Source organism: Arvicanthis niloticus, chromosome 9, assembly GCF_011762505.2.
Source record: "Arvicanthis niloticus isolate mArvNil1 chromosome 9, mArvNil1.pat.X, whole genome shotgun sequence".
NCBI classification, from domain to species: Eukaryota; Metazoa; Chordata; class Mammalia; order Rodentia; family Muridae; genus Arvicanthis; species Arvicanthis niloticus.
The window spans coordinates 69,626,127-69,698,215 of record NC_047666.1 but is presented as its reverse complement, the minus strand read 5'-3'; the positions used below and the strand labels follow the sequence as shown (position 1 = coordinate 69,698,215).

The following is a 72,089-nucleotide window of genomic DNA, read 5'->3' as shown; positions in this document are numbered from 1 at the left end:
TTCTTATAAACATTGGATTCTTTCTTATATGTTCCCACCTGCAATCAATTCTGTAAACTCATCAAGAAATTTGCCTTCCCTGTGTTATCTTAATGCTTGCCTCTCAGGTGTTCATGTGGCAAAGTCCTCATTTCAGACCCTGTGCTAAGTGAAGCTAGAGTGACCAAGGTCCTCTGTGGTTTGGTCTCTGCTTCCATGGTTTTGTGCTTGCTGTGGTGAGGACTGGTTCACAGGAGAGTTTATTATTCCATGTTGCTCCCACTATGTCTTGTGCACAGCTGGGAACACATGGGGTTTCTGAAACCCAACTTGTAAGGAGCCATCTAGGGTAGGCTAAGGCTGGCAGGTAGCCCACTGCTTTTGCATGGCTGACAATGGCTGACCTCTATGAGACAACATCCCATAGAGACTTCATCCACATATTGCTTCTTGCAGCTGATAAATATGTCACATCTCCCCCTAAGAATCTATTCTGATAGTTCATAAAATCCCACTATCAGCACCCATACTACAACCCCACTTCTAGGCCCATTTGAATTTTCAGATCTCCTATTATTTGAACTTGCCTTTGACTCCTGAAAGAAGACAGGTCCACTTTGAAAGTAAGATTATTTTAATTATCAGAGTTTTCTGTAAAATAACTTTTATTTTCTCAGATGAAGTTATTAGGTAGGAGCTGTATCAAGATATACATTGCAAAGCTTGGTCTGAGCCCAGGGCATTTCCTTCTTTGTTCTAACTATCCCTAGGCCTAGAACTAGAAGCTTCTAACCTCTATAGAATCTAGACTTTTGAAAGCTCAGTTCTTGAAGGTTTCAGCTTCTATCCTTTTTCAGTTAACCTTGGCCTAGAACATTTTCAGCCTCTGGGACTTACTTCTGAGTAAACTCACCCTTTCTAATTCTTTCTGAACTCTGGCTGGCTGGTTCAACTCAGCTGTTCTGGCTCAAATTCCTCAAATTCCAAGATTCTAATTCAATCTAGCTTATCTAAGCTTCTCAATGAATTTCTCTGCTTGTCCTCAAACCTACTTGGGCAATTTGTTCTAATCTTCTCTCTCTTTCTTATTTTCTGGCTTTAGCTGCCTATGCTGATCTTCACTGAACTGTATGAACTCACAAATCAATTCAATTCCACTTCATTGAACTCACTTGACTGATATCAAACTAATTCTCTTTCTGAACTTCTCTTAAGTAGCTTTTCTTTCCTGTGATGTTTTCATGAGAATGGGTATATCCTATCTCTGTACTATTCTCTTAAATCTTTTTCTGATTCATCACTTTGTCTGCCCCTTAAATATGAGTCACTTTTAAGCATGACCATTTCATTCTATAATCTAACCTTACCTTCATTGTTTTTTATTAAAGGTATGTCTGTATTCCAGCAAGAGGGAGTGCTGAATTAAATTCTTCTACAATTTTCATTATTTCTTTTTTACATCTTTGTATTTTTATACATTATTTGTATGTCTTTCAAATGATTATTGTATGGATGTGAGCATTTTGAAGATATTTTGAATTTTCTTTTTTTTGTCCATTAATCCTTCATGCCTCTGAAGGAAACATACTGTAACTCATTAACTCTGAAGCCCTTATGCCCCTATGTGTCATTGGTGAAGGTTATAAAACTTGATTTTCAGTATATTTGTATATGTCTTAACTAAAAAGTTTATTTGTTTAGAACTCTAGCAAATAATCTTTCATCCTTTCATATTATTCATTTCCCTTCTTTCCAAGGTTGCATTCCATCCTTCATCTTCAGTGACAGCTGTGAGTTATGATCATTAAAGATATGTGAATGGGAGGGATGGTCTTTTGTGCTAATGAAAAAAATCAGGTCAAATGAGCAACAAAAACGTGGAATAATAAGAATACTGAATAGATAAACTCATTTCTGATCTGTGTATGTTTCATAGCCAAATTGGAAAGCTGATCTCACTCTATGCTTATGTAAATTAGACCCAAATATACTCAGTATTTATATCATTTTTGCAGCAGTTATTCAAAAGTATCATTAAATACTGCATGATCAATTGGCATAGTACACCCAAGAACTAGATGGTTAACAATATTGTAAAATTTATAAATTAAAATGTAGAAAAGGGCGATTACAACTAAAAAGTGAGATTATTTCTGTGTATTTGCCTGAGGATTCATCAATGATGTTGTTTAGAAAAATCAAATAAGAAGATTCCATTTTTGATCATAAATATTTCAAGAATAGAATGCTTGGCTCACAGTATTATTAGATATCTGGATATTGTAGGAAGAACCTTAGGAATATATTGAGCTATTTTTATATATTACTGAGAATCTCTGAGCTTAGAAATTTCTATATATCACTTTGACTTCTATATCCATTTTTCTTATTTTCTAATGTCTTTTATACCAAATTCAAGTACTAAGATTAAAGTATACAGATAAGATATAAAAAAAGAAGGCAATGTTTGCATCTTAACACATGACAGCTCAACATATCACATGTCATTGGTTAGAAAATATCTAAGGCTATTATGTGTGCAGAAGACTGTTGTGCATCATAACCATGAGGGAAAGTACATACTTGCAAAGGAAGCCATGGACCTAATCCTTGGCTTAGCAAATTTTGCTGTCTGCTTATAGTTATTTAAGATGAGAGATAGAGAAGCAAAAATGTGGTAAGTGTATGATGTAACTATCTCAAATTTTCTTCAAGGATTTTAAAAACTGAGTCATTATGAGAGACAATGGATGGCATTCTCATGAGATTATTAATGACGATTTTCATTGAGCAATTCATAACAGAAAAGTTTCTAATGCATTTGTGTCTTTGTTAACTGCACAGGCTGGGACAAGACAAAAATGATTACTACAGTAGATCAGACCCTCACTGTCCTAGCCATCCTCCAAATTATTTGCTTTATTCAGTATTTGTAAGTATACTGATCTGTATGTTATACTCAGCTTTACTTATGGCTGAAAAATTATTAGGAGTATCTATGTCTTCTGAACTGTAAGCAACCATTCTAGTCTCTGGCTTGCTATATCAACATGTTTTGTATTTCAAGGCAGTCATTATTAGCACCATAATTTGTCATCTAAAGTGGAGAGTTAAAAGAATGATTTGAGTAATTCTGCTGGCAGTTCTGGCCCTATATTTTAAAAAGTACATTATAACTGCATATACATAATTTTGTTTTGGATGGTGGATATATGGAGAAAATGCATTTTACAGTTCTAGTTTGAATGAGACTACAGAAATTTCAAAACATGCTTGCTTCTGTCCTTGTGTATTCCATTTTCTTCCTGCATCTTTTTGTACAACTTTGGATCTCTGAAATGCTGAAAAAAAAGTCACTGTGATGTTCTGCCAAGCTGCTGTAGTCTCTTTTTCTTCTACCCACTCTTCTGTCCTGATTCTGAGAAACAGTAAACTGAGGCACTCTTCTCTTTTTGTATTGCTGTGGCTGAGATTTAGACACATAGAGGTGGAGTGATTGGATCCCGAAAACATCTTTGTGATCATCTCCAATATTTTCTTGCCACAGTTTTTTATCCAGTAGAAAATAACAGGTGTTTAAACAATATTTATATAATATTACACTTAAGAACTGATCTATAACCTATTGAAAGTGTATGAGAAAATATTCATGGGTGACATGTGAATATTGCCATTTCATAGCAAGCCACTTAAACATCTATGGGCTTTTCTATCTATGGAGGGTACTGAGATCAGTTCCCTCAGACACCAAGAGATGATGAATGCAGACCATGTAGAAGAAGACAATGTCAGCTTGCATCTAATGACATTTTAATTGTTCTCATTTCCTCACTATGGGAATTGACTATGCTACATAATCACTTTTACTTTATGTTTCTAAAGGGGCATGATCATTTTCAGCATTAACTATGATTATATATGCTCATCACTGAGAGTAATGTTTTTCATAAAGCAAAATATTCATGTTCTGTCCTAACAACTTTTATTTTGTAAATATAGCTGTGACTTATTCAACATGATTTAGTTTATATTTGATCAGTTAATCTACTAAACACATTTTTCAAGGAATGTGCTCACAGCTACGAATGTGAAAGATTTGGCTGTAGTTTTCAAATATTTCCTTTTAAGTGCACCATTCTTTGCCTGTTTTATTGTGAAGCCTGATGTAATGCAGGGACTTTTCATTTGTACCTATGACTGAATTACCATAAAATTTGCATTCCAAATGAAATAGTCATATAACTGGTACTATCATTTCATTAATATGTAACGAAATCACAGTAAAAATGCATATTTTTATCAGTAATTCCTCGACACATTTTGTGGTTTCTGGGTTATTTAAGAACTGTGCTTTCCAAAATTAAATATATTATTAGAATAATGATTTATTTTATTAAAACAAATTTTTGCTAATAGGCTGGATTTATATATTAGATGAGTTTGTATCCTTAATAATAATTATTCATAATTTGTTAAGTTATAATTTATGGTTAGTTTTTGTTGGTGTGTATTATCTCGATATTATTGTAGTTTGGGGAAAATATTTCACATACTTTAAACTACAATTTTGAAAGAACTCCTAGCTTATTTGTAATAATTATTTTCCATTAGAAAAATGTTTTCAATAGTTATATATTTTATATTCTAGAGTATTTTATTTGATACTAATATTGTTCTAGTAGCTTCTATTTTGTTGGCATCTTGGCTCAAAATTAAGCTACATACTAAATGAATGAAAACACAAGGGGTTAAGTAGACCAGTGGTTTGTAAAGGTTTTTAAGGTGCTTACTGCCCAGAAGTGAAGACCAGAGCTCAGTCCATAGATTTTATGTAAAAGTCAGGCATGATGGCATTTACACGTGATGTGTAATTTACATATACTGTGTAGTTAGAGTCAAAAAGATCACTTGGACTGACTGATCAGCCAGTGTAGTTTACTAATTCTTGCTGAGTCCGGCATGGCCTTGTTGTGGACACAATGACATGGTTTCTGTCCCTAGGACAGGGTCAGCAGACTTGGGCTTCCAGAAATGTCAATGGCTGCCATGAGCACAAAGATTGTTTGTATAATAATGTACATATTTTACATTCCTTCTTTAAGAACTGTTGTCCCTGTTAATATTAATGACTCTATGATAATCAGACAGCAGGAATAATAATAAGAGTCCAGGAGAAATAATCAGAGTCGTGGGGGCAAAGCTGTAACTAATGTCTAATCAAAATGATAATTGCTGGAACTTCAGGACAGCCCTTAAGGCTGTGGAAAAGAACTCTTAAAACATGAGTTCAAAAATATGGACTTTTTAAACTATGTAAAATGTAGAGATGCTATGTGAATTACATGAGAAGCTTCATGAAGCTAAAGGAACAGAGGCAGCTATACTATGAGCTAATTTGTCAGAGATATACTAAGGAAGGAGGTAGAGATTAAGGGAGTTGTGATTGCAGGAGATCCCACCCAGCTGAGCTTTTGTATTTAAGCTTACAAAGGTTGACAAATTTCTGAGGTTAGAATCAGACTGGGACAAAGCAAGGCCAGGCCCAGGTATGGTAGAAATGGTAATTTCAGGACTGGTTTTCACTGGGCTAGCTTAGTGAGGCAGGCAGATTTGTGAATTCTTTTGTACTGTTAAAGAAAATGTGTGCTTGCTGTTTTCTAAGAATTAAGAGGCTAAATTCACAGGATGTTGATTCATAGAATAAGCTAAAGAAACCTGAAATTAATATAATACACTAAACTTATGATCTGCAGGAGATAAACTATCAAGATAATTTTTTTTGAACTAGCAAGAGAGAACTGCTTACAGAAAGATCTGAAACAGAACATAGAGAGAGAGCAGATCAAATGGAAACAGATTAGAGATAAAGCAGGCAAAAAGCTGTCTTGAGCATAATATACTCTGCCATCTTAGACCCATGATTTGACACCTCAACCTTTGTTATCACTGCTCCCAGACACCTTGTCTCTCAGAATTCCTCTCAAGAATTGATCCTTGGCAAATTCCAAACCAAGGAGATAAAAAGGTATTTAACTGATGCCCAAGGTTGACAATTGATCTACTCATTCACAAAGAAATGTGCCCCAAAACCTGCACGCAAGTGGCACTCACATGAATGCACACAAAGACATTGCACACAAATTATGTAACCTGGTAAAATAATAATTTTAATACATAGAAATTAGCAATTGTTCATTGAAAAAAATTGACTACTATTTAGTAGTTTGGGCAACCATAACAAGAGTATAAGATTCACCCATGTAAAAAGCCAGGAAGAAAAAGACCATAACTGGAGTTTGTATCACTATTCTTTGATCATTTGCATTCTTATATGTATCTCCATAGGGTAATAAATTTCTTCATTGTTTTATATGTTACTCATGTGCCAACATGTAATTATGAAACTGTAAAATTCTACATTTCAGCTTATTGTATTGTTTTGCAAAAACGCTTTATAATGTCTCACAGAAGTATGATCAGTAAGTATGTGCAAAGTTAACATAGGTGTGTTTTGTGTTTTATAATGAGTAATATAATATAGTGTTACTTTTAAATTATGTTGACTTATTTCTTTGTACTCTCTTAGATTGTCATGTTTCCTCCTTTTATCTATAAATCCTATTGTCTGAGTTGCTTTCAAGTATTAGAATGCTGTTTTTGTCTTACCTCCAAATAAGGTGCATACTACTCTTACTTATTAAGTAAGAAACACACACTTATTAATATGCATAACAGTCTCTGAGTGATATCACTGTCTCATTTCATCCAGTAAAAGTCCTCACATCATCTGTAATTTATTTGAATAGCTCATTTTTTCCATTGCCTGTTTGTTGTATCTTACCTTCTACTAAACAATTATATTAAAGAAAAACACACATATACATTGTTTTCTACTTCATTAATAAATTATTTCATGTATAATCTTAGGAGAAACTACTACAGAATGTCAAGTCTTTTAAAACTTTTCAAAATTTATTTTACAATGTTTAGGCACAAATATTTGCCTGCTTGCATGTGTGTAAAACATACACATGTCTGAAGCTCTCAGAGATCAATAGAAGATGTCAGAATCTCTGCAACTAGAACTACAGATAGTTGTGATCATTCATGTGACTGCTGCAAATTGCACTCCAGTCCTAATTTCAGAAGATGTTAACAGAATAAGAAACTGGTGAAATACAGTTGGCTTTAGAATTGAAAATAAATGTCTTATCCCCATTTATATAAGCATTCCCAGTATGCCTGTTGATTTTCATAAATGCATCAAAATCTAACACAGATGTATTCATTTTTACTAATACATTGTTAAAGTATTTTTCAGGACTATCTTTAGAACTTACTCAATTTTCAGCCTTTTTTTTTTTTTTTGGAAAAATCACATCAGGTATAAAGAGACACAATTTGAATCAGTTTATTTTCCTCTAGAAGTCACAGTGTGTCCTTGTTACTGGTCTTTAAATGTGAAAGCTTATGTCCCACATTATATAGGGAGAAAAATTTAAGGTTAGAAAATTAACCTTCTTGATAGCAAACATAATATGGTAGAACAAGAGGGAAGATGTAATGGTTGATATTTATTGAATAATAAGAATAATTCTGTAATTTTTCCATTTATAAAATATATTTGATCACATTTTTTATAAAAAAAAATGTCTTAACTTCTTCAAATAAAGTTGTTCTTGAGGTAGGCAAAACAATAAATTTAGCTAGCTGAGGTACTTTATCTCCTGGTCCAGTTAGTGCTATGAAGACATTGGAAAATTTTCTATTTCTCTCTCTCTTTGTTTCTCTCTCTCTCTCTCTCTCTCTCTCTCTGAAAAATGCTTGCTATATATTCAAATCTTGTAGGAGTTTCTGTGTGTGTGTGTGTGTGTGCGTGTGTGTGTGTGTGTATGAGTGAATGTATGTAATCTCCATGGCTATGATTTCTTAATCTCTGAACTTAAATTCAATCAACATTGAGTTTTTGTATGTGCATTGAACTTTCAGGATCCTTTCACTGTTTTTGAACAGGAAAAAATAGAAAATCATATAATAAATTGCAGAGTGCTCAATGCTTTGCATGAGATACACTGTCACTCAAACATCTCAGAAGTCCTGCCCCTAGAATGCTTGCCTTAGGCTAGAATATTCCACAGCAGGTGCTAAAGAAAATATTCATTTCTCATTTGATAACTTTATTTATAAATAAATGAAGACTTATTTTTTATAGTTTTGCATGTTAACTTTGTGTAATATCTGCCTCATTTTGAGTTGATCAAGTATAGATGTCAGCTAATATTTAAAATTGAACAGAAAGTGTAGAAAAACTGTCTAAATTACTAGATGAAACCTGATCATCTGCAGGTGATTTGAATAATTTATTATTGTCTAGGATAATCTTATATAAATTATTTCATTAGAGCAAAAGATTAAAGGAAAAGATCTGTAGAGGTTTTTTTAATAATATCTTCCAACTTTTGTTCTCCAAATTACCATGAAAAGCAATCTTGTATAACACAGATAATAAGCAAACCTCCACCTCTTACAATTTTGTACAGTTTCTGTTTGACTTTCTGAAAGTTCTAAGGAAGCATCTAGAGAGATGGCTCAGTGGGTTCCTTTAAAGATGCCACAGGTTTAATTGCCATAGCCACATGGTAGCTCACAACTGTTTGTAACGTACAATTGTAGAGAGTCCAGTGCCCTCTCCTGACATATGCAGGCACTGTACATGCAAACAGTGCACAGAAGTACATGTAAACAAAATACCCCTATATGTAAAATAAAATAATTTGTTTTTTGTGCAGCCACCAAGATGGCTGAAGTGGAGCAGAAGTAGTGGACCTTCAGCAAGTTCACCTACCATGGCATGAACTTGGACCAACTGGAGAAAAAGTCCTGAACTATCACCTGTGTTGGTAGCAGGACTTACTACTCAAGTACTTGAGAAAGGCCAAGTAGGCCCATACATGGAAAAGCCAGAGGTACTAAAGACTCACCTGAGGGACATGATCATTCTGCCTGAAGATGTAGCCAGCATGATGGGTGTATATAAAGGCAAGCCCTTCAAACAGGTGGATATCAAACAGAGATGATCAGCCACTACCTTGGTGATTTCTCCATTACCCACAAGCCTGTGGATACATGGCTGGCATGGTCTTGGTATTACACATTCCTTCCCTTCATCTGCCACAAATGGTATCCATGACCAATAAAGACTTGTGTAAAATAATGAAAGAAGAGAGAGAGAGAGAGAGAGAGAGAGAGAGAGAGAGAGAGAGAGAGGAGAAAGAAGGAAGGACAGAAGGAAGGATGGAAGGAAGGAAGGAAGGAAGGAAGGAAGGAAGGAAGGAAGGAAGGAAGGAAGGAAGGAAAGAAGGAAAGAAGGAAAGAAGGAAAGAAGGAAAGAAGGAAAGAAGGAAAGAAGGAAGGAAGGAAAAAGCTTAGTTTTCTAAGTGATCCTCAGACAAAACCCTCATTATTCATATTCAGAGTTATTACTCCAAGATTCTCACCAAGCAAATTGTTCATGTTAATAGACTAGAGATGTCTTCAGTAATTAAAATTTTAGCTCTTCAGTATTAACGAAGTACTTTATAGATGCTCCTGAATTCTATTAGGTTATATCTAAAATTGTGTTGGTTATTTTGGTAGTAGATTCATTCTCTAAAAAAGAAAAGACCTTAATAAGATATGCTGTTTTAAGCTTAATTCTCTTTTTGTGTATGCATTATCCACATGAGTGTATGTATGTGTAATGCATACATATAGGAAGTTCCAGAGAGTTGTTGGATTCTAAGGAACCAAGTTTACAGAGTGTTGTGGACCATAGCCTGAATATTGAGAACTAAAATCACAAAGCCAGCCCTTTGCAAAAGCAATAACTGCTCCTTTCTAGCTCTAAACTATGTACAGAAGATATATTCTCCTGCTCATTTACATTGATATTAGTAAGAAATGTTTTTTGTCATTACAGAGTTTCAAATGGTATGTTCTAAACTATCTTTTCTGAAGAATAACCTATATTGTATTTAAAAATATTACTTGACTTTTTCTCTTTGATTAGCACTCTGACTATTTTTCTGTATCTCTCAGGTAGAACTGTACACAGGTAATGGAAGTCATTCCATGAGAAAGGTGTAGTTGCAGAAGGTGAAGGAGAACTGAAGCTCTATGTACTTGATATGCTGCTTTAGGATTTTGTATCTTTATATTTGGTTTCACACTTGCTTTCTCCCTGCTTTTCTCCACTAATCCTGAATTCCTCTCTTTTAGAAATGAATGGGTCCATTGTGTACAGTTGTATGTTGGAAGTCTCCAATTTGCTTGTTGATTTTATGGGGGCCACAATTAATTCACTACAACTACTTTGAGTCTCAGAAAGTACTTTAGACTTTTTTAAAATTATTTTTTAAATACATTTTAGATTTTATCCGCTCACTCCATTCCACCCACCACCCAGGAACCCCCTATCTCATCCCCCCTTCTGCCTCCACAAGGGTGTGCCCCCACCTACCCCCCCACTCCACCCTCCCCACCCTAGAATTCCTCCCCGCTTGGTGTTCAGCCTTCATGGGACAAAAGATCTCCTCTCCCAATCATGCCTGACAAGGCCATCCTCCCCTAAGTATACAGCTGAAGTCATAGGTGCCTCCCTCTTTGCTCCCAGACTGGTAGTTTAGACCCTGGGGAGCTCTGGTTGGCTGGCACTGTTGCTCTTCTTTTGGGGCCACCAACCCTTTCAGCTCCTTCAGTCCTCTAACTTCTCCATTGGGAACCCTTGATCAGACCAATGGATATCTCTGAGCATCAGCCTCTAGATATGTCGGACTCTGGCAGACCTCCGAGGAGACAGCTACATCAGGTTCCTGTCAGCGTGCACTTCCTGACATCCATATCGGTGTCTATCTTTGGTGACTGCACATGGGATGGATATCACAGTAGAGTGGTCTTCCGACGGCCCCTCCTTGACATTCTGTCGCACACTTTGTCACCATATTTGTTCCCTTGAGCATTCTGTCACTCCTTCCAAGTAGGACCAAGGCATCCACACTTGGTCTTCCTTCTTCAGGAGCGTCATGTGGTCAGTTAGTTGAATCTTGGCTATTGAAATCAGTCTGGTGGTTCCTCAGAAAATTGGACATAGCACTACCTGAGGACCCAACTATACCACTCCTCGGCATATACCCAGAAGATGCTCCAACATATAACAAGGACATATGCTCCACTATGTTCATAGCAGCCTTATTTATAATAGCCAGAAGCTAGAAAGAACCCAGATGTCCTTCAACAGAGGAATGGATACAAACAATGTGGTACATTTATACAATGGAGTACTACTCAGCTATTAAAAATAATGAATTTGAGAAATTCTTAGGTAAATGGATGGAACTAGAAAATATCATCCTGAGTGAGGTAACCCAATCACAAAAGAACACACATAGTATTTACTCACTGATATGTGGATACTTTAGATTTTTAAACAACAGTTAAAATATTAAAGATGAAAGCATGTGGGGTGTTGGAGTAAATGCATTTTGCATTCTGATATGGCCATAAGTTGATGGGTGTCGGAGAAGGTAATGTGGTGGTTTGAATGAGAAGTGTTCTCAATAGTCTCAGGTATTACAATTGCCCTGGTCTGTAGCACTTTTGAGGGATGAGGTGAGCCTCACTGCAGGGGTAGCTCATAGAGAATAGGTTTTGAGTTCACATATTAAATCTATTACACTGATTTGTGTTTGCAGAAGTAGATGTGACTTCTCAGTTTCCTCTTCCCTGTGCTAGCTGTTGTATCTCCTTCATCAGTATCTCTGTTTTCATAATATTGTCATGATGTCTAATTAAAGTTGCAAGAAAATGGCTAATACAAAACCTTCTCCAATAATGCCATTATTACAAGTACAAAATTGTTCTGTAAATAATTATAAACACATATACATACATACATAGCATACCTGGTATTTATATTAACAAGTTCAAAAATTCTTTATGTGTTAATAATAAAATTATCAGATTAGGGACAATGTGACAATATTTCAATGGCTACTAAGAGAACTAATGACAAATCAAGATAATTTCATTCTGAATTTATAACATTCCAACTCTCCACTATCATGGAGTCATTATTCAGACTCTTCTCTATCCACTAGTCACATGGCCTTGAAGGAAATTTAATATAGATGTGTCTATCTCTAGGAATTATAGCTCAATAATTGAAATACATAGAACTTAGTTTACAAGACTCCTATAAATCTCTCAGTGTATATTGTAAATTGTATATTATCAGGAATAGAGGGAAGGCTCTTAAATTCTTTCCTTCACTGTAGATATTAAAGAATTAAGAACCATATTCTTCATTAAATGTCATTGATAGGTATATCACATACATACATTGAGAATAACAGGGAGTCTGTAGCTTTCTTATCTTACCTTGTTGCATTTGGTAGGCAAGAATATTTGCTTTAAGCAATAAAAACACAGTCTATGCAATGTTTATCTGCCAGCAATTATAACTGGGGATGTCTTTTTGTATTTTGTCTGAATTTGTGTGGTGTGTTCACTCTATTGAAAGATGTTACTCTCACCTACTGACTCCTTATGTTCTGCTGTATCCTGGAGCAATCATGTGAAAACTAGCAGTATTCATGTGTCAGAACACAGATGGATCGAAGGCAGAGACACTTGGGGTTATTCTTAGGGATGTACCTCAACTAAAACACTTTTCTACCATGCATTTATTTCCCAGAGTTATGCGTTTAATTCCCAAGACCCAGAAATATAAGAGGTTCTTATCTTAGGAAGTGCTTGTAAGAAATGTTCAGTTTCCTTATTTCAGTGCTTCTGTTTCTCATGAAAATATATTCAAATGGTGTAATGAATGAATGTTATCTATACACATGTTTCAATGAATGTGTGAACATTTTGTGGAAATATGGGTAAGTATATTATAAGTTTGACCCAGAAATTTTAAAAAATTAGGGATAAAAATGTATCTGAATAAAGAACACTTCATCTCTAATAAAATTCAGAAACTTATTATACTGAAGATTTAGTTGCATAAAACACTGGGTATTTCCCAAATATCTATTGCATAGGTTACATTTTCTACAACTAATTCTTTGAAACCACTTCAGAAATTTATATAATTTTATAGGTTTTTAAAGGCTACTGAAAAATAAATAGTAAGAACAGGTATACATTTGAAGATTTGCTATTGACTGTGCAGGAGTCATGAATAAAATATTTCACCTGATAATAGGGATCTGTAATATTAAAATATAAAAAATAACAATTTCAAATTAATATTCTAGAACTATAATAATCTTGTACTTCTTATAATTATATGTTTAAAAAAATAAATTATATTACTTTCCCTAAAATAATATACTTTGTACCTAGAAATGTATATTACATTGTCTTAATAATTATGAAAGTATTTTAGAATGGTTGGTAATAAAAGTAGTAACAAATATGCAGTAGTTCAAACACAGTAGCTTCATTGCTCCAAAGAATTGGCAAAATTAATTACAAATTGAGCTCTGTATTTAATAAACTTTGTTTATTCCCACATGTTTAAAATTCTATATTATACTACACATTTCTTCTTCTGTTTGGTTCATATATTCTATATTATATTATATGGTTTCAGTCATATGCTTTTATCACAGTTTGTTATAGATATAAACATATATGACAGAGGTCATAACAAAAAATCTCTTGGAATAATGTTTCATACAACATTTATATAATTTTGATATTTATGTTTTAGTGAAATATAAACAGGACATCTTTGATAAAGGTATTAAGAAATAACCTTGCATACAACTTCAATTTAAATAGCTTTAATTATAAATTTATAATAGCTTTAATTAGTGGTTGTTGCAAATGAAGCATCAAAACCATGCAGTCAAGTTCAAATAATATTTAAAAATTGAAAGTGAAAAAAACTAAGAAATTTTATTCCACGTAATTTGACCTTCATTTCAGCCACCACAACACAGAAAGAAAGGCCTGTCTCAGCTTCCTGTCTCCCAGAATCAAGACATATGTATGGAATGAAGGAAAAGCTATATATACAATATGAAAAAATAAAATAAAAAGTGGTTTCTTCAGTCATTCATTTTTCCAAAGTCGTAGTAACAGAGACAGGATAAAAATGGAATATAGTAGCAGAAAGGCAATCACAGTTTGCAAGGCTTTGAAGTGGGCCATTGTGCTGGCATCCCTGCATCCTTAAACATGTTGCAGCATCTTCTTGTGATGTGTCCATAGGGAGAAGATGAGCAGGAGAAAAGTAAACAGGGACAAAGCAAAGGGGACAGACAAGAAAATAATGTGAAGGTGTAACACGTGCCTTTGACAATTTGCATGGTAATAAGAAACAAAGCTGTATGACATGTTTATTTGATGATATTCATTTATACACATGTTAATTCCAAAGTTAACTAGTAAAATATTTGAAAACAAGAGGACCAGAGACACCAGTAATGAAAGTGAAACTACTTTTTTAACTCTCCACCTTAGATAAAGAAAAGGAGAGTTAGAAAAATTGGCTATCTTGAAAAAATAAAAGACACTGAGGCATGTGGCAAGCCAGATGCTAATATGGTTAGCTATAGTCCATAGATTACTAATGAAATATGGCATCGTTCTATTAGTAGCTAAATCTGCATCCAGTAAGGTAATTAGGGAACGTATTAGAACAAACCAGAGGAGACAAATTCTGGAAGTTACCAAAGCAGTGAGGATTTGATTAACTAATGACATTTTTTTTCTCTTAAACCAATCCATGCAGTGCACCAAGGCCATGAATCCATTTCCTATAATGCCAATAATCAATTCAATTAATAAAATGACTTGAAGTGTGCTCTGGGAGATACCAAATATTCTCTTCAAAAGATACTCCATTTTACTTATTAGTTCTAAAGATTTACAAGCATATTCATTTGAAGTGCTATTTTAAAATGCAATTTAAAAATTAGAATATTTTAGATGGTTTCTGAGTTGATTCTCATAAAATATTTATGTTTAACTCACACACCCACACCCCCCCCACACACACACACTCTATTAGAAGCAAACATGGAGATACTACAGCTATGGTGTCTGAAGATCTTTCCATGAAAATGTGTCTTCTCATATAGCTTAGGAGAGTCAGACCAGAAGTGCAGGATCTTTGTTCACACACAGATCCTGTAGTATTTTCTAGACGAAGATGAAGAAATGATTGGACACTTCAATGCTTTTGTGTAAGGGAGAACACATGAGCTTCATCACTTACCTTCAATCTATGTATTTTCATATGACTTCTTTTTTGTGGAAGACACTTTTAGAAATTACCAAGTATATAAAAAAACAACAAAATTTAAACAGATATGAGTGTCTCTTCTCTAAGGTTTTATATGTACAGTAATTTTCACAGACCTTATGATATGATGTCCTTATCTCTCATATTCTTATCTCTTTACAGTGTCATGAGGATCTTTACTCTTCCAATATTAAGTAAAACACAATATTTCTTCATTATCTCATAGGCATATATATATATGTGTGTGTGTGTGTGTGTGTGTGTGTGTGTGTGTGTGTATCTTCTATACAATGCTCACCTGTAAGTATGTATTTATTGAGATCTAAATAATTTTTTAATTTTTCTATAATGTATTTACATTGGTCAATATTATATGCACATAAATCTGGCTCAGCATCATCCAAGTTGCTCAGGTCATGTTGATTATGAGCTTTCCATGTTACCTGATGTAATAGGACTACTCCATCTGTGAATGTAAGAGGGGAAACTCTACTTTTGATGTGACCAGTCAACAAAGAAGATTAGCTCATCCACAACATAAGACACCTCCTTATTCCTGGACCCTCTTTTGAACACTACAACAGATTCTACAATTAGCAGCAAACACCATCTGACTGTAGCCACCTTTCCCATAAAGTCCTTGTAATATCTGCATTGTAAACATAACTGCTTGTCACCAAAACAGAAGTCTGTGAAACATGCTGGGAAACAGAAAGAAAGTACATTTTGATATAGTCTTAAATCAGTACCTAAAGAGCAATATAGAACATTATTTGACAAATTAAGGGATGGTTGCCAAATATAGTGCAGATGGCAAAGAATAAGATGCAGTGATTTAAACTCTCTGACTAATACTACTTTCAGTCCCTGAAGCAATACTTCAGAAAGAAAGTATACAATTTGAAGACACAGAAGTCTCCTTCTTCTGGTTTTAAGTTCTATGAAGAAGGCATAACAGACAGGTGTGGCACATATCAAAAAAACATCTATGAATGGAAAATCACACATACCTTCATTGGAGAGGCAGGTTGTTCCCTGTGACTTGGAACCATCCAGGTAGCAGATGAGGTCAAGTATGAAGAGAAACAGATAGAAGCAGGACAAGGGGTGGAGCAGAGTGTAATATATACTGATAGAGAGACTTCATGGGCTTTCAGGAAAGCCTCAGGTCTTGGATTTCCCATTCATAAATTCTGAACTTCAATAATGGTATAATGCAGTAAAAAAAAAGGGGGGGGGGAATTTCTATCACTTTTAGTAGCAAGATTACAAACTCCACCCACTGAGCAAACTACAATGCCAATGCCACCTTTAATGTGTGAGTACACCTAAAATATGATAGTATTCATTTTCATGTTTCAGAAAAGATTTTCTTTGAAGAGCTTCCCAGAAGATGATAGTATAATTCAGTGTAAAAAAATCTGATTTTAATAAAAATGATTTTTGCTAAAATGTATATTATTTAAAGTGCTTTTGGAGCATCACATAGAAATTGTGAGAGTCCAAATTATTTCCCTTCTGGTCATTAATACTACTATAGGCCTTTGTAACTAAACCAAGACATTAAAGGAAGAAGTATTTTGAATCACATCCTGATAACTTTCCTTCTGACTTGGAATCATCATATTTTTCTCCTGACCAACAGATGATCCTGGGGAGAGAGTCTTTCTATACAAGTTTAGAATGGCACACAGCATTATTCTAAAATTTTACATACAAAATAAAATTAAAAATCAGCTTGAATTCCAACTCCAGAATACAATGTATTGGAAATGATAAACTTTACTGTTTGTCAATAATCTGTCAAGATTCCAGAAGTTTCTTTAAAAGTGAGTGCCTCAGAGCAAACTGCCATCACCTATTTTAAAGACAGTGTTAATGTATCTGTTTTATCTATAATTAATTGTACATTATTTTAATTTTTATTTATGACTGCTTGATAAACTGATTACACAAAATTCAAAAATTCACAGGAAGTTTAATCAACTATGATTTTATTTATTTCTCCATGCCAAAATAAGTATATAATTAATTATAATTTGATGTGTATATTTCAATCAATATTTATTTTTTTTTTTTACATTAAAAGTGTAACTGACAAGCTAAGCCAAATGCAACAAGCTTAAGACAACTGAAACACCTGGAAAGGAAACCCTCCAACTTGTTGAGCTCTGGGTCTTCCAAGTTATGTAATGTACTCCAATTCTCCACCTTTAAGGACCTATGTACAGTGGGTTTTTAGTGATGTAACTGTCTTTGAGTTACTTATGTTCCTATCAGTAACCCTTCATACATATTACCACTAGTAACACCAACAATACTCATTAGGTCCCCAAATTAAACTTTTGCACTTTTGGTTGTCACCAGTTCCAAATAGGGGAGAGCAGATGTTTGTTCATTTTCCCAAAGGAGAAATTTCACATCACAGTATTTAAATCCAATCTGAAAGTGGTTGGCTACTCCCAAGAATGTATGGGCAAAATAATATGGAATTGTTAGGTTTAAGGAAAAAGGATGACACAATGTTATATAGATCTGAAAATGGGTGGATCTGGGAAGACTTAGGCTGAAGGGTAAAATCTATCAAAATATAATGTTCAAAATTCTCAAACACTGAGAAAATAGTTTTAAAACGTGGTACCTCAGTGATAGCAGGTTACTTATGCAAATCTCAGATGATCATGATCCTCCTGAAAATTTTAATTATTCTATTGTGACCTAGGTACTGGGTTTCAACATTTTACTAGCTGTCATGAAAAACAAAAAATTATACATGGATTTGCAAAAAGAAATGCAGCAGTAAAATTCAAGATAATATGCTTCTTCTGAATGTGAGTAAATGATGTTATTAGCTTCAAGTGAAACCTTAACTGTGGAAGATGAAGAGAGCAAAATATGAAATTCATGAAGAGGGGCAAGTTTGTTCTCTTTTAGGAATTATGAGTCAGCAATGAAATTATTGTATGTCACAGTGGTGTCCTTTTTTGTTTGAGATGTGTCAAATAATTAAAGAAAAGAACTTTAACACATGACAAGCAAACAAATGGTGATAGACTTTCATGTTAGACAGTGAATCCCAATTGCTTGAGCATGACAGACAATGTCTTTTAAACAAGAATCTGCATACACTCTGTTTCTTTGTTCTTTGCTTCTGTTAAAAACATGTGAATATTTTTATATATAACACTAAAAGACCTGAAAGTCAACATCTGAATGATACTTTTTCTCACTCAGTGAGTTTAATAGAGAATCTCGAATGAGATTGCCTCTTGTTTTTCATTAATTTTTGTAAGCCATGCCATGCCCTTGAGAGTGAGCTTGACTTACTTTACTTCTAGTAAAGAAAACAGAACCCTGGCATAGGGATGTCACTCCTGGAAGTGCTTGTTTTATCGGTTTCCTGTAGGCAAAAAGGTCTCAAATCATCAAATTTATCTAAATTTTAGTTTCTCTAAATATGATCACTTTTTTACTTAGATATTTTAAAAGGAATGGACTATATTACAAAGCATAGCTTCTCTGTCAATTCCCTGTGTAAATCTGAATTCTGACAAGACCGAAGAAAACTTCAAAGTTGGTTAGCTTCCAATTTTTTCCCAAAGTTATTGCAGGGAGATTTTATGTTTATAAATATATAAAAATAGATGCAATTGTAATTAAATTAAGCTTTACCTCAATCTGTTGCTTAAAGCTATCCTGTTGGAGGAGTGGTTTGTGTTAAAGCCATGAATAATAAATCCTTCAGTAGAGGGAGCTCATGATGTATTCTTATCAGTAAACATCAAATAACAGATAGAAAAATAACAGAAACATACCCAATCATTTTTGTTATAGAAATTTTGTGTAAGTATTTTAGTTACAGCCTTGACATTCTCTGCAGGTGTCTCTACATTTTATCAACGTCAGATAAATGCATAGCAAGAAAAGAATATAGAAAACTAATCCCTTGTCATGAGTTGGACATCACAGGCTAGAGGGCATGTATTTTTTATTTTTTGCAGTTGATTTTGAAGAGTTGTTGTCCTGAAGAAGTCAAAACAAACTTTGGATGCTGACTTAAGGGAAATCACCTCAATAATATTCATAAAGTCAGGACAGGACAGTAAATTATCTCCATTTAGGTCTCTGAAATCAGAGATCAGTTCATAGTTCCTGAAATACCTGTTCTCCAACCTGGCTTCATTTCATTTCAATTCCATGATGCAGAGACAATATTGCAACATATTAAAACAATTGAATTAGTTCTTATTCACAAAATTGTTTTAAATGTGTCTTCATTATTTAAAATTAAGTGTTATGATGCTCTGGAAGTGGGTTTTAGCTTTATAGACAGAATATAGTTAAGGAGAACAAGTGTCCATATATCAAAGTGTAAACCCAAAGAGAACAAAAAGTGATCATTTCAAGTAATATTTTTTCAAGGATGAAAGTTAAGGATTTTTTTGTTGTTTTAAAATAATATTAACTAAAGTGGGCAGTTTTGAGGATTTCTGATTCATTCCTCTCTCTCTTCCTCCTAACCACCCCTCTCTCTCAGGCTCTCTTTATTTCTGTCCTCCATTCCATCTCTTCTATCTGATCTCATGCTCATTTTAATAACTCTGTTTGAATGGTATGATTTGGAATTACAGCATGAATAACTCCTTTTATTTAGTCTGTTGAGCCTAGTGTAAGAATACCTGAGTAAATCCTATGTCAAATTGGCAGACTTACTGCCTTGCTGTCTCCTTTAGATTGAAGTTGCTCCACTTAGAGGGATGAGAGAAGTTCAAAATACCAGGAGGATAAGAATGTAAAAGGCTATGAATGTTCCTATAAATCACAAGACTCTTATCCAAGGTCATTTAGGCAACAATACCCACTGAGGGGAGGAGAATATTTTTTGCTTCTGAACTACCAGTATGTCATGCATCTTTCCAAAATGCTGGCTGTTACTGGGATTGACTCCTTATAGATGCAGCCATCTTGAGACACTCATGACCCTGTAAGTAAGAAACACGATACCCATCCTCCAATAAGGAACTCAAATAAACTCAATGGTTCAATAAGCTGTACATAGGTAAAATCATTTCTTTGCTTTGTCATTAGTGTTTTATCTGGGCTGACTGTCTTCCCTGTAATCCATCACAGTATGTCCTTCTAGTTTTATCTTTAATTATTTGAATTTCTAGACTTGTAGGGAGACAAGACTTCACAGTTGTAAATCATACAGAAAATTTGTTTGAGGTACCTACTTTATCATCCTGATTTCTTAACTTACTTTTCATAAAGTAAGATCGAAGAATCATAAAGAGAACCTGTACAGTAAACAATGATATATGCACACATTACTACTGAATAGTAGTAATAAGTGTATTTAGAATAGACTAAATACACTATTGCCACAAGCAGCACTAACTCATACCAGCTTCAGTAAATGGATGAAAAGCTCAGAGACGGTTAAGCCATTTACTGACAGGGAAGAACACTAAATGTGACATTATGTTGACTTTAGTCTTTTTACAAGTTAGGGGTGGAACTTCTTATCTGTTTCTTTTTTTAGTGGATTCATATTTTTTCCATAGATGCTTTATGTTAAGGTCATCAAAAGAACTTAATCTTTCCTATCATAATCTTTCCTATCATAATCTTATCCTTTCATATCATAATGTTTCCTTAATCAATTCCTATCATAAATATTCCATTTCAAGTAATATGGAATTTATAAAAGTTAACAAAATTGATTCATCCCCAACTATTAAAATGACATACACAAAAACATTCTACAGTAGTAAAGAATGTCTTACTCTCTGATTTCTCATCGTCTTTTGAGTATTGTGGTGTAAGAAAAACTGGTGACATAATTATTAATGACACATTTTCTTGCATGAAGGAGATTAATTAACTTGAATAATAACAGAGCTATATGAATTTATTCAGCACTACTCAATTTTACTGTTTTCGCTCAACTTTTAAGAAAGATCTTCACACAGAACTTTATATTTCTGTTGTTTATAAAACCTTTCCATCACTATGGCAGGAACCATTGAAAATGAGATCCAGTTATTCCTACAGAGGATAAAGTCTAGAAACTTGATTCTGGATTATTAGGTAATCTGTGAAAATGAAAGCTTAGTTAAAAATTGGTGAAAGAAAAGAATATTAAACACCAAGAACAGCAATCTACAGAGAAGAAAAAAAAAACCACATTACCAGTGCAGATTGCAGGTGCTGGCTTCATGCTACACCTGTATGCTTCCATAAATGAAAACATTAATAAGCACAAATGGTTGAAAATTCAACAATTCTAGCCAGAATATTAGCAGCATATACACTTGGTGCAAATATATTAGTAGTATGACTGCTCTCAAGGTAAATATAAAAGGTACATGAAGTTTGTAACAATAAAGTAGGTTTGGAGTGTATGTAATCTGTTTTGGTAGATTTGTATGTGTTTTGTTTAATAGCAAGCAATTTATCTATTCAGTGATATTTTTGGCTTTCTATATATAAATGACACCTATTCTACGATTATTTGTAGTTAGTACCAGTTTCTATCCCAACAAGTCATTTGATTTAATATTTTTCAAAAATATTTTCTATTTTTTGAAAAAATATTAACACATTGAAAATGACAGAGAAGTAAATATGAAATTTATCAAGAAATTCCATGATTTATTTTTATAAGACTCCTGCAACATGAGCAAAGCCCATATTAAAGAATATGATTATTTGAGAAGTCATGCTTAGTACAAAAATGAAGAGAATGTATCTTGACAAGAAAAAAGGAACAACGTGTTATTTTGTGTTTCACTGTCACCTGTTACATTATTTAAAAATCTTACCAGTTCCCATTAATTGGTCCCTATTACCAGAGTATCATCAGTACATTGAATTAAAATTATATTTCATAAAATGTCAATAAAATTGATAGTATGGAAAATGCATGTTTTCCATACTATTCCATTCACAAAATAAGCACTTAGTTTGGAAGGTCCTGGTTTTAATCTGTATTGTTATAAATGAGAAAAATTTGAAGTCTAACAATAATAGAATTTCTACTATTTCTTCTATTTCTTCTATAATAGTATAGAAGAAAGCATGAGGAAGTGCACTGTTGTTTTTAAAATACAAAATGGAATTGAATTGAATTTTACAACAAAATTATTACCAGTCTGTAGACATTTCTGTGACAACAATCCCAGTTATAAACAATGCATCAGAGGGCATGTTGACCTTATAGTAAGACTCTACCATGGACAACAGCTGGAGACCCTGAATCTGTGATACTCTGCATTCACCTTGTGTTCTTACCGTTGTGTTAGTTTTCTTTGTTAAAGATAATGTGGAAATTGTGCCAGTTGCCAAAACCGAGTATCACTTATACATTCAGGTAAATTACTATGAACTTATTCATCCTGCAGTGCAATCCATTAAGAGAGGCATCTGTCAAGACTCTAGAGGTAATTTTACATTCAAAGAGCATCAAGACACATTAGCTGTTAGCATCTCCAGGTGGTAGAATAACATGTTAATCCTGTCTCAGAAAATCACATAGAATAGGATCATGTCCCTTCTTTACTGTGGTTAGCAATTGAACATTGAGAAACTATCTCATGGCATGTCCTGGAGATGCTGGTAGAATACTTTCTGTTTATTCATCAAGGGATCATAGGCTGATTCCAGTCCTTGGATGGTAGTTATTTTATTGCCTCAATGCTAAGAAGTGAGAGGAGCCTTTTCACTCTCATTGCAAAGACTAACCTCAGGAAGACACCTTCCAGTTCAGTCTTGAAGTATTATACACTAAACTAGATCTGATCTTGAAAATCGACATCATGTGCCTGTCACCTTCTTCACATCCATGAATCTGACCTCTCCAGTATCATCAGCCTGAACTTCAAGCATAAGTGGAGAAAGCTTGTCCAAGTTCTTGCACCTTAATAGAAGCAGGTGTTTCTTTAATCAGAACAATGAAGGCAGAAGCTCCTGTGTGGGTGCAGAGACTTTTATCATTGAGACTTGGTGAGGATGGGGTTGGGTATAGGTAGAAAGGGCAGCTACTGGGGTGGAAGACTTCATCAGCAGATCTCTTCTTCTATAACCATAAGGTATTAAATACCAATAGAATCATTTTTTTTAATCAGGTGCATTCTAGATCCTAACTTCCCTCTAGATGATGTCATCAGCATGACAACTTTATTATCTGGAGTTTCTCAGCTATTCTGGGGCTTTAAGGTCATTAATTCTTCACTGCTGTTTATTAATCTTTTTCCATCTTACAGAGAACCACTTACCAACTGCCTTCCTGCAATCCTCAAATATATGTTCCTCAAACATAGGGCTCAGTGCTTTTACTCAGTTCAAAAGTCATCATGCTAACTTTTATTTTTTTCCAGTGAGAAGCCAACTAAATATGTCTCCTGAGTTTGATAGGGATTAATGTTTAGAGGCAAAATTTCTCAGTCATCTCACAATAAAACAAAATTTCCACTATTATCAATTGTCTTTAGCATTGACTGTAAAAATTTTTCAGAAGGAGATATTTTAAAATTACTCATTTTAAATTTTGCTAAATTAGAATGATGGTATGCCAGTATTTAATTTAATGTTATATTTAGTAGAATATTTTAAATATTTATAGAAATGTGTACACTATATAAGAATTATAGCTATAATAACCCAGATAGAAAGAAGTTCAGGTAAAATCTTTGATTGCTTGAGTTCATTAGAAACATAATAAAAGCCAAGGTAACAATACATATGTTAAAGAAATCTAAAGCTTGTAAAATATGCTTACAGAAACACGGTCTCTAAAATGGGAAAAGGCTCTGCCTCTCCCATTGGTACTCACTTTATATTTTGGTTTATAGATGAAGTATGTTAAAATTGTTCTTGGTACTATCTCACTTATCTGGAAAGATGATCTTTCCACAGGGCAAATATGATATTTTTAATCGATAATAAAAAGCACAGTTCTAAGACTAAGCAAAGACTCCCAGAGTGAAAACAACTCTCCCTTGCAAGAAACAAAACTTTCTTTTCTAATTACCTGTTCTATATGGTGTAGAGAATGGTTTGTAACAAATATATTTTGAATTTTGAATGAGTGAATTTATTAAACAAACCAAAGTAAAAGAAAAAATAAGAAAACATAGAGGGATAGATGATGAATAGCACAACAGCATCTTATCCAATCCTGAAACCATCCACCAGAAACTAAGTAAAAGAGACCCTTTAAGGTAACCAAATGAGGTTTCCATTAGATAGTTTTAGGTGATACAAAATGTTCCCTCTGCTGAGGCATCTAAAGAATATCAAGGATAGCAACAGACAGATTTTGGAACAGGGTGCTCACAGCTTCCAGCTGAAAACCCACTGGAGAAGGTAAAATTGTCAGCTGAAATCCCAATTGAGATTTCTCCCTAGACATGAGAGCCTCATAGCTGAAATTCAAGCCACATTTATCCTTTTTGGCATTTTTATACCATTGAATAAAAGCCTATTTTTATACCATTGAATAAAATAAAAGTGTTTACATAGCCTAGTAAACACTACCATCTTTACCTTCTTTACACAGCCACACCCCCAGGTGTTTGCATTCCTGTTTGTCCAGTTACTTGAGCTCATCTTTGCCACCAGAAGGAACAGGCAGAGTGTTTCTGCCCCTGAAGGTTGGTGCATGTTTCAACTCTTATGAATTGACTCAAAAATTTCCCATTCTCTTCTTTTTTCCCTTCTGTTTATATCTTTTATGTAAATATCATAAAACTGTGAGAATTTTTAGAATATATTCAGTTTTTAGAATATGATTGATTTATGAGCCTGAGGATGGTATTGACCTCTTGTAGTGAAATTCCACATATGATTCTTTTTGATCTCTAAAATTAATGATATGTATTTTCCTTTTATTTTCAGCATTTATTCCTAAATTTATTACTTGGTCCCTTAATTATGTCTAGCTATTGATGAATTATTTTTCTCGAAGCTCATTTTAAAAACATAACCAACCTGTTTCATTTGTCTTTGTTTCTGTGAGTGATGATGACTGAATATATGTTGGAGGAAGGTGTAAGATGTTAGGGATCATCATTTGTTAGTCCCTTGGTATTAATGAAGAAATAAAATGAGCAAGGGGAAGGGAGAGAATGATGATAATTCTTGCTGAGTCCATGAACTCATTCCTGTTCAGTTCTCTTTAGTAAAACAACAGAAACATTAGTAATACTCTACATGGATGGATAAAAAGTTCTAAGTTTGCAGGAAATTTACATTAATTCTGAGGCATGTATATAGTAAAGCATTTTAGACACTGTCAGAACAACTGAAACAGGACTATTCGTGGATACTCTACATGGATGGATAAAAAGTTCTAAGTTTGCAGGAAATTTACATTAATTCTGAGGCATGTATATAGTAAAGCATTTTAGACACTGTCAGAACAACTGAAACAGGACTATTCATGGATACATACTCAAAGTTGAGATCATTTGTAAATGTTTGAATGTGAAACAAAAAGATTATAATTCTAGTTAATGCATATTTTGTACATTGCTTCAAAGGTAAAATAATATAGATGTACAGTTATTTCCTCAGTGGTAAAGTTTAAATGAATTTTAATGACTGTGGCATTATCTGACAAATCCAAATGTCTGCTTTAAAAGCTGTTGCAAAACATTAGCTCTGTCACTGCTAGCACTCAGAAAGCTCCTTACAAAAGTCTAGGTTCTGATTGACCTCTACTCATTAGAATATATGAAGTTACTTGTCCATAACTACAATAGCCAGATTAAAATGTTATTATGGCAGAGTCATGGAAACAATATAAATAATATGTATTTATTTTCATCGTAGAATATGAAAACGTAGTATTACCTTTAGGATTCACTCAAAAATATTCCAGACCACTTCGTCTAAAGAGTGTACTCTGGATGGATTTTTGTTAACTGAATGGGAAAAAAGTTACTCTCACAGAAAAGAGATGTACTATGAGCCAAATATTATCAAAGATTTATATTTGCGGTTTGCTACTGCACAGAGCATTTAAAAAACTGAGTATGTTATGAGACTTCAATACTCAGATAGAGCTCTGTAAATTTTCTACAGTGACCTCATGAATCATAATTTGCCTTACAGACAATGGATGGAATCATACAGAACATGTTTACATTCACTGTAATTGTAGAAATAATGATAGGATGTATTGGAAATGGATTCATAGCTCTGGTGAACTGCATGCAATGGATCAAGAGAAGAAAGATCTCTGCAGTGAATCAAATACTCACAACCTTGGCTTTCTCCAGAATCTACGTTCTTTTGACAGTGTTCACTTTTATATCAATGTCTACACTATACTCACACGTCTTGGTAACTACAAGAGTGGTAAAACTGATTAATTTCCATTTGATTTTCAGCAATCATTTTAGCATGTGGCTTGCTGCATGCCTTGGCCTTTTTTATTTTCTTAAAATAGCTAATTTTTCTAACTCGATTTTTGTTTACTTAAAGATGAGAATTAAACAGGTTGTTTCAGGGACTTTGCTCATGTCTTTGGCCCTCTTGGTTCTAAACACTCTGCTGATAAACTCATACATTGATACCCAGATGGGTGACTACAGAGGTTGTCTGCTGTATGATTTCACTTCAAATAACACTGCATCATTTTACAGGGGTATTTTACTCATAAACAACTGTATTTTCACATCCATACCCTTTACACTTTCACAGTCAACTTTTCTCCTGCTTATCTTCTCCCTGTGGAGACATTGCAAGAAGATGCAACAGCATGCACAAAGGTGCAGAGATGCCCTCATCAGTGCCCACATCAAAGTTCTGCAAACCATGATAACTTATGTCCTTCTCTGTGCCATTTTTTTTTCTGGCCCTTTCCATGCAAGTTTGGAGTAGTGAGCTGTTGAAGAACATTCTTTATGTCAGGTTCTGTGAGATTGTTTTAGCACTGTTTCCTTCGGGACACTCATGTGTCTTGATTTGGGGAGACACAAACTTAAGAGGGACCTTTCTTTCTGTGCTACGGTGGCTGAAGCACAGATTCACATCATAGGTCCCTAAAATATATTGCAGATCATCTTGCATATTCTAAAAAAAAAAGTTCATAAGAAATTCTCCAAGATTATTAATTCTTTAAAAAATTGTTTTACATTGCTTTATCAACTTAGTGTGTTATATCTAATAAAAGTTAAATAGGAATGTTTCACATGAGAAGCACAATACATATGTATAATTTCAAATTATAAAGTTATAATATATAAGATATAGTGTATTTTAGATATCAGATTAACTAAAATGATTTCTTGCTTTAGGTTTAATTGAGAAAGGGTTTGGCAAATGCTGAGAATCATGAGGTATTTAAATATAATTATGATACACAAAATAGTAGTTTCAGAATTTAACCTTAAATACAGATAATTTTAGGACTATATAATGTATATTTACAAATTTATTATATGTTTATATGCTCTTTCAGCCATGAGCTATAATTCTGTTTAATTTTTAAATATGTAAAATAAGTAGACCTCATGATAATTTAATGAAACTCAAATTACACATTGATGCTTCTTTTTGTCATTGGATACCAGGGCTGAGATTGCACTGGCTGTCAAAGAAATAGAAATTTACAGTATTTTGTGAGTGAGTAAACTCATAATCAGCATAAACTTTTAAAAAAATCATTTGTTTATTATATAGTGCTGTGTGTGTGTGTGCGTGTGTGTGTGTGTGTGTGTGTGTGCATTTAAATGGCAAAACACACTGGTGAAAGTTAGAAGACAGCTTAAAGAATTTGGTTCTTGTCACCATGTAGGTTCTAAAGATCAAGTAAGTGTCATCAGACTTGGCAACAAGAGATGTTACTCACTGATCCAAAGCATCATCCCTAACTCATCCAATTTTACAAGTTATTATAATTTTGTGAAATAAATATTCACATTAAATAAATGTGCATAATATATTTTAAAAGGTTCAAATGTTCTAAGATATAAAACAGAGAGGGAAACACAACTTGTGCCTGTATCCTGGGTGGTAAATATGGTGTTCAGTGGAATATAATTGTACTTATTTTAGAATGAGAGAATTTTTTCAAGCCCTCAGAAAAGAGGGGAAAGGAGGTTTGGAGGAAGGACTGTGGAAGGGGGTGACCTGGAAAGGTGGAGTGAGCTGGATTTAAAGTGAATATGTCAAAAACAAAATTAAATTAAAAGTAAAATTAAAAATTAAAAAAAAAGAAGAAATGAGGTACAGATCTAAACTATGAATTCACAACAGGAAAATCTAAACTGGCCAAGAAGTACTTAAAGACATGTTGAAAGTCCTTAATCTCAAGGAAAGCAAAATCAAAACGACCATGAGATTTCACTTTACTCTAATAAAAACTCAAAAGATCAAAAACTCAAGTGACTATACACACTGGTGAGGGAGCAAAGGAAACACTCCTCTTTTGGTGGCAGTGCAAACTTACACAACCACTCTGGAAATCAATCTGTCAGTTTCGTAGAAAATTAGCAATAATGCTACCTCAAGACCCACCTATACCACTCCTGGACATATACCCAAAAAATGTTCCATGATCCCACAAAGTCACCTGCTGAACTGTATTTATACCAGCTCAATTCTTAATAGACAGAAACTGAAAGCAACCCAGATGCCCCTCAACTGAAGGATGAACCCAGTAATTGCACAATGAAATAGGATTCCACTTAGCTATTGAAAAACAAAGACATCATAAATTTTGCAAATTCATGAATGGAACTACAAAAATATACTGAGTGAGATAACCCAGACCCAAAAGAACATGCATTACAAAAGTCTAGCATAACTGTTCTCTGAGAGGCTCCAGCCAGCAGATGACTGAAACAGATGCAGAGACCCACAGCCAAACATCACGGCAGCAGCTCAGGAAGTGTTATGGAAAAGTTGGGGAAAGGATTGAGAACCCTGAAGGGGATAGGAACTACACAGGAAGACCACCAGAGTCAACTAATCTGTACCCTTGGTAGCTCTATTAAAATAGTAAAGGAAGGTTGTCTGTTAAATTTGAGTGAATGAAAGTTTAGTTTGCCAGTCCACTATGCAGATTACTGAAAGAGTCTTGGCTACCTATTCATACCAAAGCTCAGCTCAGAGAAGCTGCTTGCTGCTTAAGGACAGAGTTCCCTTAAGGATTTATTTCTGTCTTTTCTAAACTGTGTTCTGATCTGTTAAAAATAAAAACAATATCATTCACAAATGGGGTAATGTTAGATTTAGATTCTATGTTATGTTCATTGGATTATAAAAGGCTTGTCTTTATTTCCTGCCTTCTTTAATAAACGACTAGCATTTTTTTCAGTTTATTTTGTTTGAATATTATTAATTCCTCAGATTATTGAGACTTGTCTTTTGGAAAGCTTGGCTGAAGTGTTTACTGCTTAGGACTTAGTATATGTAAAAACACAGCACTGCCTTTTCCTTCTGTTTTGACTCACTCAAATGTTACATACGCTACATGTAAATACTTGTTGAGAAAGGAAGAAGCCATTTAGTTCATGTGTGCCCACTGTATGAAATGAGCCCTAATTGTTTCAGAAAGCTACTTTAAAATGAATAAAATCAGAGGCTGGGAGGCAGACTGTCAGTAGGACTCCTGGTATTTTCTTTTAAAACATTTGTAAGGGAGGAAAGAAAGAAGAAAAAAAGGAAGAGGTGGGAAAAGAGGGAGGGAGGAAGAGAGAGAGGAAGAGAAAGAGAGAGGCAGAGAGAGGAAGAAAGAAATAAAGAAAGAAAAAGAAAAGAAAGAAAAGACAAGAAAAGAAAAATAATTTAGGCTGTGGGGACATTCCAGGAAGGCTGAGAATTTCACAGGGCCTTTTAGAAGAAGGTAGCAGACTATAAGCCCGCAAAGTCTGCAATATCTTCAGATTAACCTTTAAAAGGCAGGTCTTATGGGATGATGCTTTTAAAAATTGTTTTTGTAGAACTGGAAAAAAGGATGGTGGAATGGAATCATGTGAGACCCATGGGAAGCAGAACTAGAAAAGGAATAACTGCCACAGATATGGGAGTGCAGACAAAGGCACATGTTGTTGTCAAGTAGGGCTGGCTCTTATGCCACCTGGATCCTTGGGCCACCACTGGCCCTGACTTGCCCAGGTGATACCTTATAGGCGGCCCAGAGGTACGGAACCACTGATGCTGCTGCTCTTGCTGCTTACATTGCTAGGAGTAGGAAAGTGCAAGATGCATTGCTGCCCACAGGCTACACACATGATGGGCATCCCCTCACCCTAAGGGTATATGACACTAAAGACAGGGTGGTATACAGCAGCCTGGAACTCTTGAAGGTCCTGTCCCCAAATATGGTGCCAACCACACTATTAACCTAATTGAGCAACATCAGGGTATCTGAAATGAAGAACAGTTCATTTTCTAGATTAAGCCTCTTCAAAATATCCTGGTTCTTGCTGCCAGAGATAATGTTGATATCCATGGTCTGTAATGACACCTGAGACCATGATGATGTTTGTGGTCTAAGTTGTTGCTAGAAATCATTTTGATGTCACTGGTCCCTGCTGCTGTAAGCTTGTACAGGCAAAGAAATTTCTTTTGCAGTGGTATTGTAGTATTGACTTCAGACTCGTAACTGAGGATAAGAGACATCAAAAGTTTCTGTGACAACCTCTTGACTCCTTCGACCCACCCCACAAACCCCAGAAACAGTCCATAGAGGAAGCTATTGAAAAATGCTAAAGTATAGCTCTTCACAGTTGATGCTCTATGGTGGTGATGGTGAGATGGTGGCTCAGGTTTCTTTAAAAGGCTGCTAGCTGGGAGTTTGGCCATGCTCTAATGAGTATGTGGATAACACAAATTGGAGTTGGTATTTTCTCCCTCTTTTTGCTGGGAGGATTGTGTTGTGGTGGGAGGATAGACCTTTGAGTTGTGGAAAGCTGGGATGATCAGGGTGCATTGTAGGACATTTCCAAATAATTAATAAAAATATTACATTAGTGGTGTGGGTGAAGAATCTCATGAAAGGACAAAATCTCTAACAAAACCTGGGTCTGTATACAAATATTAGAATATGATTACAACCAGCCCATCTTCCTTATGATACAAACCTCAGACTCTAACGTCATCATTATGAAATTACCAACACAGCAAAGTTTCTGAGCTGTGGAGGCTGAAAAGATGGCTCAGCAGGGAAGAGCACTTGTCCAGACAGAGGACTCATGTTAGTTCCTAGTACCCATAGTGTCATTCACAACAATTTGTAACTCTAATTGAAAAAAAAATGATTCCTTCTAGTGATCTCTCTGGATACTTGACACATATATCATCCAAAGACATATGTGCAGACAAAACATTTATACACATAAAGTAAATAAATATAAAATAAGAGAGAGCTTTAAAATAATTTAAAATGTGAGCTGATGTTTTTCTCTCTTCACCTTTAGATTGCTTAATCTCCTATCAACATTTTGCCCATGTTCTTCTTATTGAGGCTTACAAGTAACTTCGATATCTAAGGAATCATAAAACTTCCCTGTGAATTGTAATTCCATATATTTTTTCTGTAAATTAACTATTCTCTTTAAAATGTTTGAGACTATATGTTTTTATTAGCTATCTTGTAAACAAATTATAAAAAGGTTGCTTTGTGTGTTATAACCTGACTGTGTAATTGTGTTTTTCTTATGAAAAGCAGTATAGTCTAGTTCATATATGTTCAGCAGTAATTAAAAGAACTCAGCAAAAGAACTGTTCACCAGTGATGTTCCATCTCCCGGTTAGACTGTTCCCCTAGTGTAGATTGGAAAATCTATGGAGGAAGAGGATCAGCTCTTGAAGCTGACTTTTAAGATGTTGCAGGACACTCATTGCTTTCTGTTGAAGCTTGCTATTTCCCAGGATGAGAATAAATGAGTGTGTTAGGGGAAAGATGTTTAATATTAACCAGACAAAACTAGCTGACCTGTTCAATGGAAACAAAAATGATAACCAGCATGCCACCTGCATACAAAAAACGTGAATTATAAAGACAATGAGGAAAGACACCAGCATTTTCATGGCCTTCTTGTGGATCTTGGTTCTGGAATCTTCAAAGGTGATCAAAATCAGAACAAGGCTTCTGGAGTGCTTCACCAACAAAAAACATAATAGGAGCAATTATGCTAGAGACACAAGAAATGGGACTAAACACATCATGTCAAAAACTTATCTTTTTAAAAGCAATGGTCTTAGCTATATCTGAAAATATAGTCAGATTGCTTTTGGGTATCACATAAATATCTCTCCAAATATGAACTAGTTCAAGCAGTAGAAAACAAAAAATCACGGGGCGGTGGTGGTGCACGCCTTTAATCCCAGCACTTGGGAGGCAGAGGCAGGTGGATTTCTGAGTTAGAGGCCAGCCTGGTCTATAGAGTGAGTTCCAGGACAGCCAGGGCTACACAGAGAAACCCTATCTCGAAAAACAAACAAACAAACAAAAAAAGAAAATAAAAAATCAAGAACAGAGATAATACAGAAAAATAATGAGCACTCCTCACAATCTCCACTGCAACCGGAAGAAAAAGAGATAGGAGAAGTGGGTTATTTTGAATAAGTAGAAAATACTGAGGCAGGTGGCAGGCCACATTGACAGCTGATTGACTATAATTTGATTGATTATATAATTGATTATTATCAGAGCCTTTTATTAGACTGTAAAAATAATAGAAATGAAGAGCTAGTTCTAGTATGGTTGTATTAATAAATACCACCAACACAGAGTTGATTCTGGAAACTGCCAGAGGAGGATGAAGGTGATTTTCTGGTTCTTGACCAGTCAGAGCAGTTTATAAGTCCAATGAACTCATTCCCGAGCATTTCAGTTATAAAAACTGCCAGTATCATATAAATATTACCAGTATCATATACATTTGATCCAATCCTGTACGCAGTTAAATAGAAAAATGGAAGCCACACTTCCAGTAACTTGCCTCACTGATAAGTCCTCAAATAAATTTCTACAGAAAATCACTCTTTTCCATATTTATCTTGCTTCTTTCTACTGTAATTTCAGCTTTGATTGGAAATTCCTTCCATTGGGTCAAGATTCACACATATGTAAAAAAAGTTCTTAGTCCTAAGTTTTTGTCCTTTTTCAACTTTAGTCCCACACCTAATCTATAAAGATCTGTTTATGAATACAGACTCATATTTTATTTAAACTTCTTTTTAAAGAAATATTACATTCTATTCAAGACAGTCTCTGTGTGCCCATCATCCTCTGTATGTCCTTAAATCTCACAATTATATAATGTCTGAAATGATAATGTTAAATATATTAAAATGCAAATTTGAATCAGATTTTTTTCACTGTAATATGTTCCGCTTCACCTGAAACACTACCCTCTGTGGAACCAAATGTCTTTGTTACTGTTAAAAAGAAGTGCTAAGAGAATTCTAAATTTCTAGTTATGGATTCCATAAACATTCACTGTATTTGCTATGTGTATGTCATTTTATAAAAGCAAGTTTTTTAAAGAGATAACATTAAGGAACACATAGAATAACAACAACAGAAAGAATAAGTGAACTATTTTTTTAAATACAGTGCAATTCAGAAAATGAATAAGTATGTACTTAAAGAATCTTTCTAGAGGAGAAGAGTGAGAAGTGATACTTGCATCTTGGAGAGACTTAGAATTTATGGAGAACTAACAGGTTAGATTTTGGATGAACTAAACAAACTCCAAAAAGTCACCCAAATAAAGCTATTCTTCTGAGAGTAAAGCCTTATCTTTGGTAATTTCTTATAGTTTTTTTCTAGAAGTTTTTGGGAATGTTTGAGTGGTCTTCACAATTAAATCAATTTCCAAGTTTTGAGTTCTAACATTTCATGTGTTAATTTGTTTTAGCTAGAGGCATGACAGTGGCAGTTTAGATTTAAAAGACAGCTAGAAAATTGCTTTAAGTAAAATGTTTTTATAGGTAAGAGGAGACACAGCTTTTTACATGTGTGTGTGTGTGTGTGTGTGTGTGTGTGTGTGTGTCTGTGTGTGTGTCTGTGTGTGTGTCTGTGTAGGTGATGGTATTAGAACAAAACTAAAAGAAAATAAATAAATTTTGTAGTTTTAGTTTTTAAAGGGCAAATGATAGTTTGGGCCAGATTCAATGATGACAACCTTTGAGATGAAGAATCAATGAAGCTTTGTGACAAATGAGTTTTTAGTGCAGGCCACAAACAAACCAGATCAAGAAACAACAGATATCTAATTTAGCTGAAGCAGTTTAGTTTATTAGAAGTCAGATGTTATGATTAAAGAGTCAGTGATGTCCCAATGAAGAAACTGAACATTATGAAACATAGTAATATATTAAAGGTGAAACTCCAAGAAAACAATGATTCATGAAAGAATCTAGAATGGAAAATAAATCTTGATCAAATTTACAATGTACATTATAACAGTCTTAGTAATTAAAGGGTAGAAACAAATTCTTTATTAAAAAGTTGTCAACAAATGCTGAGAGTAAATATGATGCTTACCTCTCACTGAATTCATTGTTCTTATTTTTGAAGCAAAGTTTTTGATAAACTGTCATGCCATATATATATATATATATATTGTATATATATAAATATATATATATTGTTTTCAATTTTCAGTGTTTTACTCATTCTATTAAAGAAAGAAAAATACATAGAAGACTAAGAGTACTAAAACAAGGTGAATGAAGGTTTTGATGTGTTCTTGGATTTGGTTTCTGAGAATTTTATTGAGTATTTTTGCTTTGATATTCATGAGTGAGATTGGTCTGAAGTTCTCTTTCTTCATTGCATCTTTATGTGGTTTAGGTGTCAGAGTAACTGGTTTTATAGAACAAATTATGTAGGTTCCTTCGGTTCTATTTTGGAGAATGGTTTGAGAAATTTTGGTATTATCTTTTCTTTGAAGGTCCAGTAGAATTCAGCATTAAAACCATCCTGCTCAGGGCTTTCTTTTTTTTGGTTGGAGGTTTTTTATTACAATTTCTATTTGCTTAGGGCTTGTGAGATTGTATAGATAATTTTCCGGATCTTGATTTAACTTTGGTACATGATTACGGTCTAAAAAAAATCATTCATTTCATCTAGATTTTTCAGTCTTGTAGAACATAGACTTTTGTAGTAGGTTCTAATGAATTTTTAAATTTCCTCAGTTTCTGTTGCTATGTCTCTCTTTTCATTTCTGATTTTGTTAAATTGGATACTGTCTCTCTACCCTTTAGTTTGAGTAAGTGTTTATCATATTTATTTTCTCAAAAAAACTTGCTCTTGATTTTGTTGATTCTTTGTATCATTCTCTTTATTTCTAACTGATTGATTTCAGCCTTGATTTTGACTGTTTCCTGCTGTCTACTTCTCTTAGGTTTGTTTGCTTTTTTCTGGTTTACAACTTTCAGATGTGTTGTTAAGTTGCCTGGAAGGTGTCTCCAATTTTTTTTTATTAAAGTACTTAGTACTATGACATTTCCTCTTAACACTGTTTTCATTGTTTCTTATAAGTTAAGGTATGATGTGTCTTCATTTTCACTGCATTCTATGAAGTCTTTGATTTTGTTCTTCATTTCTTCCCTGACCAAGTTATCATTGAGAAGAGAGTTGTTCAGTTTACATGAGTGTGTGGGCTTTCTGTTGTTTTTGTTGTAGGCTTCATCCAGGGATGTAGGGATGGTTCAATATATGAAAAACCCTTAATGTAATACACTATACAAACAAACTCTGGGGAATAAAGAACATAATAATCTCATTATGTTTTGAAAAATCGCTTGACAAAATATAATGCCCCTTCATATTAAAAGTCCTGGAGAGATCAGGGATTCAAAGCACATACTGAAACATAACAAAAGTAATATATTGCAAACCAACAGCCAACATCAAATTAAATGGAGAGAAACTTGAAGCAATTCCACTAAAATCTAGGATCAGACAAGCTTGCCCACACTCTCCCTATTTGCTCTATATAGTATTCAAAGTTTTGGCTAGAGCAATTAGTCAACAAAAGGATATAAAGGTGATACAAATTGGAAAGAAAGAGGTCAAAATATCAGTATTTGCAGATGATATGATAGAACACATAAGTGACCCCCAAAATTCCACATACAACTCTTAAACCTCATAAACAACTCCAGCAATGTGGCAGAATATAAAATTAACTAAAACAAATAAGTAGCCTTCCTTTATATAAATGATAAACAGGTTGAGAAAGAAATTAGGACGATAATATCCTTCACAATAGCCACAAGTAGTGTAAAATGTCTTGGTATTACTCTTACCAAGCAAATGTAAGAGCTGTTGAACAAGAACTTCAAATCCATGAAAAAAGAAATTGAAGAAGACTTCAGAAGATGGAAAGATCTCCCATGCTCATGGATAGGTAGGAGTATCATAGTGAAAATGGCCATCTTACCATCAGCAACCTACAGATTCAATACAATCCCCTTCAAATTTCTACCACAACTCTTCACAAACATGGAAAAAACAATTATCAACTTCATATTAAAAAACAAAACAAACAAACAAAAAAACCAGGATAGCCAAAAACAAATTCCCAATAATAAAATAACTTACATGGGAATTACAATTCCTGACCTCAAACTGTACTACAAAGCAATAATGAGAAAAAATGTATAGTACTAGTACATTAGACAAAACATTTGACTCAGTGGAATAGAATTGAAGACACAGAAGTAAACTGCTAAACCTATGGACCCTTGATATTTGACAAAGAAGCCAAAAACCTACAGTAGAAAAGAGAAAGCATCTTCAATAAATGATGCTTGTCTAACTGGCAGTGGACATGTAGAAAATGAAAATAAATCTATATTTGTCATCTTGCACAAAACTCAAGTCCAAGTGGATCAAGGACCTAGACATAAAATCAGACACACTTAATCTAATAAAAGAGAAAGTGGAAAAGAGCCTCGAACTCATTGGAATAAGGGAAATTTTTGTGAACAGAACATCAATGGCTCAGGTTCTAAACCAACAATTGATAAATGAGACCTCATGAAACTGAAATGCTTCTGTATAGCAAAGAACACCATCAATATGACAAATTGACAACTTACAGATTAGGAGAAAAATCTTCATTAGAAGATCTAACAGAGAACTAATAGCATATAAAGAACTCAAGAATTCAAAAAGAAAATCCCAAATAACCCATTTAAAAAATTGGGTACAGCTTTTTGCTGCAGCATACTTCTAGTTGGTCTGCTCCCATGAAGACACCATATTCTGATCCATCCTAGAGGAACCACTGCACTCTGAGCAATGAGTAAGAACCCTCCTCCACAACTGTATGCCCCAGAGCTGCAGCTGGGAGCCTAGGGCACTCAGGACACATCACCCACCAAAACCCTGCCCTCAGGAATACCAATCCCCTTCTGCCTCTCCCTTGGTCCTTTTGGCTGGGGCAGATTTGAGGCTGGTCTAGCCCTGTGGAGATTCAATAATCTGACCCATCCTAGAGGAACCACTGCAGTCAGAGCAGAGGGTAAGAACCCTCCCCCAAACCAGAAGCCCCAGAGCTTCACCTAGAGGACTCCCTACCCAGGACCCATCAACCACCAAGACACTGTCCTCCTGAAAAATAATCCCCTTCTGCCCCCTCTGCTTGATCCTTGTTGCTGATTCCTAGTTGCTCTTGACCATTGAAGATGCCATATCTTGATCCATCCTAGAGGAAACACTATACTCAGAGCACTAGAGAATCCACCACACTCAGAGCAGTTGAGGATATGGACTCTCAGGAACACTTACATGCCCAAGATTATAGATCTGCACCCAATCCCAAAACACTCAGAGGAAGCTGGGCTCCCAGGAGCTGTAGCACTCCCATGATCATAGGATTTCACAATCCCAGAGGCTTGACTCCCAAGAGCTCTTCCACCCAACAGCTCAGAATCACAGGATCACAGAGAAAGCTGGACTCTGAGGAGTTCTGACACAACCAAGATAACAAGACAGACAGGTTCCAGTCAGAGACAGTGAGTGAAGGTAGCGCTAGAAATAACCAGATGGCAAAAGGCAAGTGCAAGAACATAAGCAACAGAAACCAAGGTTACTTGGCATCATCAGAACCTAGTTCTCCCACCATAATTAGTCAGGAATACCCCCATGACACCAGAAAACCAAGATTCAGATTTAAAATCACTTCTCATGATGATAATAGAAGACTTTAAGAAGGACATGAATAAATTCCTCAAGGAAATACATGAGAACACTATTAAATAGGTAGAAGCCCTTAATGGGAAAACACAAAAATTCCTTAAATAATTACAAAAAAACATAACCACACAGGTAAAGGAATTGAAAAAAAAACATTCAGGACATAAAAATAGAAGTAGAAACAATAAGGAAATCACAAAGGGAGACTACCCAGGAGACATAAAACCTAAGAAAGAGATTAGGAGCCATAGACACAAGCATCACCAACAGAATACAAGAGATAGAAGACAGAGTCTAAGGTGCAGAAGATACCATAGGAAACATTGACACAACTGTCAAAGAAAACACAAAATATGAAAGCTCCTAACCCAAAATATCCAGGAAATCCAGAACACAACTAGAAGACCAAACCTAAGGATAATAGGTATAGAAGAAAGCAAAGATTCCCAACTTAACGGGCCAGTAAATATCTTCAACAAAATTATAGAAGACTTCCGTAATCTAAAGAAGGAAATGCCTGTGAACATATGAGAAGCCTACAGAACTCAAAATAGACTAGATCAGAAGAGAAATTCCCCCCACCACACAATAATCAAAACACCAAATGCACAAAATAAACAAAGAATATTTAAAGTAGTAAGGGAAACTGGTCAAGTAACTAATAGAGGCAAACCTATCAGAATTACAGCAGACTTCTCACCAGGGACTATAAAATCCAGAAGAACCTGGACAGATGTCATACAGACCCAAAAAGAACACAAATGCCAGTCCAGGATACTATACCCAGCAAAATTCTCAATTACTATAAATGGAGAAGCCAAGATTTTGCATGACAAAACCAAATTTACACGATATCTTTCCACAAATTCAGCCCTAAAAATGATAATAAAGGGAAACCATCAACACAAAGAGGGAAATTATACCCTAGAAAAAGCAAGAAAGTAATCTTATTCCAACAAACCCAAAAGAAGATAGTCACACAAACATAAATCTACCTCTAATAACAAAAATAACAGGAATAGTCACTTTTCCTTAATATATCATAACATCAATGGACTCCATTCCCCAATTAAAAAACATGGACTAAGACTGTATGCATAAAAAGGACCCAAAATTTTGCTACATACAGGAAATGCACCTCAGTGACAAAGACAGACACTACCTCAGAATAAATGGTTGGAAAAAAATTTTCAAAGCAAATGGTCCCAAGAAACTAGCTGAAGTAGCCATTCTAATATCAAATAAAATTGACTTTGAACCAGACGTTATCAACAAAGAGAAAGATGGACACCTCATACTCATCAAAAAAAAAAAAAAATCAACCAAGATGAAATCTCAATCCTGAACATATCTGCTCCAAATGGTAGGGCACCCACATTTATACAAGTATCTTTCTAAAGTGCAAAGCACACATTGGACCTCACACAATAATAGTAGGGGATTTCAGCACCCCACTCTCAGCAAGGACAAATAATAGAAAAAGAAAATAAACAGAGACACAGGGAAACAAAGAGAAGTTATAAACCAAATGGATTTAGCAAATATTTATACAACATTTCATCCCAAAACAAAAGAATATAGATTTTTCTCACCACCTCATGATACCTTCTCCAAAATTGACCCTATCATTGGTCACAAAACAGGCCACAACAAATACAAGAAAACTGAAATAATCCCATACATACTATCAGATCACCACATACTAAGGATGGTCTTTAATAAAGATAAAAAAAAATTGGAAAGCCTACATACATGCTCTACTCAACAATAACTTGATCTGCGAAGAAATAAAAAAAGAAATTAAAGACTATTTAGAATTTAATAAAAAGGAGGACACATCATATCATAACTTGTGGGACTCCATGAAAGCAGTAATAAGAAAAAAACTCATAGCTCTAAGTGCTTACAAAAAAAAAAAAAAAAAAAAAAAAAAACCTGGAGAAGCATTCACTAACAATTTGACAGCACACCTGAAAGCTTTAGAACAAAAAGAAGCTAATATTCCCAAGAGGAATAGACAGCAGGAAATAATCAAACTCAGATCTGAAATCAACCAAGTAGAAACAAAAACAACAATACAAAATATCAACAAAACCAAGAGCTGGTCCTTTGAGAAAATCAACAAGATAGATAAACCCTTAGCCAGACTAAACAAAGGTCACAGAGACCGTATCCAAATTAACACAATCAGAACTGAAAAGGGAGACATAACAACAGAAACTGAGGAAATTAAAAAATTCATCAGATCCTACTACACAAGCCTATACTCAACCAAACTGGAAAATCTGGATGAAATGGACAATTTTCTAGACAGATACCAGGTACCAAAGTTAAATGAGGAGCAGATAAACCATCTAAACATCCCATAGCACCTAAAGAAATAGAAGCAGTCATTAAAAGCCTCCCCACCAAAAAAAGTCCAGGACTGAACAGTTTTAGTGCAGAATTCTATCAGACATTCCAGGAAGACCTAATACCAATTCTCTTCAAACTATTCCACAGAATAGAAACAGAAGGAACAATGCCCAATTCGTTCTATGAAGCTACAATTACGCTCATACCTAAAACTCACAAAGACCCAACAAAGAAAGAGAACTACAGACCAATCTCTCTTATGAATATTGATGCAAAAATACTCAATAAAATTATCACAAACCAAATCCAACAACACATCAAAACAATTATCCATCATGATCAAGTAGGCTTTATCCCAGGAATGTAGGGATGGTTCAATATTTGAAAATCCATCCATGTAATCCACTACATAAATAAACTCGAAGAAAAAAAAAACACATGATCATCTCACTAGATGCTGAGAAAGCATTTGACAAAATTCAACATCCCTTCATGTTAAAAGTCTTGGAAAGATCAGGAATTCAAGGCCCATACCTAAACATAGTAAAAGCAATATACAGCAAGCCAGTAGCCAACGTCAAACTAAATGGAGAGAAACTGGAAACAATCTCACTAAGATCAGGGACTAGACAAGGCTATCCACTCTCACACTACCTATTCAATATAGTACTGGAAGTCATAGCTAGAGCAATTAGACAACAAAAGGAAGTCAAAGGGATACAAATACGAAAGGAAGAAGTTAAAATTTCACTATTTGCAGATGATATGCTAGTATACTTGAGTGACCCTAAAATTTCAACCAGAGAACTCCTAAACCTAATAAACAACTCCAGCAAAGTGGCTGGATACAAAATCAACTCAAATAAATCAATAGCCTTCCTCTATTCTAAGGATAAACAGGCTGAGAAAGAAATTAGGGAAATGACAGCATTCACAATAGTCACAAATAATATAAAATATCTTGGAGTGAATCTAACCAAGCAAGTGAAAGATCTATATGACAAGAACTTCAAGTCTCTGAAGAAAGAAATTGAAGAAGATCTCAGAAGATGGAAAGATTTCCTATGCTCCTGGACTGGCAGGATCAACTTAGTAAAAATGGCCATCTTGCCTAAAGCAATCTACAGGTTCAATGCAATCCCCATTAAAATTCCAAATCAATCCTTCATAGAGATAGAAAGAGCAATTTGCAAACTCATTTGGAATAACAAAAAACCCAGGATATCGAGAACCATTCTCAACAATAAAATAACTTCTGGGGGAATCACCATCCCTGACCTCAAACTGTACTACAGAGCAGTAGTGATAAAAAAAAAAAAAAAAAAAAACCTACATGGTATTGGTACAGAAACAGGCAAGAAGATCAATGGAAAAGAATTGAAGATCCAGAAATGAACCCACACATCTATGTTCACTTGATCTTTGACAAAGAAGCTAAAACCATCCAGTGGAAAAAAGACAGCATCTTCAACAAATGGTGCTGGATCAACTGGAGGTCAGCATGTAGAACAATTCAAATCAATCCATTCTTATTCCCTTGTAAAAAGCTCAAGTCCAAGTGGATAAAGGACCTTCACATAAAACTAGATACACTGAAATTAATAGAAGAGAAGGTGGGGAAGACCCTCGAATACCTAGGCACAGGGGGAAAGTTCCTGGACAGAACACCAATGGCTTATGCTCTAAGATCAAGAATTGACAAATGGGACCTCATCAAATTGCAACGCTTCTGTAAGGCAAAAGATACTAGCAATAAGACAAAACAGCAACCAACAGATTTGGAAAAGATCATTACCAATCCTAGATCCGATAGAGGGCTAATATCCATTATATACAAAGAACTCAAGAAATTAGATTCCAGACAACCAATTAACCCTATTAAAAAATGGGGTACAGAGCTAAACAAAGTATTCTCAACTGAGGAAATTCAAATGTCTGAGAAGCACCTTAAGAAATGCTCAACATCCTTAGTCATTAGTCTGGTGTGTCCGCAGAAAATTGGACATAGCACTACCTGAGGACCCAGCTATACCACTCCTGGGCATATACCCAGAAGATGCTCCAACATATAACAAGAACATATGCTCCACTATGTTCATAGCAGCCTTATTTATAATAGCCAGAAGCTGGAAAGAACCCGATGTCCTTCAACAGAGGAATAGATTTAAAAAAAAAATGTGGTACATTTACACAATGGATTACTACTCAGCTATTAAAAATAATGAATTTAAGAAATTCTTAGGTAAATGGATGGAACTAGAAAATATCATCCTGAGTGAGGTAACACAATCACAAAAGAACACACATGGTATTTACTCACTGATAAGCAGATGTTAGCCCAAAAGCTTGAAATAGCCAAGATTCAACTAACTGACCACATGAAGCTCATGAAGAAGGAATACCAAATGTGGATGCCTCGGTCCTTCTTGGAGGGAGTGACAGAATGCTCAAGAGAGCAAATAAGGTGACAAAGTGTGGGACAGAAAGTCAAGGAGGGGCCATCGGGAGACCACTCTACCTTGATCCCATCCCATGTGCAGTCACCAAAGATAGACGCCTATATGGATGTCAGAAAGTGCATGCTAACAGGACCCTGATGCAGCTGTCTCCTGGAAGATCTGCCAGAGTCTGACATATCCAGAGGAGGATGCTCGCAGCTACTCATTGATCTGATCAAGGGCTCCCAATGAAGAAGTTAGAGGACTGAAGGAGCTGAAAGGATTGGTGGCCCCAAGAGGAGAGCAACAGAGCCAGACAACCAGAGCTCCCCAAGGTCTAAACCACCAACCCCCGGGAGCACAAAGGGAGGCACCCATGATTTCAGCTGTATACTTAGGGGAGGATGGCTTTATCGGGCATGGCTGGGAGAGGGGATCCCTGGTCCCATGAAGGCTGAACACCAAGCAGGGAAGAATTCGAGGGTGCGGAAGGGGAGTGAGGGATAGGTGGGGGCACACCCTTGTGGAGGCAGGAGGGGGGAACGGGATGGGGGTTCCTGGGTGGTGGGGGGAATGGGGTGAGGGGATAAAATCTGAAATTTATTTTAAAAAAATAATAAAAAAAAAGAAAAGAAACAGGAAAATCACAACCTCATAGAAGCACAAGGAGGGGGAATGGGATAAGGGGTTCCTGGGTGGTGGTGGGAATTGGGTAAGGGGATAAAATTTGAAATGTAAATATTATATCCAATTAAAAAGGGGGGGAAGTTGTTAGAACCAACATCTTTAATAAAATGTCAACCCTCTTTAAAAAAAGAAACTATCTTGATACTAAAACTTGTCTTGAGAATTAAGACAAGAATACACAGAATATTGCAGAATACACAGCCTTGGTGTATCTACTCATCAAGCAAGCTGAGCTGACCTGCTCAAACCTCTGATGTCCTGGAATTCCATCTGGATGCAGTGAAGACACAGTGTCAGAGGCTTATCAATTTACTCTCCCCACCCCACCCCCACCTTCTAATATCTCAAAGCACGTAATCAGCTTGAAGAAGTTAATGAAGACTCAGTGCCCCTATTCCCTGGGCTTGGGGACTAAGGTGGTTAATATTGGGCTGTCTTTCTCGGGAAAAGTAGTGGTTTTGTTGGAACAGGGAGGATTAGCTAGGATTTATTGCACAGATATAACCTATTGGTAGAAATATGTATAATTGTTTTTTAAAATGAAGTTATACTTTCTTAAATGGTACAAAATTTACTTTGATTTCAAGTTTGGGGTTTTCATTGGTACGGGCTTCTTATTGATACAAAAGTGAGATGAATATTCATACTCTCATGGGCAATGTGCTTGTATAACACATTTAGGAATACAAGTCTTAGACCCAGTCTTTAACTTTTTTTAACTGATTTGAGATGGTTAGCCTGTTAGTAAAGGGACCATAGCAAAATCATGGCTTTGAGTTTATGGTTAGGGTGTTTTCTATATTTTATTTAGAAATAGCTGAGAGGAGTAAATGGACAACAGTCCAGATTACCTTACATGGATAGTTGGTTTTCAAAACATCAGAAGTCCACAGAATTGACATTACAAACATTTCTATATTAATGTTCATTTTGATTAGAGACCTGTCTGCTCCTGACAGCATCCTGTCTTGGATTCGAAGAAGAAATTGAGCATCTCTGGAGTTACTCCACTTGTGCGGAGACAGCCATTAGGCAAGAATTGCCTCTTTCCATCTACAGACAAATTACTGTCCAGAAAAGGACACACTTGCAGAATAGTCAACTGATTATATCTGCCTAGACAGAGTAATCAGCCCTTAATAATTCTGCATCACTAAGGTCTGTCAGATGATCCTGGGCCAGAAGACTGAAGATTTGATGCTCCAACGTTCTGTAGCTTAGGGAGTGTCCAGGTGTTCAGAGGTCTCTATAAATTGGCTAAGTTTTAGAAGCTGTGCTTTGTGCTTCCCATAATTTCAGTTAACTTAGTCATTCTGGATTTCTGACAGGGTTGAAAACTTATAGTCTCATAGCCAATCCTGGCAATTTACTTTGAGAGAAAAGATCTGAGTGGATGGTTTTCAGCTGACATTCTTCTAAAGCCAAGAAAAAAAGCCAGGTTCAGAACTAAGTGTTTTAGTTAGGAGAGATGACAGAGGTTCTGGTTAGTCAACAAAATGATATACTGGGTATTAGGACTATCTTGTAACTCACTGGTGCAAATAGGCATAATTATGCTCTAATTGTATTTTGAGATAGAAGTTTTATTTTAACAGGAAGGATGATATGTAGGAAGAGCTAAGGTGGGTGGAGTACCAAGAGGACGAGAAGGATTAAGGAGAGAAGAAGAAGGAGAGGAGAGGCTAGGTGATGAGAGAGAGAAAGAAAGAGAAAGGGGGGGGACATGGAGGCAGATGTTCACGTGTCTCCACCAGTCAAAGATATTTGATATATATCTAGGTTGGGTATTGGGTTACACCTCTGATTGAGCATTACCAAACTTATAAAGCCTTTGATTAGCATTTTTAAAAAATTGTATAAAAGCAAAAGGAAAAGGGGGGCATGGGATAGGGGTTTTCTAGGGAGGGGAAATGGGGAAAGGGGATGGCATCTGAAGTGTAAATAAAATATCCAATAAAAAATGTTTAAAAGAAAACAGAAGAAAAGCAAAATGAAACAGCAGCCAAATGAAAAGTAGAGGAGAATTCTACACTGGAAACGCAAGTAGTGTTAACTTTCAAGTCCCTGCCTGCTTCAAGTGCCAGGTTTTCAACTGTATCCAAGGATGTTTAGAAAATTGTGTTATATTCAAGATACACATAACGGTTAAGGATAGGTAGTACTACCAGTGAACAGCTCCAATACATTCTGAGCGATTGGTTTGGTCTATTCAGAAGCAATCATTTCTGTTTAAAAATCATCTCAACAGGGTTATTTACTAATATAAGTTTAAAAGGTATTTCCATATTAGTTCCCCATAGAGGCTGTGATAAAGTATTAGGATCCTGTTAGGGCACTCAATAAAAGGAAAATTTCCTATCACAATTTGTAATACACCAGGTTGAAGTGGAAACTTAAGGGTTCTTTGGGAAGACAATTGTGTTGGGTGGTGTTTTGCTAAGGCAAACATGTGAAAGAGCATTTTGCTGAAGAGACACAGGTGAAGGGATGCTCTGCTAAAGCAAGCACATGAAAGGACGTGTGACGAAGGATTCTTCACTAATGACAGACATGTATTGGTCCACCTTACGTTGCATAGTTGAGCTCCATTTGTTGAGACTCCATAGAAAGAAATGTACCAAAAAACTTTTGGCAGTGTGTTGCAGTTTCTTGATGCTTTTGTGGACTCAGGATGATTGGCAGGGTGATGTCAGCTGAGACATTCTCATGTGCTGAGGCAAGACATGTGCTGAGGCAAGACCAGTGAAGAACATGTGATGTTTGGAGGAATTATAAAAAAAGACTTGATAGACAGTGATGGGGGCTTGATCTTGGCTTGCATGCATAGCTAAAAACTTGTTGGCCTCCCATCTTCATGTTGTTTCTTAATGACTTTTAACATTAATACATGAATACAAGACTGCATGAATTTTTAACAATCTTGAAGTAGTTCATAATTAAACATCAAGTGATTCAAAAAATGAGAGAGAGAAAGATGGCATAGAATAAAGGAACATGAGCAACTGAGCAACAAATATAGTCTGGAAATATATAAAATACAAGACAAAACATATATAAAGCCCTAAAAGCAGTGAGATTATATATATATATACATATATATTGCTTACAGTTTTATGTATTTTATTTCATATATTTTATCTCACATACAGCTTTCACATGGAAAAGAAATAAATGAAAAATAGTTGAAAATTTGTAGAAAAAGACCTAATAGCGTGAACTGATCTTGATGGTTATAGCCTGTAATTCTATCTACTTTGGAGGCTGAGACAGGATGATCGGAAGTTGCTTTCAGTACTGTGTATAAAATTATAATATCATGTCAGAGCTGTCCTTCTTTAGGGTTTATGAATAAACTTGGTATCATTACCTGGAATGCACCTTTCCAGGTAATGCCTGTGCATTTCCCGGGCAGAGAAAGAAGGCCTTAGGGTCCTTGCTGACAGGGCAGTCCACAGAGGAGATAAGGAATCAGCAAGGAGAGGGAGAAGTGAGTCAGGCTGTGATGTTGAAGGTATCTTACTGTTCTGACATGCTAGCAATCAGACAGATTTTTCATCACTGACTAATAGCTAGATGCTAAGGTATACAGGTTTCACAGAACAAAGAGAGACTAATATTAAAGACAGATCATGTGATTGATTTCACTTCATGTCCAGAGTTATAATTTCAGTCACAATTAGAAAATATAAACAGAATATATTTTTATCAAGCCTATACCTCACATTTAAGAATTTAATATATTTGCCCTCCAAAGTAGAGATGTTTATTATATGATAGCCTGCTATAAATGTTTGCAGTATAAAATCACTTCAGTGAAACAGAAAATATCTGAATCAATCTTTTTGTGAATAACAAACACTAATAGTTAACTGTTTAATATATAACTTTTGGCTATTGGTCCATGTGTGTTATATTTTGGGGACTTTCTGTATTATGATTTATTTTGTGTCTTTTTCTGAAAAAGAATGTCTGAGCCTTTTTGGTAAATCCTAAAATTAACTTTATTTGACCCCTATTTCAAAGTTGTTCTTACTGTCTGGGAGACCATTAAGCACATATCAAACTCAAATAGTAAAACTGGTACATGGTAAACAAAACAATTTAGAAACTCTGAAGGCAGGAGAAAGGATCATATATTCATGGACTTCTTTTATTAAACCTGTAGATTTATCAGAAAATGTAGTGTAAAGATAGAGAAGTCATGCACGGCACACCCCTGGAAGGATAAAATTCAGTAAAATAAGATAGATTGACTACAATGTGTGCTTCAAAAGTTGTGGCATAGGTGGTTAAATATATCATGAAGAGCATCAATCTCGTGTTCCAAACACTTATCTAATTCTTTTTGAATACTCAAAACATAAGTAACATTATTTGCTAAATGATTAACAAAAGCAGCTGTTGTAACTTCTTGTGTCAAAGCAATTGCAGAAGCAGTGGTGCTAGCAATTAATGTAATTAAAGCTTATGCCAGCAATAATCAAGCCCACTACCCCTTTGCATCTGCTTAAAGCCCGACTCACTTCTTCCAATACTTTAATGTTTTTCAGAATACCAAGATCCTGTAATACTCATGGGCAATAATACAAAAGTTAGTTGATAGCCCACCATAACAGACATGCCAGATACATACACTAACACAATTAGAAAGTGTACAATCAATGCAATTTACAATAAATACTGTGGAAGAAATAAAAGTAATTTTAACATGACCAATTAAAAGAGCCTTAACACATGCACTAAAACTTGTCTGAAATCCAAATCCTGTACTAACTTTATCTATTCTTAACATCATAGAGAGCTACAGTTAACTTCCAAATATGTCTCTGGAAATGTGATAACCAGTTTTCCAAATGAAGACTGTTATTTCCAATATTGAATTGATTTCTAGACCAGTACATGATTGAGTCAGAATAACTGGTTATATTAAAGAAAATAGTTCAGTCATTATACCTTCTCTTTTTGATTCTCTGTCCCACAAGGTATTAAAGCTTGAAGCAAGGCAGCTTGTCCAATCTTGGATATAGGCAAACAAAGGTGGGTCAGGAACATATGTCCAATATAGCTTCCCAGTCACCACTGTCAGGGCATTCAGCAAGCTAAGAGGTCAGCATCATTCTTTGTCTCAGCATCAGCATGCCTCACCAATCACTCTGGCAGCCACCATGCTCCTTTAGCATCCTACAGAAAAAAAAAACACAAATATTCTCTCTTCTGTATATTAAACACCTGATCTGGATCATGGCATATGCCTGTAAGTGGATCCTTCCATTTCACCTAGGCATAAGTATGCCTACTTGTAGGATGCCATAGACACTCAGCAGAGAGTTCCTTGGCATGCAAGTTTTAAAATTTTTAAAATAAAAAGAACATGATTTAAATAAATTTGTGGTATATGGGGATATAACTCCTCCTTTTTTATTTTATGAAGATATTGTTTTAAAATTCCACAATACCTGCTTCTTAATACCTTATCCTTGATGTTTACAAGGAATCCCAGTAATATGGGTAATATCAAATTTTTGACAAAACATGACAAATGCTTGACTGTAATAGCCATTTTCATTATTTGTTTAATCTGATTTGGAACCACCAGCATAGAAAAACAATGTAGGCAATAACTAGTTACATTTTTTAGTTGCTTCTCCTGTTAAAGCAGTTGCAACTAGAAAGCCTGAAAAGGTGTCAATAGTCATATGTACATATTTTAATTTTCCAAAATTAGAAATATTAGTAACACCCATTTGCCATAGTTGATTAGGTATAAATCCTCGAGGATTAACACCATTATGTGGTACAGGAACAAATTAAGGACAATGTGGACAAGTCTTTACAATTGACTTGCACATTCTCTAGAAATAGTATATTGTTGTCTGAAGGTATTACTATTTTTTTTATGTAAAGAATGAAATTGTTGGCTAATTGTTCCTGTGTAAGCACTATAATCTGCCTGATATACAAATCTCTTGTGGTATTGTTCTAAGGGTTCTTGGCAATCTAGTATGAGCTCTTAAATGTCCTATAAATTAAGGAACAGTGCATTCTCTTAAACTGAGATGTATTTGCATAAATAATTTCAAAATGAGAATTAGCAGTATCTAAGAAGGAACAGTTTCAAGTAATTGTAAACCATAAGCAATATATTGGCTATATCAGTATATAAATTGAAAACTTGATTTTTCATCATTTCAAAAACAGTGGCTACAGCACGTATTTCAATTACTTGTGCTGAAGTGGGGGAAAACTCAAAGACAATGAACATGTGATCTAGTTATATATGCTGTTTTTCCATGAGATGAACCATACAATAAGCACACTATGGGCTGCATGCATATGCTTACAGGAAATAAAAAAGCATGTATAGAGAATTGTAACAACTTGTCTTTTGAATAATGATTATCAATTTTGTCTGAAAAGTTTGCACACACATTAGGCCAAATTATTAGTATTTTGTAATAGCTAATTTAACTGCTGTTTAGAATAAAGAATAAATATTTCATCAGGTTTCTTTCCAAAATATTTTTTAAATTCTATCTTACAATTCTGTATTAACACAACAGCTTAATAATAGGGTTTTAAAACTTTACTTGGAGATGAGGAAATATGAATCCACATTAATGGTCCCTCTTGCCAAAGGACTGCTGTGAAACAGCCATCAATCAGTCTGTATAATGTATCTGTTGTTGGCTAATAGTGTTCTCTTCATCCCTCATTAGTTAATTGTTGAGGGGAATTAGGATTTACATCCCTCTCAAGAATATCAAATAGAGATTTATGTTCTTCTGTGGTAAGCTTAAAATGACGTCTCAGCCAATTACTATCTCATAACTCCTTTTAAGAGTGGCTTTTACAGACAACAAGCCCCTGCCAGGGCTTCTCCAGGTGTACTAGACTCCTAACTACAGGTGCAGGGGTCCAAAGGCCAATTGAAACTGCTTTTTATTTTTACTTTTTCTTCTTTTTTTTCGTGAAACTAGTTAAAAACTTAACAACCAGCAGATAAAGTTTCAACCATTATCATGAAACACAGAACATTCAAGCAACAAAATGAAAACACAGACATAACACAAACATGGACAGATTAGTGCACCAAAGACAGACAATAAACAGAGAGGAAAGAGGACTAGATCCCACGAAAGAGACCCAGGTATCCTACCTAAGGGATCCCAAACTAAGCGTTTCTCCAGTAGGATCCAGAGAGGAGACAGAATGTGTCCTGACCTCTGCCTGTTCCTAGGAGAGCTCTGAGACAGCTTACATTCATTTTCCTTCTCTCTCTCCAAAGCATCAACAGATAGTAGGGCGAAGACTGCTTTTCTCAAACTCATGTCTAAGGTCTAAACTACCTCTCTTCAGGGTCCAAAGACTAAAAGCGTCTATGACAATTACCTCCGCTTCTCTAGATTTTAGCGTAACTCTCAACACATACACAAAACACCTTTTATCATTACCTTGTTCTTCTACAAGGTTTATCACCACTGACCCAAATCTTCTTTACTTAACTTCATGTGTGCTTCCATTTCCCACGATGTCCTTCACTGTACCCCGCTACTGAAGCTCCAACTTTAAGGCGCCATCAGACCAAGCCAGCTCAGTCAGTCAACAGGTTCTCCAGCTCAGGAGTGAGGATTAAAAGAGAAAAAAGAGGATTAGAGAACATTGTAGCATGACCCCAGCCAAATCTGAGATTGAAGACGGGTTTATTTTCTCTCAATTTGCTTTTAAACCATTTTAACTACATGCAAGCATTTAGGTCAGTTCTAGGTTGAGGAACCAGCAATACATTAAATGTAAATAGTCTAGGAACAACCAAGGCAATAAGCAAAGTCTGTGATCACCCCCTTGATCACTGTTTCTAAGAACTTGTCAGGATAACCACAATATCTGAGCCTATGTCCTTGTCCTAGTGCACAGTCATATTCATGCCTGAGGTCTACTTCTTTATTCTAGTCTAAGATTTAGATTCCTGACTACAATTACTTCCCTGTTTTAGCCTAAAATTAGATTCCTGCCATAACTTACTTCCCTGTCATGGCCCAATGTCAGATTCCTGCCTAAAGCCCATTTCCCTGTCCTTGGCTAATGTCATAATCTTGCCAAGTGGCCACAAAAGCTCTCCATATCCATGAGCCCCTTGCATAGTCCCTATCCTTTAAGATTATAAGGAACCCCAATAATATGGGTAATCATACTTGCATGCAATTAAAATGGTATAAAACCTGATTGGGAAAAGATAAAAAATAACGAAAAATGAGACAAAATTGAAAAGAAATGAGAAAGAGAATAAGATTGTTGAAAATTCTAATTATCTAAATGCATGTGAAAATAACTTTCAGAAAAGTATTCAGAATCATGAAACAATGTCATTCATTTATTTAGTCTTTGATATTAGAGTCCGGAATCTCACTGTTTAGCCCTGTTTGGCCTGTAACTTAATGTAGATTATCTGGTTGGCTGTGAACTCATAGAGATTAACCTGGCTCTACACATACACACACAAACACACACACACAAACACACACACACACACACACACAGAGAGATAGAGAGAGAGATACATCTCTCTCTTTTTCTATTTCTCTCTCTCTCTCTCTCTCTCTCTCTCTCTCTCTCTCTCTCTCTCTCTTCTTGTGAATGAATAACTTAACACGAAATGGAAGTATTTTCTATGTCCTCCAATATAGAACAATAATTTGTAAGTGACTGACAATATGTCTGTCTGATGAAGTGAATTTTTCACTTTCTCACATGACCTACAAAGAAAACTATCTTCCTACAGGACCTTTGTTCAGGTGAAACCTAAATGTGGCTGTATCCAATTCAGAATCAAAAGTACAGTGATGGGCTCAGGGAAGTCCTCCAGTGCTCAGGCTGTCCTCAATACAGACTTGAGATGAAAATCCAGGGATCTGCCATTCCAGCATCTACTCTACAGAAACTCAACATCGGGGTTATTTACATTTATTTTTGTTTGTTTGTTTGTTTTTTCTCAGTGTTCATTTTGATACATGGAAGTATCAAAGTTAGAGCCAGCCTCTTGGTTTTACGTGGACTGAAATAGTTGTGTATCTAATGTTTAGTATTTTTGTGAAAATTTGCCCATTGCTTCCCTGCTAGAGTTTCTCCAGGTTTCTTAACCTTGAACAAAGGAAAATTAGTCTCATATAGTCTCTTCATATTTATTTATTTATTTAATCATAGTTAAAGAGATGATTATAGCTAATTAGCTACCTCTCAAAATTTCTCTGTATTTCTCATTTAAAAAGAAATTAATCTTGATTCAGGAAATTGAGAGAGGGGTCAATCATATACACCAGAATAACTATGATGCATATTTTACTGATTAGTTAATGTTCATATTGTATTATTAGCCCTCACATGCATATTACCTATTAAAGAGGAAGGAAGAACTAGCTAATGTTGTTACTCCTCTCAAATTTTGTTAGGCCATGTATGTTCATGCCTATGGTAAAGATGACTAAACTGATGTTGGCATAATAAAGGAAAGGTAGATAAATCAATAGGTCCTTGGTGCCTATAGATAAATGTATCCTGTGGAAGAAGAGTGAGACAGAAAATGCAAAGAAATTCTGCTGTGTTTAAAGGCTCATTCCCCTTAGTGAGTGCTTCCTGAGACTGAAATGATATTCACACACAATCTTCATATACAGTGATAATGTAGTACAATTTACAATCTTTGCAGTCAATTTTATAATATTTATAATTACTAGCATTTTTTAAACAACATCTTAAAATTGTCAGAGTGTCATGCATGAGCTACAAAAATGCTGAATGGCAAAAAAAATAATGTTGACAAAATGGGTTTTGTATTCAAATAGTAAGTGCATGAATATTGCCATGTTCATTTATTTGCATAAAATCAAATGATGAATACATATTTTCTCAGTACAGATATTTTGATAAATCATGATTTTCATAAGATTATTGGGTTCTGGGTAGTTTGTAATGAGTGACTCACTCACTATCTTTAGGCTGGAACCTAGCTGATTCAAAAGTTTCTAAAGACGTGTTACTAAGGAATTACTAAGTATAAATTCAGATTTTTGCTGCCTTATGTAAAGAATAAACATTTCATGTGATTTACCTAATACTCATGTTAACAAATTAACATATGTATATAAGAAGAAAATGAGCAAAACAATGCAAATAAATATATCTTCATTTGCTTCTCAGCACAAGAGATCAATATTTCCTCCATGAAAATTTGCAATGCCTCTAGGCTCATGTGTAAGGCGTATAACACCTGGATGGAAGTCAGTTCTCTTTAGGGAAATACAAGACTTTTATGATGAAAAGAATGAAATCATTAGCAAGGTTTAATGGCTTGCTTGGTATGAGAACTGTAAGTAGTTTAAGGGAACATGATATGAAGCTTTGTTTATTGAATATGCAGAACATTTTAGCAGCATGTTTTAATGACTCTTAAGTAATGACAATAGAAGTTGAAGCTTCCAAGTGAAGATGAATGGTGTTCTACACATCACATTTATAGTCATCCTAAGTGTGGAATTTATAATGGGCAACTTTGGCAATGGATTCATAGCAGTGGTGAACATCATGGACTTGGTCAAGGGAAGAAAGATCTCTTCAGTGGATCCAATCCTCACTGCTCTGGCCATCTCCAGAATTGCACTGCTGTGGTTAGTATCAGTGAGTTGGTGGCTAGATATGCTCTACCCAGGACAATGGATGACAGAGAGAATTGTTAGGATAATACTCAGTGTAGCAACAACTTTCAACCAGATTAGTCTCTGGTTGGCTACAAGTCTCAGCATCTTTTGTTTTGTCAAGGTAGCAAATTTTTCCAACACTATTTTCTTTTATTTAAAGGTCAGAGTTAAAAAAGTAATGACAGGGACATTGATAATGTCTTTGCTTCTATTGTGCTTAAATATTGTAGTTATTAATACACCTGATAACACTTTAATGACTGGATACAAGGTAAATATGTCTAAAAGCTTGGTCTTGAATAAACAGCTTTCTATGCTGTTTCCCTTTGCCAACACTGCATTTGTGTTCATACCATTTACTGTGTCACTGGTCACATTTCTCCTGCTATTCTTCTCCCTTTGGAAACATCAGAGGAAGATGCAACACAGTGCCCAAGGATGCAGAGATGCCAGCACCAAGGCCCACATCAGAGCCTTGCAGACATTGACTGCTTCCATCTTAATGTATTCTATTTTCTTTCTGTTCCTAGTTATCAAAGTCTGGGATTCTCTGCTTCTGGAGAGAATGCTGGGGCTTTTTATCAAACAGGCTGTTAGAATTGCTTTTCCCTCGGTGCACTCCTGGGTCCTGATTCTAGGCAATGCTAAATTGAGAAAGGCTTCTCTCTCTGTACTCCTGTGGCTGAGGTGCAGGCACAAAGATGGGAACTCTAGAGTGCACAGACCTTGGGTTCATTTATGTGAATCATTTTGCATATCTTAGAGAAAAATGGATTACAAGAAATTCTTGAACTTATAAATTTTCAGTTCTGAATTATACAAAGACTGTTATTTCTTCAACTTACAAGATAGTTGTTTGAATAAGTGATATCTAAAATTTTTTACTTTCTGAAGCACATATAAATTATGTTTGTTAATATATAATTACAAAACTTTTAAAAGTGCAGATTATTTCAATGCAAGAAATAATTGTAACAAACATTCATTTTATAACAGTTAATTCCTTTTAAATATATCAGAATAAGAAATCTAAATGCAGGATACATATTTACACATATACTTTAACACAGAATTTTATAATTTTACAAACTGCTCTGGTTGGTATTTTTTACAACTAGTTACAACATGGATCATCTTGAAAGAAGAAATTCAATTGAGAAAATAAATCCATTTAATTGTGTAGTCAGCAAGTCTTTGAATATTTTATTGATTGATTAATGATGTGGGTAGGCCCAACTTACAATGGGTCTTGCCAGCTCTATGATGATGGGTTTTATAATGGAGCAGACTAAGCAATGCATGGTGAGCAAGCAAACAATCTGCATTCATTCATTACCCTTGCAACTGATTCTGCCTCCAGATAGTTTTCTTAATTTCCTACCCTGACATCTCTTCAAAATTGAGTGAGTTATGAGTTGAAATAGACTTTTTCCTCCCAAACTTTCTTTTTGTCATAATATTTTTCACACCAGTAGACAGCAAACTAGGACAACACTTACACATATTTTTATTTATAAGCTTAAATTTAATTTAACAAATGACATAACTCATATAGTTTACTGGAAATAATATAGGCTGTTCGTCATGTAAAATGTATGATTAAGCTTATAAGCTTCAAATACATTATAGCATCATGTATCTGCATTTTATTAGGTGAAATAACAACCAGGTTGTCATAGAAAGAAAAATTTAGAGTAAGTTGTAACTGATGAACAGAAAATAAATGTAGATTATTTTATATGCTTACATGTGATTGAATAACACAAATACAATGTAAAAATGTAAATTCATAATACAATGTAAAAATGTAAATTCATAAAGAAGGCAAACTTTTAATTTATGTTTCTTATATAATTACATATAAATATGTAACAATTTATATGTAAGAAGGATATGAAGAAGAAAAGATTACATTATTTCTGTTTATAGCGTGGTTTAAATTTATGGGAATATAGGAATTATAATTTAACTTTTTAATATATTCAATAATTTTAGAAATTTTATACTTCATTTAAAATGAAATTCTTCAAGTCATTGGTTACTGTTGCTGTTGTTGTTTTTTAAGTTTTTTTTTAGTTCTACTAATATAATGGCTATATTTATTTATTTATTTATTCATTTATTTACTTAAAGAACTAGAAACATCTTATAAACATCCTTTCTGTCTCAATCTTAACCAAAAGCTCAAGAAATACCTATTTTTTGGTCACCATTTAAAGATATTTTATGAAAAAAACAGATGAGATTCAATAAAATGTGAGTGTTTCATATAAAAGCAGATACTTTGATATTTTTGAAGCAGATAATCTGTGCATTTTGTACGTTTCATTCTTATATGTCTGGTAAATTATTTTTTCATGTGAGAGAGCTAAGAGTCTGAGAATGAAAAGGCTTAGCAGGGTATTTTGTTGCCAGCATTTTTGCCTTTTCCTTTTCTACCTAGAGTCCCTCCTATGTACTCTATCACTGCCTTCTCTCATATTCATGAACATTTTAATTCTTTTATATATATACATATATGTGCATTTGCATACACACACATTTTCCTAAATTAAATAATTACAGTATTTCTGTTGGTATAATGCTAACTTATGTATATATGTTCTCAGGGAAGGCCACTTCATATTAGATAACTTATTTAGAGATTACTGGGAAGACTATTTTCCCACACTCATAGTATATTCTAATTTCATGTAGTTCTTTCTGTGGGGTTGGAGTCCTTTGAGAATTTTCTCTTCAACAGTAGCTTCTTTGTTGGTATTTTTCCTGTTCAGCTTGTTTTAGGAAGTCATTTTGAGACTTCATGGGAGACTTCCATCACATTTCTAGGAGGTTCAGTTTCACAGTAGAGTTCTTGTCTGTTTTGTTTTTCTGCCCAGTCTTTAACAGTGCTCTCAGACCGTTTAGTGCAGGAATTCTGTTATAGATGCATCAGTCAGAAATGGGAATCATGAATCACTTGTTCTCTGCATTTTGATCCATTACATTTATCTGTAATGATCTCTTTCTATTGCTAAGAGAAGTTCCTTTGTTGATGGATGAGAAATAGACTTTCTGTGTATAAGAATATATATTTAGAATGTGGACAGTAATTGTGTTATCTCAGAAAGTTGTGATGAAGGCTTTTCTATGAGGTCTATGACCCCGATAGATTTAGCCAATTATAGTTAAAATTTATTCTCTGAGAATTTCATACATATTAAAATATATATAATTATTGTATCTATTCCTTATTTCCCTTCAATTTGCCCAGGCAGGCCTCATCAACACATGCATCTTCCAAATCCATTTCTTTTTCTTACTGTCACTGTGTTCAACTAGTGATACCTATATTTTTAACAATAATAACTTTAATATTATATATGTAAAAATATCTTTTGAATCACAGTCATGATAACATATCTCCTAAACTTAGTTTATACACAATAATAATATAGGTGTTGACAGGATATGGCAAGGATTTCATTGCAACTGTATAGATCTGAGTAGGAAGATAATTACTTAAAAGTATGCTTGGCATAAGTGTTATTGATGCAGTCAGTACCTAAAACTTCCTATGAAAAAATAAAATACATTAATTATTTGCAAATGTACCTGTATTTAATATTGACTTGGGAAGATATGAGGATAACACAATACTTGGTATCTGAGGAACAAAACATCATTTTATAGTTGGGTGGAACTTACAGTTTATATTTAGCAATCCGAATAATAAGTGCATTGACAGGCTCAGTGAAGCCCATCAGGACTCAGTGTAGTGACTTGAGATCTCTGAAAATTCTGGTACCAACCACCACTACACAGGAATTTAACTCATGGTGTTTACTCTCTTTTTAAACCTCTTCAGAGTTTATCTTTGGTACATAAACAAGTCAAACTAGAAAGATGACTGCTTCTACAATTATGGAGTCTGTGCATATATTTTTAGAAAATTTGATCCCTGAAAATTTTCCCATGCTTCACTCCTACACAATTCCTGTGCTTAGCCTAAATGTAGGTCATTTGATCTCAGACAACTTCTTACTAAGAATTTAGAGGACAGATGGCTATTCAAGACATCTCTCTTTCCTATGCTTGTCCATATAAATAATTCCTTTTGGGAATAATATTCTGAATAAGACAGGAAGTAAATTTATATCTACATACTGCAGTGTTTCATATCCTTCTCAATCACTCCTGAAGTTAATGATATATATTTTTTCTGTTTTTTTTTTCTTAATTGTAATTTGAATTATTTCAATGTTCCTTTGGTTAAACATTAGCTATTGAATTGGTAGAAATCTCTAATGTTTCTTCTATTCTTTGTTGTTAGATTGTGTTTCTTCATAAGCTTTGGTGACTGCAGTAAATACTACAAAGCAGATATTGGTAAATACAATCTGAAGATTTTCTGTGCTAGTGAAGGAAAATAGCATACTTGTGTTGGAAGAGTTCCTATGGATGAACTGACTGACTTTTCAGTGCTTCATGAAATCACAAAATAGCATGCAGGGATAAAATATTTAATTTTTAATTGAATATTTATATTTAAGATTCATTAATATATATTTAGAAGTGTTTTAGTACTGCATTTAAAAATCTATGAGTGAGTATTACATTAGTCAGATGAATAAAAAGTGAATTGAGTAACTGATGTTAATCCAAATGGTATCTGAATTCAAATGAATGTTTATTCATGAATATAGTTGTTGAGAATTTTAGTCACACACACCTACAAACGCACACTATGTATATATATTTAAAATTATAATTTTTATAATTAATTATATATATGTATAATCATTGCATATTTTAATTTTTTGTCCCCCCTCTAGATCACCCTCCCAGAATTCTTCACCCCATCTGCCCTCCCCTTTGCCCCTGAGAAGGTACTCCCTCCTTCTAGACATCCACCTTCTCTAGGTCACCAAATCTTTACAGGATCTCACTGAGGATGTGTCAGAAACTTTGGACCAGGATATGTATGCTGTTTGGTTAATGACTCAGTCTCTGAGAGCTTCCAGGGATAGTTGACACTGTTGATCTTCCTATAGGGTTGCCATCCCTTTCAGCCCCTTCAATCACTCCCCGAACTCATCCTTCGAGGTCTCTGACTTTGGTCCAATGCTTGGCTGTAAGTATGTGTATCTGTCTCAGTCACCTGCTGGCATCATGAATTTTGCAAGCAAATGGAAAGAACTAGAAAATATTATCCAAAGTGATGCAACCCAGATCCAAAAGGACAGGCATTATATGTATTCATTGACAAGTAGATATTAGACAAAAAGTACAGAATACCTGTGATATACCCACAGGCCATAAGAAATTAAACAAAAAGAAGACTCAAAAGAGAATACTTCAGTTCCACTTAAAAATAAAAACAATCATCACAAAAGGCAGAGGGAGGGTGGGACCAGCATGAGCGAGGGTAGCAAGAAGAAAAGTGGACAGTCTCAGGTATGGAACAGAGACAGGAGAGAAGCCCAGAAGGCTAGGAAAAATAAATGAAAATATGCAGCTTCCAGGGGTAAATTTGGGGGTGGGGAATAGGAAGAAACCTCTAGATAGTCCCAGAAACCTGGTATCAGAGCAGCTCCCAGGACTCAGTGGAGGTGACCTTAGCCAAAACGCCAAACAGTAGTGAAATGGAACCTGAAGAGAACACCTTCAGTTATTAGAGAGGGCACCCAGTGGAGGGATGATGACGCCAACCTACCTTCAAAATTTTTGACCCCAAATTGTTCTTGTCTAAAAGAAATGAAGGGATAAAAATGGAACAGAAAATACAGAAATAGCCAACTAGTGATTGGCTCAACTTGGGATCCATCCCATGAGCAGGTACAAAACCCTGACACTGTTACTGACGCTATGTCGAGTTTGCAGACAGGAGTTTAGCATGGGTGTCCTCATAGATGCTGCAGAAGTAGTTAACTTTATCCATTCTTATAAAAATAAATGATAAATTAAATTTCAGGAAAATAAAATTTTTCAAGAAATAATATGACAATATTTTATGTGATTTCATTGCACATTCTACAGTGTACATACAGGATCTTGGAACTGATATTAAAATATTTTACAGAAAAGTATTAATGGAATACTATAAACAAATTCATATTCTTGCCTTATATTTATGTTAGAATTTGTTATGTGACTTTTCCAGTACTCAAATAATGAGAGTATTTCATACAAATTAAAAAAATGAATAAAATGATACAAAAATTGTATCTTATTTGCATCTGAGTACAAGAGAGCCCTTTATTTCCTTCAAAAATTTCCATGTTATTGCATGAGTCACATAGCATCAGGATGATAGGCAGCTCAACTGTCTGAGTAAATACAAGATTTTATGACAATGTATGATGTTATTAGTAAAATACACAGGGTTGTTTGGTATATCACACATGTAAGTTATTTAAAGGAGCATGCTATGAGGTCTTAAGAACTGGACATGAACACCATTTTAGAACTATGTATTTAGTAGAGCTTAAGCAATGCCATAAGCTACTGAGCATTCGCTTGAAAGTGGGTAACATCTTGCAGAACACATTTACAATCATTTTGAATGTAGAGTTTATAATTGGAAGCTTTGAAAGTAGATTCATACCCTTGGTAAACATTGTAGACATGGACAAAAAAATCTCATCAGTGGATCAGATCCTCACTGCTGTTCCCATTGCCAGGATCTCTGTGTTTTAATTAGCATCACAAATTGTTTTATCTCTATGCTCTACCCTGGCACATGGAACAATGAATGAATGGTCAAATGTTTTCTAGTGTCAGATCAGGTGCCAGTCATTTTAGCATCTGGGTTACATCTTTTATCTTCTCAAGATAGCAAAAATTTTCTCAAACTACTTACATTTACTTTACGGTTAGAATTAAAGCAATAGTGACAGTGTCTCTGTTGGTGTCCTTGGTTCTTTTCTTTTCAAACATTATCACTATTAATATATAGTTGGATATTTTTATAATTAAATATAATGTTAACATGTCCTACATCTTGAATTTGTTAGCACATAGTTTTTTCATACTTCTTTTATTGTCAAAAGTCTATTCATGTTTATACTCTGTGTGTGTGGCTGGTCACTTTTCCCTTGATCACTTTCCCCCTTTGGAAATACCCGAGGAAGATCCATCACTGAAGATAAGAATGTAGATATTCCCATCACCACTGCCTACATCAGTCTTACAGACAATAATCACCTTCCTCTTTGTACATATCATTTTCTTTTTCTCTCTTGTTAAATTTAAGATTCTCTACTTCTGAAGACAAAGCTATTGTTTCTGTTCACAAATAATGCCAGAACTTTTTCCCTAAGTAGTCTCCTGTGTCCTGATTCTTGAAAATGCTAAGCTAGAAAGGCTTAGCACATTTCTGTGCTAATGTGGCTGAGACTCAAATCCAAAGATGTGGATCTAAAGGGAACATAGGTCTGAGGATCATTTTTGCATATCACTGTGAACATCCTAGAGGTCACAATAAATTCTTCTATTTATTTATTTTGTGTTTATCATTATTTTTAAATTCCTATACTCTTTTAAGTATTCAAGAACATGTTCTGACTAAACACTATGAAACACATGCCAACATTTTTAATTCAAACCAGTTGTACATTAATACACATATATAAAACTTAATATCAGTGTAGATCCTTTACATATAAGACAATCTTACAGTAATAAATAATATTAATTTATGTCAATTAAATTTTAAATGCATATATATATATATATATATATATATATATATATAATCTAAAGCTAATAGGTATAGAAGAGAGCAAAGGTTACCAACTTAAAGGGCCAAAAAGATATTGTTAAATATCTTCAACAGAATTATTGAAGAAAATTTTCCTAGCCTAAAGAAAAAGATTCCCATGAACATACAAGAAGCCTACATGAACATACAAGAAGCCTACAGAATTCCAAATAGACTAGACCAGAAAAGAAATTTCTCTTGTCACATAATAATTAAAAGAAATGCACAAAACAAAAATATATTAAAAGCAGTAAGCGAAAGAGTTCAAGGAATACATAATGGCAGACCTATAAGAATTACACCAGACCCAGAATTTTGCTATATGCAGGAAACACACATCAGTGACAAAGATAGACACCACCTAAGAGTAAATTGCTGGAAAATTTTTTTTCAAGCAAATGGTCCAAGGAAACAAGCTGGAGTAGTGATTCTAATATTGAATAAAATCAACTTTCAACCAACAGGTATCACAAAATATAAGGAAAGACACTTCATACTCATCAAATGAAAAATTGTCCAAGATGAACTCTCTATTCTGAATATCTCTGCTCCAAATGCAAGGGCAAGCACATTCATAGAAGAAACTTTACTAAAGCTTAAAGCACAAATTGCACCTAACACAATAATAGGGGGAGACTTCAACACCCCACTCTTGGCAAAGGACAGATCATGGAAACAAAAATTAAACAGAGACACAGTGAAACTAACAGAAGTTATAAACCAAATGGATTCAACAGATATCTATAGAACACTTCATCTTAAAAAAAAAGATTATACCTTTTTCTTAGCACCTCATGGTACTGTCTCCAAAATAGAACTTATAATTGGTCAAAAAATAGGCCTCAACAGATACAAAAAGATTGAAATAATCCCTTGCATCCTACCAGATCACCAGAGACTAAGGCTAGTCTTCAATAATTAAAAAAAAAAAAAAAAAACAATGGAAAGCCCACATACAAACAAATAACCCTTTTAAAAAATTGGGTACAGAGCTAAACAAGAATTCTCAACTGAGGAAAACTAAAATGGCCAAGAAATACCTAAAGAAATGTTCATCATCCTTAGCCATCAGGGAAATGCTAGTCAAAACAACCCTAAGATTCCACCTCACACCAGTCAAAATAGCTAAGATCAAAAACACAGGTGATAGCAGATACTGGTGAGATGTGGAGAAAGAGGAACACTCCTTCATTTTTGTTGGGATTGCAAGCTGATACAACCACTCTGGAAATCAGTCTGGAGGTTCCTCAGATGAATGGGCATAGCATTACCTGAGGATCCATTACCACTCCTGGGCATGTACCCAGAAGATGCTCCAACATATAACAAGGACATGTGCTCCACTATGTTCATAGCAGCCTTATTTATAATAGTCAGGAGCTGGAAAAAAACCCAGATGTCCTTCAATAGAGGAATGGATTCAGAAAATGTGCTACATTTTCACAATGGAGTATTACTCAGCTATAAAAAACAATAAATTTGAGAAATTTTTAGGCAAATGGATGGAACTAGAGAATATCATTCTGAGTGAGGTAACTCAATCACAAAAGAACACGCATAGTATATACTCACTGATAATTGGATATTAGCCCCAAAGCTCACAATACCCAAAATACAACTCACAGATCACATGAAGCTTATGAAGAAGGAAGATCAACTTGTGAGTGTTTCAGTCCTTCTTAGAAGGAGTAACAAAATACTCATGGGAGCAAATATGGACACAAAGTGTGGGCCAGAAACTGAAGGAGAGGCTGTCTGGAGACTGCTCCACCTGTGTATCAATCCCATGAGCAGTCACCAAAACAGACCCTGATGTGGATGCCAGGAAGTGCATACTGACAGGAGCTTGATATTCCTGTCTCCTTAGAGGTCTGCCAAAGCCTGACATATAGAGGGGCAAACGCTCACAGCAAACCATTGAACTGAGCATGGGGTTCCCGATGGAGAAGTTAGAGAGAAGACTGAAAGAGCTGAAGGGTTTGTGGCCCCATGGGGAGAACAACAATACCAACCAACCAGAGCTCCCAGGGTCTAAACCACCAGACTGGGAGCTCATAGCTCCAGTTGTATATGTAAGGGAGGATCACCTTGTTGGGATTAGGTGGAAAAGGAGGTCCTTGCTACCATGAAGGCTGGAGGCCCCAGTGAGGGGGAATTAGAGGGTGGGGAGATGGGAATGGGTGGGTGGGTGGGATCATATCCTCATTGAAGCAGGAGAAGTGGTGATGAGATATGGGGTTTCTGGGTCACGGGGGAAATGGGGAAAGGGGATAACATATAAAATGTAAATAAAATATCCAATAAAAATTAATTTAAAAAACAGATTGAGATACTCTGCACATAAAAAATAAAAAAGTAAATGGTTACATAGTTAAACAGAGAATCTTGAATGGCTGAGAATCACTTAAAGAAATATTCAAAGTCCTTATTCATTAGAGAAATTGATTTAATATCAGTAGCAATTATTTATGAAATTTGTTTAAAAATATATAATTCAACAAGTCTTCATGTTACCTTTTGACAAAGTCTCTGACATGATACAAAACAGTTTTCTGTAATTTCTTTATTAATTCAATTCTCATATTCAAGCACAGACGTAATGTTCTCTAACACGGAAGTATATTTCTCCCAGCAATCACCACAGCTGTCTTGATCACCTCCTCACAGTACTTCATTGCTGAAGTTTATACATCTTGATTTTCAGTATTTTATATGTCTTAACTTTATAACTATAAAGTTTATTCGTTTAGAATTCTAGGAACTAAGCTTTCACTTTTTCATACTATTCATTTCCCCCCTTTTCAAGTTGCATTCCATCCTTCATCTTCAATGACAGCTGTGAGTTATGATCATTAAAGAGATGTGACTCCGAGGGATGGTCTTTTGTGCTAATGAATAAAAATCAAGTCAAATGAGCAACAAAATGTGGGATAATAAGAAAAGTGCATAGGTAAACTCATTTCTGACCAGTATATGTTTCATAGCGAAATTGAAAGCTGATCTCATTCTATGTCTATGTAAAGTAGCCCCAGATATACTGAGTGTTTACATCATTTTTGCATCAGTTATTCAAAAGCATCATCAAACACTGCATGATCAATTGGCACAGTATTGCCATGAACTAGATGGTTAACAATATTGTAAAATTTATAAATTAAAATGTAGAAAAGGGAGATTTCAAGTAAAATGTGAGATTATTTGTGTGTATTTGCCTGAGTATTTATCAATGACCTTGTTTAGAAAAATCAAATAAGAAAATCCCATTTTTGGTACTAAATAGTTCAAGAATAGAGTGCTTGGCCTGTGACATTATTAGATATCTGGATATTGTAGGAAGAACCTTAGAAAATATTGAGCTAGTTTTATACATTGCTGAGAATCTCTGAGCTTAGAAAGTTCCATAAATCCCTTAGACTTCTATATCCATTTTTTTTCTAATTTTCTAATGTCTTTTGTTCCAAAATGAAGTACTTAGGTTAAAGTATATAGGTGAGATATAAACAGCAAACTAATGCAATGTTTGCATCTTAGCACATAACAACTCAACATATCACATGTCATTGGTTAGTAAATATCTAAGGCTATAATGTGTGCAGAGGACTGTTGTGCATCTTAACCAAGAAGGGAAAGTTAATACTTGTGAAGGAAGCCATGGACCCAATCCTTGGCTTAGCAAATTTTGCTGTCTGCTTATAGTTATTTAAAATGAGAGATGGAAAAGCAAAAATGTGATGAGTGTATAATGTATCCATCTCAAATTTTCTTTAAGGATTTTAAAAACTGATTCATTATGAGAAACATGATGACATTCTCATGAGATTATTATGATGATTTTAATTGAGGAATTCATAACAGAAAATTTTATAATGCATTTTGGCTCTGTTAACTGCACAGGCTGGGACAAGAAAAGAAAGATTACTACAGTAGATCAGACCCTCACTGTCCTTGCCATTCTCCAAATTATTTGCTCTATTCAATATTCATAAGTACACTGATCTGTATGTTATACTCAGTTTCACTTATGGTTGGAAAGATTATTAGAAGGATCTATGTCTCCTGAACTGTGGACAACCATTGTAGCCTCTGGCTTGCTACATCAACATGTTTTGTATTTCAAGACAGCCATTATTAGCACCATAATTTGTCATCTAAAGTGGAGAGTTAAAAGAATGATTTGAGTAATTCTTCTGGCAGTTTTGGTCCTATAATTTTAAAAGTACATTATAACTACATATATATATAATTTTGCCTGGGATGGTGGATATATGGAGAAAATGCATTTTATAGTTCTAGTTTGAATGAGACTACAGAAGTTTCTCTAAATCCTACACACTGTTTTACTTTTTGTACTTTTCATCATATGTCTCATCACTTTTGTGCAGCTCAGACTCTCCCTGAGGAAACATCACAAGAAGTTGCAAGTCAGTGCCTAAGGATATTGAGACACTAGCACTCTGGGTCTCATCAGAGCCTTCAAAGCATGCGTGTGTGTCCTTGTGTATTTTATTTTCTTCCTGCATCTTTTTGTATAAATTTGTATCTCTGAAATGCTGAAGAAAAAATGTCACTGTGATGTTCTACCAAGCTGCTGTAGTCTCTTTTCCTTTCACCCACTCCTCTGTCCAGGTTCTGAGAAACAGTAAACTGAGGCAGTCTTCTCTTTTTGTATTGCTTTGGCTGAGATTAAGGCACACAGATATGGAGTGAATGAATTCCCAAAATATCTTTGTAATCATCTCTCATATTTTCTTGTCACAGTTCTTTAAACAGTAGAAAATAACAGGTGTTTAAACAATATTTATATAATATTACACTTAAGAAGTGATCTATAACCAATTGAAAGTATATGAGAGGATATTCATGGGTGACATGTGAATATTGCCATTTCATAGCAAGCCACTTAAACATCTATGGGCTTTTCTATCTATGGAATGTACTGAGATCAGTCCTCTCAGACACCAAGAGATGACTAACACAGACCATGGAGAAGACAATATCAGCTTGTATCTAATGACATTTTAGTTGTTCTCATTTCCTCACTATGATGATTGACTATGCTACATAATTGCTTTTACCTTTACTTATGTTCCTAAAGGAGCATCATCATTTTCAGCATTAACCATGATAATATATGCTAGTCACTGAAATTAATTTCCTTCATACAGCAAAATATTTATATTCTGTCCTACTTTTATTTCATAAATACAACTGTGATTTGGTCAACCTGATTTACTTTATATTTGATCAGTTACTCTACTAAATGTACTAAAAAGGACATTTTGCAAGGAATATGCTCACAGATATGAATGCAAAAGATTTGGCAGTAGTTTTCAAATATCTCGTTTCGAGTGGAACATTCTTTGCCTGTTTTAGTATGAAGCCTGATGTAACTCAGGCACCTTTTCATTTTTACCTCAGACTGAATTGTCATATAATTTGCATTCCAAATTTATAAAATAGTCATAAAACTGGTACTATTATTTCATTAATATATAACAAAATCACAGTAATACAAAAACATTTATTTTTATCAGTAATTTCTTGACACATATCGTGGTTTCTGGTTTATTTAAGAACTTTGTTTTCAAAAATTAAATATATTATTAAAATAATGATTTGCTGAATTTGTTGCTAAAAAACTGGATTTATTTATTAGATGAGTTTGTAATCTAATTAATACTTATTAATAATTTGTTAATTTATTATAATAATTCTTGCTGGTGTGTATTATCTCAATATTATTGTAGTTTTGGGAAATTTTTTCACATACTTTAGACTACAAGCTTGAAAAACTACTAGCTTATTTATTATACTTATTTTTTGTTAAATAAATATTAAGGATGCAATGTAAAGTACATGAGAAGCTTCATGAAATAAAGAATCAGAGGCAGCTATACTATGAGCCAACTTATCAGAAAGATACTAAGGAAAGAGATAAAGATTTAGGAAGTTTTGATTGCAGGAGATCCCACCCAGCTTAGTTTGGTTTTTGTTTTTTTGTGTTTTTTTTTTTTTTAATTACCCATACAAAGGTAGACAAATTCCTGTGTTTAGAATCAAGCCTGGGACAGAGCAAGGTTAGGCCGAGGTGTGATAGAAATGGTAATTTCAAGATTGGTTCTCACTGAGCTAGCTTAGAATCTGGGCTTAAGAGAGGCAAGCAGAACTCTCAATTCTTTTGTAATCTTAAATGAAAATGTGTGCCCTTTCTGTTTCCTAAGGATTAAGGGGCTGAATCCACAGAATGTTGATTCATAGGATAATCTAAAGAAACTTGAAAAAATGAATTGATATGTAAAATAAAAGCCTGGCCTTATGATCTGCAGGAGATGAGCTCTTCAGAGAAATTTTTTGAAATAGCAAGAAAGAACTTGAGCAGAACATGGAGAGAGGGGAGGGGGAAGAAAGAGAGAGAGAAAGAGAAAGAGAGCAGATTAAATGGAGGAATTGCAGAAAGCAGATCAGAGATAAAGCCAACTTTGAAAAGCTGTCTTGAGCAGAACATAGGCTGCTAGCTTAGGTCCATTATTAGACATTTTGTCCTTTGTTATTACTACTGTCAGACACCCCTTATCTCAGAACTTCTCTCCAAGCCAATAATGGTTCATGGCAAATTCCAAGCCAAGAGGAGAAAAACTTATTGAAAACTGATGCCTCAAATTGACAATTGATCTATTCATTCACAAAGAAATGTGCCCACAAACCTGCACACACATGGCACTCACATGAATGCACCCTGTTGAGACCCGAGCTGCCCCACATTTGGGGGCCAGAAATGTCCTGGACCACTCTATCAATGTTGGAACCCGCACTGTCAAAAGGCTTGGAGGCTAAATTGTTAGAGACTGCACTGCCCCAAGCTGCTCCAGTCTGAGGGCTGGGGTTCCGCAAGAGAGAGAGTGAGGATGGACACGAAGAATGGAGACCAGAGTGTGATTCAATCCCGTTTATTCTTCAGTCTCTCTTCTTCTCTCCAAGTCCCTAGTTCCTAGTACCAAGTCTCAAGTCCTAATCCTAGTTCCAGCTGTAATAAGTCTCAAGTCCTTCTAGTTCTAAATTGCTAGTTTCTTTCCTAGTTCCAAGTTCTCTGTCTCAAGTCTCAAATACCAAGTACAAGTGTCTAATCCCTAGTTGCCTGTCTCAAGTCTCAAGTGCCTACTAATTTCTTCTGTCTGCCTCTCACCTTTTATATGTCTCACTTCTGAGCCACACCTTTAAGTCATGCCTTTAAGTCATGCATTTAGGTCTTATCTCTAAATCACACCTTTAAGTCACGCCCTTAAGTCATGCATTTAGGTCTTATCTCTAAATCACACCTTTAAGTCTCACACACCCAAGGGAAAATCCTGGGTATCTAAAACAAGATGTTATCAGAGTGTGCTCAGCTGTTGTAGGCTATTGTAAACAAGTCTCTTGTCAGGGTATATGGCTCAAGATGGCTCCAAGGATGTTAGCTGCCTTCTGTCAGCTTCCCACAGCACACAAAGACATTGCACACAAATTAAGTAACCCGGTAAAATGCTAATTTTAATAGATAGGAAATAGCAATTATTTATTGAAAAAAAATTGACTACTCTTTAGTAGTCTGGGAAACAATAACCAGAGCATAAGATTCACTCAAGTAAAAAGCCAGGAAGAAAAGGACCATAACTTGAGTTTGTAACACTGTTCTTTGACCATTTGCATTCTTATCTGTATCTCCATAGTATGATAATTTTTCATCATTGTTTTACTTGTTACTCATGTCCCAACATATAATTATGAAATTATAAAACTCTTTATTTCACCTCATTGCATTGTTTTGCTAAAATGTTGTACAATATCTCACAGAAGTATGATTAATAAATATGTGCAACATTAACATAGGTGTATTTTGGGTTTTATAATGAGTAATATAATACAGTGTTCCCTTTAAATTAGGTTGACTTCTTTCTTCATACTCTCTTAGACTGTCATGTTTCCTCCTTTTATCTATAAATCCAATTGTTTGAGTTGCTATTGATTATTAGAATTCTTTTTTTTTCTTACCTCCAACCAAGGAGAATACTAGTCTTACTAATTAAGTACAAACACACACTTATTTATATGCATAACAGTCTCTAAGTTATATCATTGTCTCATTTTATCCAGTAAAAGGCCTTCACATCATCTGTAATTGATTTGAATAGCTCACACTTTCCATAGCCTGTTTGCTGTGTCTTACCTTCTACAAACCAACTATATTAAAGAAAAACACATCATTTTCTACTTCGTTAAGAAAATATTTTATGTAGGATGTTAGGAGAAACTACTACAGAATGTCACCTCTTCTAAAACATTTTAACACTTATTTTATTATATTATAGGCACAAATATTTTGCCTGCCTGTATGTGTATAAGCCATACACATTCCTGGAGCCCTCAGAAACCAGTAGAGGATGTCAGAATCTCTGTTACTAGAACTATAGATAGTTGTGAGCATTCAATATGACTGCTACAAATTGGACTCTAGTCCTAATTTCAGAAGATGTTAACAGAATAAGAAGCTATAGAAATATATTTGTCTTTAGAATTCGAAATAAACAGCTTGTCATCATTTATATAAGTATTCCCAGTATGTCTGTTGATTTTCATAAATGCATTAAATATCAACACACATATATTTATGTTTACTTAATTAACATATTTAAATTAATTTTTAGGACTGTCTTTAAAAATTACTCAATTATCAGCCTTTTGGAAAAATTACAGCAGGTATAAAGAGACACAAAGTCAATTAGTTTGCTTTATTCTAGAAGTCACAGAATGTCTTGTTATTGATGTTTAAATGTGAAGGCTTATGTCCCACATTTTATAGAGAGGAAAATTTAAGGTTAGAAAATTAATCTTCTTCATAGCAAACATAAAATGGTAAAACTAGAGGGGAGATATAATGGTTGATTTTTATTGAATAATAAGAATAATTTTGTAATTTTTTTATCTGTAAAATATATTTGATCACATTTTCATAAAAATGTCTCAACTTCTTCAAATAAAGTAGCTCTTGAGGAAAGCAAAAAATGAATTCAGCTAGCTGAGGTACTGTATCTCCTGATCCAGTTAGTGCTCTGAAGACATTAGAAAAATTTTTATTTCTGTCTTTGTCTCTGTCTCTGTCTCTCTCTCTGTCTCTCTGTCTCTGTCTCTCTGTCTCTCTCTATGTCTGTCTCTGTCTCTCTGTCTCTCTCTCTCTCTCTCTTCCTCCCTTTCCCTCTCTGGGAAAGATGTTTGCTAATAAACTCAAGACTTGTAGGATTGTGCACATATGTGTGTCTGTGTGTGTGTCTGTGTGTGTGTCTGTGTGTGTGTCGGTGTGTGTGTGTGTGTGTGTGTGTGTGTGTGTGTGTAATCTCCATGGCTATGATTTCTTAATCTCCAAACTTAACTTCAATCCACATTGGGTTGTGTGTGCACTGAACTTTCAGGATTCTTTTACTGTCTTTGAACAGAAAAAAAAAAAAAAAACAGAAAATCACATAATAAATTGCAGAGTGTTCAATGCTTTGCATGGAATACACCTTCACTCAAACATCTCAGAAGTCCTACCCCTAGACTGTTTGACTTAGGCTAGAATATTCCACAGCAGGTGCTGAAGGAAACATTCATTTCTCATTTGATAACTTTATTTAAAAATAAATGAAGACTTAGTTTTCATAGTTTTGCCATGTTAACTTTGTATAATATCTGCCTCATTTTGAGGTGATCAAGTACAGATGTC

At 34.8% G+C, this 72,089-nt stretch overlaps 2 protein-coding genes and 2 pseudogenes across 2 annotated transcripts; 2 read left to right on the top strand and 2 right to left on the bottom strand.

Moving 5' to 3' along the window:
* Window positions 1-13,920: 13,920 nt before the first annotated feature.
* On the bottom strand, window positions 13,921-14,871 carry LOC117714687 (taste receptor type 2 member 109-like; annotated as a pseudogene).
* An 11,518-nt stretch (window positions 14,872-26,389) lies between these two features.
* LOC117714745 (taste receptor type 2 member 129-like) lies at window positions 26,390-27,353 on the top strand. The gene is given in 2 exon segments (XM_034511342.1): window positions 26,390-27,121; window positions 27,123-27,353. Coding segments are annotated over 2 exon segments (963 nt in total).
* Window positions 27,354-32,047: 4,694 nt separating this feature from the next.
* On the bottom strand, window positions 32,048-34,834 carry LOC117715777 (taste receptor type 2 member 42-like; annotated as a pseudogene).
* A 19,569-nt stretch (window positions 34,835-54,403) lies between these two features.
* On the top strand, window positions 54,404-55,375 carry LOC117715776 (taste receptor type 2 member 116-like). The gene has a single exon (XM_034512626.1). The coding sequence runs from the start codon at window positions 54,404-54,406 to the stop codon at window positions 55,373-55,375; it is 972 nt and encodes a 323-aa protein (XP_034368517.1).
* The last annotated feature ends 16,714 nt before the right edge of the window (window positions 55,376-72,089 follow it).

Excerpts from the sequence above, each read along its gene's own strand:
- LOC117715776 (XM_034512626.1), top strand. The coding sequence starts at position 54,404 with ATGAATGGTGTTCTACACATCACATTTATAGTCATCCTAAGTGTGGAA.